Below are 70,377 nucleotides of genomic sequence, written 5' to 3'. Positions count from 1 at the left end.
TGGAGGGATAAGAAGAAAGATCAGTGGGGGATATGGAGGTGAAAATCCCTCAAAAGATCAAGGTTTTTCTATGGTAGATGTTCAATGATAGGCTACAAACTGCAACCGCGTTAAAACAAAGAGGTTGGAAAGAGAGTGAGTTATGTTGCATCTGTGGGAAAAAAAAAGAAATTGTGGAGCACATCTTCTTCCAGTGTGTCCTTGGCAACTTCACATGGAGTGTGATAAGGGAATGTTTTGGTTGGGTGGATCAACCCAAGACCCTTGATGACCTTGCTACTGATATTTTGACTAACAATCTAAATATGCCCGCAAAACTGTGCCTTTTTTTTTGTAGGTCTTAGCTGGTCGTTGTGGTGTGCTCGAAACAAGATGGAAATCGAAAAGATCTTCCCCAACAAGCTGACTGATATCCTTCTCTAAGGTCTTTCTTGCTTGTAGAGTTGGAAGATCTTGCTCAAGAAGGGCAACAAGGATCTGCTTCACCCTGCTCTTGACCATCTCGTGACATGGTGCTATGACTTCCAGCCAAACACTACCACCCAATCGGACGTGGTGGAGCTGTAGTGTGCATGACTTGTATTCGGTGTGTAATGGTGTTGTGGGGCTCTAGAGCCACGGCCTGGCTGTGGTGTACTTTGTGCTTTATTTGTAAACTCTGATGCCCTTGCTTTTGGTCTAGTGGTTCCAGAAGCTCTTGCGTGGCTGGTTTGCCTCGTGAGCTTTTCCTGTTTTATCCTAGTGGATGTTGTTTGCCTATAAACTGTTATATTGCTTGCAATCAAAGCAGAGAATGTTTCTCATTTCAAAAAAAAAAAAAGAGATGCCGAGATGGGGACTGCTAAGGATACATGCTATAGTTGACAAGTAACGACGATCGAATCACACGAAGGGATCAAGTTAGTCTAAGATTTTCTTTTAAGTAAAGTCGGATGCACTCACATATACACACCATAATCACACCTACACATATAATGAATATGATCCTTTTAGGTATGTATGTGATTTTACTGATTAATGATAACATACTCAATGACACTAATATGTTTGTCAAGTATATGTTTTAGTAGGTATCATAGATGCAACATATGATGAAGCCACTGAAGTGGGACAAAGATTGGATTGAATTGGACAAATCTTAGAAAAATGTAAACGCCAGATGGTCCGGCGCTGAAGGGTTTACACATGTCAGATGGTCCAGCGATGAAGTGTTGAACACACTGGAGTGTTTCTTTGAGGAAGATTTAGAGTTGTACACGTCGGATGGTCCAACATATACATCGGAGGCTTCGCCGAAGTAATGTCCAGGGAGATTTCCTTCGGTTCAGTGGAAGGATATGATATGCACGTCAGATAGTCTGGCGTTTGTATCAAAGGAATCGTTAGAGGATTCATAGAGATGTAACGCCTAGTGACAGTAGGCAACGGAGGTTGTGAGTGGAGGATACACATCGGATGGTCCGGTGTCTGCAAGTGGTGCACGCCAGAACATCCAGCGTTCACAAAAAATGTGAGTCTATAAATACCCCCCCCCCCCACTCAGTCATTTGAGTGTGCTGGAGTCCAGAGAAGCTCACATACACTTGAGAAGACATCGAAGCCAGCAATTAGCATAAGATTAAGGAATGATTAGTGCTATTAGGCCTAGAGAGTTATTGTTAGGCGTTGCTTTCTAGAGAGGAGATTAATGAGTGATTCTATCTTGTATTAAGTGGTACGCTGGCACCTTGGAGTCTTGATGACTCACCAGCACCATGAGCTTTGGTGGCTGAAGCTTGTTGATCCTCTAATTTAGTGTGGAGTGGCGGCAAGATACTTGTATGGGGACATGAAGACCCTTACCTTGGTGTCTTAAACTCCAAAGTGAAGACGGTAGTAAGTGGTTAGAAGAGAGGTTTGTGGTGAGAATTGTCTTAGTGGCTCAACCTACTTGAGGCCTAAGTAGCTCAAGGGTCATGATCGGGTGTCGTTCGGGAGCAATAGCTTAGATGTTTGTTCTAACGTGGACTAGAGGTGTCGTTTATGCTATCGATACCATAGGATAAAAATTATTTGTGCTGAGTTTGCTCTCTCTATCTTATTTATGTTTCCGCATTTACATACTTGCAATGTACCTTTGCATATTTATCTTTCTAGAGTAGTTTGCTAAGATTGACTATATGTTACAAACCTTTTTAAACGGTAGAGTAGACACACTAGATGAATTAGATCACATTTAGATATAAATTGATAGAGGTTTATCTTATGAAGTTTTTGGAACTGGTTAGATTTAGGTGTCCTAATTCATCCTATCTTAGAACGTCACCGATCTCTTTTTGATTGATATCAGAGCTGGGGTTCACACCTTTCACAAGGATACGCCAATTCAAGTGCATTTGAGACCACAGCTAGGTTTTTGATTGGTTAGGCTTCACCGTCTAATGAGTTGTAACGTCCAATGTAAGGATGGATTTCGATAGTGCTCTACATTTTGACAGTATTTACTTTCCCTGTTAGAAAATTATAATGACTTAATTTTTTTAAGTCAAAGGTTTAGATGTTTGGAGAGTCACTGAGAAGGGGATGAAAGAGCGTCTCACAAACAAGGAGAGACAATTCGATGATTTAGCGAAGAGTATCTTTTTATCATCTATGTGTGTTGATACATTCAATCGAGTATATTCACTTACCAATACATATGATATTTGGACCAATCTCATTGAAATACATGAAGGCATAAATAATGTGTGTAATAAGAAATATCATGTGCTAGCCTCTGAGCTCAATAGTATTAAACACCTTGTCCATGAAAGTACTAATGACATGTACTCATATTTGAATATTCTTGTCAATGAGATCAGTGGGCTAGGTTTGACACTAATTGAAGATGATCAAGTGGTGAGAATAATACTTCAAGCTCTTCTTTCAAAGTACAAGTTAATTATATTCATCATCTACGACAAAATGACATTAGCAAGATGACTCTAAGCCAAGTACTCAGTAAGATCATCGCCCATGAGATGACCATGAACATGAGGTTTGAAGCTTCTTCCTCATCCGACGCCAATAACATTTCCCTTACAAGCAAGTAAGCTCATTGCCCACACATAAAAGAAAAGATGAGAAGGAAAGAGCAAGAGTCAAGCTCAAGCAAATTTGATCCAACATACCACATGTGTGCCATCAAGCTTCTAGAAAAAATCATTGCACATATTGATAAGTACAAAAAACATTGTTTGTGGAGGGGTTTAGATATTCATAAGAAATGTAATTGCCTTGTCACATGGAAGAAAGTCTGCCGCCCCAAGAAACAGGGTGGCCTAGGTGTTATTTCCATTGTAGCGTAGAATGAAACTTAGCTTCTCAAGCACTTAAATAAGTTTTATAATAAACTTGACATGTCTTGGGTACATTTAATCTGGCAAGAACACTACTCTGGTAACCTGGCGCCTCAAGCAATGAGGCCAAGATGGTCTTTTTGGTGGAGAGATCTGTGCAAATTCTTTGATTCTTTTTGAGGTTTTGCTTCCTATAAAGTGGGTAGGGAGGACATTGTCATGTTTTGGAAAGATACATGGGATATTGGTTTTCTAGAGATAATCTTTCCAAAACTATTTTCCTTCGCTTGGGAGCCAAATTGCACAATTCTTCGGTTTTTGTCAATTTTGCCTCGTTATAATAGTCTCTTCCAATTACCACTCTTCATTTCGACTTCCCAGTAGCTATCAATTTTGACCTCTATGCTAGCAGCTTGGCCTCATGATGCAAATCAGAAGGATTATTGGAAATATACATGGGGCACATAAGTTTTCTCTTTACAAAGGATGTACAACCTTATCATTGGTTAGATCATTGAACCCCCCCCCCCCCTTCACTGGACTTGGAAGAACTGCTGCCAAAGTAAGCATAAGATCTTCTTTTGGTTGCTACTTAATGATCGTTTAAATACCATAAATCTTCTTCAGATGAAAAAATTCCAACTCCCTTTGGTGCATTGTGTTTTATGTCATGGATGTACTGAACATACAACGAAACATCTCTTCTTTGGTTGTCCTTTCTCGCAAATGTGTTGGCAATCTATACAAATCTCTTGGGATCTCTCGCTGCCTTTGATTGAGATGCTGAAAGAACAAAGGCAAAACTTCTCAAATCACTGCTTCATGGAGGTCATTATCATTGCAGCATGGTCTTCATGGACACATAAGAACAACATCATCTTCAATGGTGGCGCTCTATCTCTCCCTTGGTGGAAACAAGAGTTCAGGGCAGTTTTTTCTTTGGTTATTCATAGAGCTAAACCGTCCTTGAAAATAACTTTACAAAATTGGATGAGTAGCCTGTAACTAGTTTCTCTTTTGTTTTTCCTTTGTAAATTCTTTTCCCTTCTGCTTGTATATAATATCTCTTTTTAATAGAAATTTATAGTAGGGCCACCCCTCCTATTTTGGTTAAAAAAAGCTCAAGCGAAGATGATGGTGATGAAGATGAAGAGAGTGATGAAGAAGATGAGCAAAGCAGCTCAAGTGACGAAAAATGGATTCCAAGATCACCAAGCTCATCTCAAGATTAGAGAAGGACATCAAGAGTATCAATGCCAAGATCGATCATCCAATCTCTATTCCAAACTTGGTCTACACAATTGATCATATCAAGAAGGAGAAGAAGACTAAGAATAAGAGAGAGACAAATGGAAGAGCCAAAGTATTTGCAAGCATAGAAAGATGGGTGAGTGAATATGAAGAATAAAGCTCAAATGATGAGAACTTCACCATCCACTCCTCCGAGAGAAACTTTTCCTCAAGGTTATCATCACACAAGTTATCGTCACATAAGTACCTTGTGTCCAAAGCTATAGAAAACGAGGTAGGTGATGATGAATCTGATAAGATTCACCCTCTTAAGAAGAACTTCTTGAATTGATAAATGAGCAACAAATGGTCTTAAAGAAACAAGCTAAAGAGCTTAAGAAATTTAATGACATTCATGCTACCTTTGTTTTTAATTATAAATAATTATTGAGTAAATTTGAATTTCTAAACAAGGAGCATGAAGAGTTTAAGGCAAAACTTGAGGACATTGAATCTCAACCTAAGGCCCTATTGAAGCAATCTACCTCTCTCTTTAATCTCAATTCTAAGGTAGATGCTTCTTCTTCTTGTGATAATTTGATTGATCTATCTAGCTCACCACTTTGCAATGAGATATATGTTGAGAATGTTATTGTAGAATCATGTAATGATCTCATTGCATAGAAGAATGATGAGCTCAAGCAAGAAGTAGAGAAGCTCAAGAAGGACTTAACAAGATTGAATGGTAAGAATCATGGCCAGCCTCCTCAAGATAATCGTGATAACATGTTGAACAAGCTTGCGGAGGGGTCCATCTGGCATGATTCAAGTGTTATCAAGAATGTCACAAGTCATTCCAATGCGAGCAAACCAAGAAGGAGAAAAAAAAAAGAAGACAATGAATCTCTCAAACAAGACCTTCAACATCAACACCAAGCCCAATTATAAGATCAAGACTAAGAGTAACCATTACAAGCTCAAGAAGAAGGACAATTGTAAAGTGGTTGCACACATGGTTGGACAAAAGGATGAGAGATGGAACCAACCCATTTGAGTGCCTAAGGAAGTCATAACCAACATTAAGGGTCTCAATCAGTTTGGGTTCTAAAGAAGTCCATGGGTCGGCTTAGAGGATTTAGAGATTTGGCGTACAAGATGAAATGAAGGTTCAAGTAAAGAAGCCAAGTGTACAAGATTGAAAAATTTGATGAAGACCTTGATCATCATATACCCAAATTCATCGTACAAAGGTAAAAGAGGTAATAGTAGCTAAATTTTTGTTCATGCATTTTGTTTTGCTTCTAGTACCTTTGCATTGTCTAGGATTGCATGTGTATAGTTCATTTTATTGCAATACCTAGTGTAGGTGTTTCATATGGTAGGTTGTTTATGTTTTTCTCTAACTCATGAGCAACCTGCATGGTTTATTAGTTATAGATTTTTTATAGCATATTTTTACAAGTGATATCATTTATGTGTCATGAATTCAACCTATAGGGTACCCTCCCTATTGTTATCAATGAGAAGTGAATATCTCTCACAAATATTCGGCACTCGTATACACACATTTAGAGAGAGTATATACTATGGGCTGTGATTTTAAGACTAACATGTGTTGCAAGTGGTATCTTTTGTAATCTCGTGGAATAATCTACAAGTCCCCGGAGGTATGAATGCTTATTCGTCAATTGTTATTATTGCCAATTTATTCATTCATTTAAACTACATTCATGCATGATATGACTTAAACTTTCTATCTCTATATACTGCCTAGTTGTGCATATATTGTAACATACCCACAAGTGGTTCATCACAAGTAGATCTCATCATATGTATACACATATATATGGAAAGATTAGACCATATAATGTGATTTTCATGAATTGTAATCCATGTTTTTTTATTTCAAATGGTATCCACATAACTCTTTCATTTGGATTCTTATAAGTGGTATCATCATATTAGATCATGGTTCATAAAGATCTCTCCTGTGTGTTCTATCGTTTTCCCTTGAATTCAACATATTTTTATAGCTTTTTTGAGATTGTTGATAAATGGAGAGAATTTTGACCGCCAAATTAAGATGCAAGATTGGTAAGCAAGATGAAGATTGTTGACAAAAAAAGAAGCATGATGCAAAAAGCGTGCAAAGCAAAGAGCTCTTGCATGGGTCGATCAAGGGAGATAGCGGCGATGGAGAAAAGAGAAGAATTGTCTCCATAACAATCACAGCAAAATAGCAATCACAACAAAAAAGGGACAAAGTGAAGGTAAGAACAAGATATGACAAAGATGTGATCTTTTCTTTACAAGTAGTACTATTGGTTTTCTTATAATTGGTATCATTGATTGTTCTTACCATTCATCCAAGTAAAGTGGTAAAGCCTTGTGCACTTTACAATTGATATCAGTTATTATTTACCACTTGCTTTGATTGTGTTATCATCGATCACCAAAAAAGATGAAATTTAGCAAACATAGCTCTTTTTAGGGTATATATGTGATTTTGGTGATTAATGACAATATAGTCAATGGGACTAACATGTTTATCAAATATATGCTTTAATATATCTCATGCATTTAACATATGAAGAAGCCATCAAAGTGGGACAAAGATTGATTAAATTGGACAAATCCCATGAAAAATGTACACGTCGGATGGTTCGGTGCTAAAGGGCTTGTACACACTAGAGTGTTTTGTCAGAAGTGGGAATTTGAAGTTGTATACGTCAGATCGTCCGATGATGAAATGTTGAACAGGCCAGAGTGTTTCTCAGAGGAAGATTTGGAGTTGTACACACCAAATGATCTAATGTATACACCAGAGGCTTCACCGGGGCAATGTCCAGAGGGATTTTGTCGGAGGGTTAACTCCTGTCGCAGGGATCCTGAGGGACCCCTTTTTAGAGATTCGGCCGGTGGGATGATCCTGAATATGTTCACCGGAGAAATAAATGGGTATAAATACAATGGCCGGCGGGGTGGAATGATCTAGTGCGGAAAGAAGTAAATGCACTGGCGTTTAGACAGGTTCGAGCCGTACGGAGGCGTAACATCCTACTCCTGTATGGATACTATAAATACCCTAAGAATGTCCCTCAAGTATGTTGCCGGTTACAAGAATGTTTGTCTACCCTAGAGCCAGGGGCTCCTTGTTCTTCGGTCTGCGTGTATCTGTTGGCTTTGGGTGCTCTCGACCTTCTCTTCCCTTCTCTACTCACTTCCTCTGGGGTTTTTTTCACCTTTCAAAGCTTCTTCACCTTCTCCAAACTTGTCTTTGTCCGTGCTGCCGGCTACTTTAAATACCCGCCGGCAGTAGCGTGCCCCGAACGGGGGGGGCACGAGTCCCAAGGCACCATAAATGAAAAGGGCGTCATCATAGCCTCTGTGCGAAGTGACCTGGGGTGGAAAATACGCCCCACGCCCGGTCGTCCTTCACCATAAATGCACTGACAACGAGCGTCGTGGAGAGGGCCCACCGGGCAGCCGCGGAGCGGCCCGATGAGCCCGTCCTGTCTTGTTCTTCTGCCACAGCAGCGCGGCAGACGGAACGCCTCGGCCCTCACGACGTTATCCCGAGACGGGCCGGATGGCACGGGATGAGACCCGTGCATTTAATGACCCCACGCCCTTCTGCCAGAATGTGGCAGGAACTGCACCTAGCGTGGCGGGAGCAGTTGGAGGTGACAGGCCACGCGCGCTCTTAAATGCAGCCTTGGGTCTTTGACTGGCTGACACATCATCAGTGGGCCCCTGTGGGGGCCACTGTCAGGGGGCTTCCGGGGTCGTCGGGGAACCGAGTGCTCGGAGTCACTGTTCACCTCCCCGAGCACTCTCTCCCGAGAATGCCCTTTCTTGGTCTTCGGGGAACCGAGTGCTCGGGGGTTACTGTTCACCTCCCCGAGCACTCTCTCCCGGGCATACTTGTATGGATCCTCGGGGAACCGAGTGCTCGGGGGCCGCTGCACGCATCCCCGAGCACTCTCTCCCGGAACTTCCCTCAGTGGGTCCTCGGAATAATTGGGTGCCCAGGGGGCCACCGCTCGCGGCCCCGGGCACACTTCTCCCGGTACTTAGCTTTTCTAGTCGTCGGGGGACTCGGGTGCTCGGGGGTCACCGCATACCTCCCTGAGCACTTTCTTCCCGGCACTTAGACTTCGCAGATCATCGGGAAACTTGGGTACTCGGGGACCACTGACCGTGGCCACGAGCGCCCTCTCCCGGGACTTAATCTTTTTTACTTTGTGGAGGAGACCCCGCGGAATGGTGCCACGTGGCGGATTGCTAGCCTGGCCTCGGGATTTGGGGACCCCCGGTTCCTGATTCACCGACAGATTTCTTTCGGTTCAGTGGAAGAATGGGATATACACGTCGGATGGTCTAAGGCTTGAATTGGAGGAATCACTAGAGGATTCACAGAGCTACAACAGCTAGTTAACGGCTAGTGACAGCTTGCAACGGAGGTTGTGAGTGGAGGATACACACCGGATGGTCCGGTGTCTGGAAGTGGTGCACGTCGGAACATCCGATGTTCATGAAAAATGTGACTATTGGGGCAATGGTTAGTTCACAGGTTTGAGGCTATAAATACCCTCACACTCGGTCATTTGAGTGTGCTGGAGTCTAGAGAAGCTCACATACATTTGAAAAGACATCTAAGCCACCAAAGTGATAAAAGTTATCATACAAGGCAATTAGCATAAAATTAGTGAGTGATTAGTGCTATTAGGCCTAGAGAGAGTTGTTGCTAGGTGTTGCTGCCTAGAGAGGGGGTAAAGGAGTGATTCTATCTTTTATCAAGTGGTATGTCGGCACCTTATAATCTTGGTGACTTATCGGTCCCATGAGCCTTGGTGGTTCAAGCTTGTTAACCCTCTGATTTGGTATGGAATGATATCAAGACGTTTATACGGGGACGCAAAGACCCTTGACTTGGTAGCTTAAGCTTCGAAGTGAAGAAAGTGGCAATTGACCAGAGGAGAGGCTTGTGGTGAGCCTTACTTTGGTGGCTTGGTAGCTTAAGCTCTAGGTGGCTACTCCAACGTGGACTATAGGTACCGTTCGGGAGCAATAGTCTAGGTGGTTGCTTCAACATGGACTATGGGTAGTATTTATACTATCGATACCACGGGATAAAATTTTTTTATACTGAATTTGCTCTCTATCTTATTTACGTTTTTGCATTTACATACTTGCAATGTACCTTTACATGTTTACGTTCCTAAGTATTTTGTTAAGGTTGGCTATATGTTGCAAATCTTTTTAAATAATAGAGTAGACATACTAGATGAACCTAAAGCATATTTAGATAAAAATTAATATAGATTTATCTTATAAAAATTTTTAGAACCGATTAGATTCAGATATCCTAGTTCAACTCCTCTTAAAATATCATCGATCCCATTCAACATCCATACAGATATATTCGTAGCACCATACTTGTACCTAATGGATAAATTCCACCAAAAAAACCCAATCAACTGAACTATGCTCAGTTGGTAGCGTGTACGAATATTAACTGAGGTGCTATTCACTAAGTGTCTTTTAGGTTTCTAAAGAGTCAAAATAATCAAGAGTCCCTTTCTCCCTTTATATAAAGGAATGAGACGTATCGTATTGATCATGTTACATTGAGTTGATATATGAAATCAGTGAAAATTGGGCATGACTCTTCTTGAGAAATCGGCAAAAATACGATTTTGTACAATATACGTGACCGTATTTACTGAAATGGATAACTGTTTTATGTATTTACGAATTTAGCACACATATTCGGCGCACGGTGTTCCGAAAATGAATTTTCGGAGCACGGTGTACCCAAAAAGTCATTTTCGGCACACCGTGTGCCGAATACAGCAAAAGCGTATTTCGGCACACGGTGTGTCGAATATCAACTGTATTAGGCACACTGTGTGCCGAAATACATGTTTTCTTCATGCCAGCTCGCTCTTCATTTTATGTAAGCTATTTCATGTGATTTGGCTCTATATTTTATGTAACTAAATTAAAAATTAGTTGCTAATGTAACTGTATATTTCAAAATGCATGAGTAAGAAAGCAGTCTTTAAGGCGGCCGACAGTCTTAACAAGGTATATTCGAACATACGCAACATTAACCCTTGTATCAGTGATCATCTTAAAATGGCGATGGAAAGTGATGATGTAAATTAGCGAAATCGTCGAAGCATTGGTGGCATGAAATCGTCATCGTCATCGTCTAGAGGTATCATGGTTCGAGCACGTGCTCTTTTATTGTTTGTTGAACCTTGTACTGTGTGGCTGGTGGAACGTCTAGGCATAAATACTATACTTGCTCTAATTACATTTTTTAATCTAAGTATTACGATTAATATTACACTATAGTTGCTTCTGTTGCGAGATCATACAATATGCAAATATCGTACCTACTCTATTTTACCAACTTAATATCATTTATCCAATATTTTCGAACGGAATAAATACTCTACTTGCTCTAATTACATTTTCTAATCTAAATATTACTATTACTATTACATTATAGTACCGTCTATTACGAGATCATACAATATGCAAATATTACACCTACTCTATTTTAGCAACTTAATATCTACATGCTATAATTATATTTTCTAATCTAAATATAAGTACATACATAATCTAGGATCCAAATAACTAGCTGATTCTGTTACGACATCATAAAATATGCAAATATTATACCTACTATATTTTATCAACTTAATAAATCATCTAATCCTCTAATTACATCTACATAACTAAATATTACATACATACATAATCTACGTACTTACTATTAAGGAAGGTTGTTCTGCTGCACCGCAGCTCCTCGTGCTCGACTGCTCGCGCTCACGCTAACCTGCTGCTCTGCTCGCCGTCGTGCTCTGCTCTGATCGCAGCTGCTACGTTTGGAGATAATGGCAGCACAGCTGCCATTTATAGCAGGGCTGCCCGCATGCAAACAAGCCGACCACCAGACAAACCATGCGGGAAGACAAATGAAAAAGCGAAAAGGAAAAGGAAAAATAAAAAGGAAAAGCGAAAAGAAAAAGAAAAAGTAAAGCGCGACACGACGCGACATGACGTGACGCAAAAGCGGTATTCGGCACACCATGTGCCGAAATACGTTTTTGCATGTATTCAGCACACGGTGTGCCGAATACAGTTCACTTTCGGCACACCGTGTGCCGAAATATATTTTTGCCTGTATTCGGCACAGGGTGTGCCAAATACAGTTCACTTTCGACACATCGTACTCAAAAAATCATTTTTGAAACACCGTGCGCCGAATATATATGCTAAATTCGTAAATAAAAAAATAATTATATATTTTAGTAAATACGGTCACATATATTGTACAAAATCTGGTGCTAGTCGATCTCAGCGAGTAATCTCCGAGTTATCCTAGTTTCAGAAATCCACAGAGTAATCTCCGATGCTAGTAGATATTGTCGAGTAATCTTCGACTCAATCCTATCGTTATCCACCACCCACAGTCACCCACTGTGCGTGTCCGCACCAACTACTTGCTAACAACAGAGTATCCCCTCTGGTTGCAGAAGAATTCAAACAGCCTACTGCGTGCGAAGTGAATCTAAGACCATTTTCAATGGTTTTTTTTTCAGAGATCAAAATTCTTTTACGACAGAATTTTTTTCTCTTCAGTATTTCAACGGTTTCCCTTTACAGTTTTCGTCAGAAGGGATTCTCAGAGTCATTCCTTCCAGGACGGGATTCTCTCTCCTTTCCCTTCGTGATTCTCCTCAAAAAGAAATTATTTGAGATAAGAGAAAATAAAAGGAATAAGAACGAAAAAAGAATCAGAAAAGAAATAAAATAAAGAGAATATAGTTAAAAATAATCTAATATAATCTATCTCCAAAATCCAAACTGATGGTGATAGAATGGACGTCCTTGTCCGTTAGCCTGAACATCGTTGTGTACGGCGGAATAGAAACGTGAGCCATGCTTAGAATTATGCTGAAGTGACAAGTATAATGGTTGCTTTAAAACTGATGAACGGATTTCCTCACTGCTGTTTAGATGTGATGAACAGATGACGATGACATGCGGACGACCTAATTACTCAATTTCCCGTTTTTCCCAATTTCAACGTTTTTTAATTGGTCAATCTAGGCGAAGAGAAACAAAGACGATTATTTTTATAAGCCAGTTGGTTCAAGTGTCGGTCTCTATATATAATCAAATAGTGATATGTAATTTTTTTTTTCTTTGATTGCTGTCGACATTGCCCCATATGTCCCATTCCTGGCTTCGCCCTATTGATTTCCCGGGCATTTTCTGGTGATCTGGTGGTGACAGGTAAGCGCACGAATCGAGAAGACAATGGTGCACTACATTGTAGAGTTCGCATGCACGATGATGCACCGATATAAACCAGAAAAATACGTGCCCCGTATATATGTCCAGCCTCGAGATAGGCACACGCTACTGCAACTGGAAGGTTCATATATGTTTTCTTATAAAGGAAATGAAAAGGATCAGAGGTTACATCAGAAAGCTTCTGGTCAAATAAAAGGAATAATCCAAATAAAATAAATTGTGGTGGAAACTTGAATCTGGTGATTGTACGTAGCAATTCATTGTGCGCCAACAAAAAAAAAACTGTAGAATGCTTCAACCGTCACTGTCAAACATAAATTTAATGATTCTCTTATTGGACTGACTTACTTAGAATAAGATGTTTTTTTTCTTTAGGGGAGAAAAAAAGTTGCTTGAGAATGACCGGATTGCTACATTTTGGGAGGATGTATGGATTTCTCTCAGCCCTTTCTTTAATGTTCTCTACTTTTTATTCTGTCTGTAATCAGAAGAATATTATAGTGTTTTGAGTGTCATAATATGCAATGGAATCTTATTTTTAAAAGATGGTTTAATAATGACCTTCAAATGCAATGGCATCTGATCCAGACTCATGGTCTGATGATGTGGTTTCTTTGTCTTTTGATGGTTTAAAAGATGTTCATTTAGGTGGGTATGATGACGTGGTCTCTTGGTCTTTTGATAAAAAAGATACTATCAGTGTGAAATCTATGTATAATTGGCAGATAAGAGATGCTCTCTATCAGCCATACAAACACATTTGGAAAGCTAAAATTCTCTTGAAGATTAAGATCTTGTGGTTTATGCAGCATAATTCTATTCTAACAAAAGACAACTTGATTAAGAGAAGATGGAGTGTAGACCATTCCTGCTACTTATGCATTCAAAATAAGACATGCCAACATCTTTTCTTCCTCTTCCCTGTTGCTAAGGTTGTGGGGGTGTCATTGCTACTGTTATTGGTGCCAATATTATTCCCAACTCTTTGCAAAAATATTACAAATGACAAGGACAAGTCGTCGGTCATCTGCACCTTGATGAGATCCCTCCCGAATGTAGGTGACAACGAAAGTCTAACAACATGACGCTACGACTAGGGTTTTTTAGGCGCTGTCCGTCAGATAATTATCGTCGAAACTTCCGATCCACATTAAAGTTTCCGATTATCCTTGCAAGAACTTCCGGTTCAGAATTACACACGAGGTGCTCACTGTTTGACGTATGATATATTTTTGCATCAACATCATGGTTTTGATTGTAAACTCTTAAGGTTTTCCGTTGTCGAAAAAAAAGAAGAGATAACATAAACCTTCCGGTGATAGGTTACCAGTGAAATGTTTCTACCCCCTGACGTGGCATCAACATGTCCTTCTTTGATAAGCAAAATTACCCATGTATCTTAGAAACATGCACTGATGCACCTACACAAATTGCGAAGTAAGTACCCAATATGACAACGGACAGTGATACGGGCGCGAAACGACTACAATCTTCATATATCGAAAGATCAAATTGTGCACTTCACCTTTCGTTACCAGAAGTCCAGATCTAGTTCAGCGACAATCAAATTACAAGATGGAAATATACTACACTGAAAAATAATTAGACATGTTTATGTGTGATGGACCTTGCTTCCATCAGAAATCAAAGGAAACAATCACCAATTGCGCACTTCAATATGGAGAAGAAAGCCACGGATTCATCTGGCAATTAAGCATCTCAAATCGGCACGTTTATTAGTGTAAGAGCTGTTCAACACTCCCCTCGAGAGAAAAAACTCTTTTTTCTTTCTCGAACACGCAGAAAAGTTACGCGTCATTGCATTAAGAAAAAAATAATCTAGTTTATGAGAAAAATCGGACCTGAAAATCTTAACAAGCACAGCGTTACAAACCGCAGAGCCCAACTCACGCGCAAGACAAAGAAGAAAGAAATAAATAAACCCTACCCCTGAACAACCATGGCAAGCGCAACCAACAGCATATAACCCAACACTCTTAAACAGCCAACGTCATCCACACCTAACGACACTACTTAGCCAGCAACTAAGTCTAACTAGCACCTCAACCAGAACATCCCGACAACACTATAGGCGGAGCCCTGCTCCCACGCCTGATAATCAACTTGATCGGTGGCTCACGCCAAACCACAAGCAACAGATAGGGTTCTAAGACGTCGGAGCATAGTCCCTGCCATAAAGCGCCGAAAGGTGACGAGAAGCTCCGCCAAACAAGAGAACGAAGGAGACAGACAAACAACAAATAATGAAGGATGGTGAGCCATGCAAGAAGTGTCGTTACTTGAAACATTAAAAGATAGAGATTCTTTGAAATGACATCTTCAAGAAGGAAACAGCAATAGAATCGCTGTCGCTCATCTAGAAAGCCGTTGAGGTTTCCATCTAGAAAAATTCCAAGAGAAGCTTGGACACAATATCTCCAGAAAGGTAATGACACCCTCAAGCATCACCGTCGTCAGTAATGAGATGAAGCTTGCCAAAGCTCACAACGACGGTCGGTAATGAGATGAAGCTTGCCAAAGCTCACAACGACGGCATCGACCGATCGACTAGTGCACTAAAAGAGCAGCAACACACAGCACAATAGCAAACCCCGAGCAAAAACTCGGCGTGGAAGCAGCGCGGCCTCCTTGAGCTTCCTCGTAGCAGCACAGCAAAAACTCTTCCCTTAAAACTTTATCTGTAACCTATCCTGTGTCTATGTACAAACATATCAAATAATGGTGATACACGCACTGATGTATGACTGCTACATTAGCATCCAGCCATTTCTTAGATTCTTCTGTACAAACATTAGTAAAATGCTATGTCAAGCAAGACAAAGCAAGGCTGATCCTATCACTCTCCATCAGCTTGACCTCCTGTCATCTTCCCCATGGAGAGCGTGAAGTACAGCAGTATCAACGTGCCCACGCTGGATCTATAAATTAAAGGATATGCCAGTAAATGTAAATATTGCAACGCAGGAAACGTTGTAGCACATATGCAAACTAAGCAATATCAGCAAGAAGGTGAGGTAACTAAATAAGCTGACAAAAATAAAAGCAGTAAACGATATGTTTTGAAAAGTTGTTTCGAATAGTCTGTTTCAAACGATCTGTTTCCGGCTGCCTTTTATATACGTCTACGACATAATATGCTCAAACCAGTGAACCATCTGTTTCGAACAGTTGTTTCATGTAGCGTGTATATGGAGGTAACTCAATAAGCTGACAAAAATAAAACAATATCTGTGGAGGCATGGTTGTACTATTTCCTAATTCTCTTTTAATATCGAGTTTTTGCCATCATTTGAGTTTTCTTTATTGAACTCTAATTAATCATTGTTACAAACTTTCAGACATAAATAGTCTTTAGCTGTCTGCGTGTCGTGTACAGCATGTTCAAGCGTACATTCTGCCCATCAATGAAATTGCCAAGTTGGTGACCACAATAAAGAGTTACGCTTAGCACAACTCTGCCAGCAGAAAAAAATTAAAAATAGGACAGATTCAGAGTTTCGGAACCTCGACAGGTCTTTGTTTTACAGGGATTAGGACCAAACTGTAGCGATGGGTGTAACGCCCTAAGTTTTTGGCATTTAGATTTTAGCAAAATTCATTTCTTTTAAAAAAATTCTAATTAATTAATCCAACGTAAAATTCAAGAAGTATATATATATATATATATTCAAATATATTATTATTTGATTAAGTATTCTAAAGTGCACCGAGTTAGTTTATGAAATTAAACACTGCATTAAGATGATCATTGCATTCTTGGTTTATTTGGTTTTCTTCATTCCTTGAGTGCATATTTGAATTTGAATGTCTCTTAAATTCAAATTTAATCCCTAAATTCAATTTCAGCTGAACCCAAAAATCAAGTCAAATTATGTTGCATTCAATTCTTCAAATCCAAATCCCTCCCAAAAATCAAGGATTCAAATCCAAATCTAAATAATCCTATTTGAATTAATCCCAAATCCAATCCAATTCTTTTCCCCCATCCCGGGTTCCTTCCTCTTCTTTTGCACAGGCGGCTATGCCTGGCCTAGCCCCACCCCACCCCCATAGCCCCGGATTGAGATCCTCTGCTTTTACAAAGCAAAATCACCACACTACGGTATTTGTGACTTTAGCAATTCCGCGAGTCGTTGGATTGAGAACGGACAACGGAGATTTATTGCTACAGTGACGCTACAGCATCTGTGCTACAGTACAGTCATCCCATATTGTGTCCATTTCATGTGCTACAGTAATTCGCTACAAAATACTGTAGCGTCACCCGCATTTTACTGTTCAGAAATAATGTAGCGCGGTGGCTTTCCTAGGTAATGCTACAGTACAGGCATCACATTTAATGTGCATGGCCCGTGGTGCAGTACAGTCATCCGTGCTACAGTACATCATCACACTGTGTGCATTGCCCATGCTATAGTACAGTCATCCGTGCTACAGTACAGGCATCACATTTTGTGTGCATTGCCCGTGCTACAGTAATTCGCTACAACATACTGTAGCACCACTTGCATTTTACTGTTTAAATAATGTAGCGCGGTGACTTTGCTCTGTAAAGGTAGAGAATCCCGGTCCCCCAGACCCCCCCGGCGCACCTTGGGCCACGACGCCATCTCGACCCAGTGCCGCGTGCAGCATGCCGGGTCGGTGCTACTCTCTCCCTCCCTCTCACCGACATGCAGGACCCATGAATAGTAGGCTTCTCCCACCTCCAGCTCCCCTATATCTGCTTTTTCTGCACATTCAAGGCACGACGACTTGTGCTTTTTCTGCACATTCAAGGCATGACGACTTACCAGCCATCCTCACGCTCACTCTACTCTCAGCGCACGCGACCCAAGACGAAGGACTAATGCCCACAACTTAGGCGTTCGCCGTGCGCGGCTAGCCAGCGGTCGCGCTGCCACACCCCTGTCAGGAACCCGAGTCGGGCCTTTGGAGGCGGTTGGCTATAGGCCGGTTGGAGGCGTGGTGTGTGGGCTTAGCCCGTATGTGTGTGGGCTACGGTGGACATATAACCCGTGAGCTGTAATTGAAAAAGGTGAACGGACATTTGCTATCTTCTAATGAACATGGAAATCTTCTTCTTCCTCATGGTTCCTCACATGTTCCTCTCTCGTTCCAGCCTATTCAAATTGAGATCCTAGCCTCACGTTGCCGCTGGCGAGCTCGAGCAACGAAGCACGTGACAATTGGTATCAGAGCCTCCACCACCATATCCTCCTCGCCATCGCTCTCTGCCGACACCAGACAAGCCATGGACAAGTTCTCGACTTCTATGGCAAGGATGGAAGTGACGTTGCGCCGAATGACTGAGAGGCTGAAGGAATTCAATGGTGTTAGTGATGCCTCCTTGGGGGTGACTGTCACCCCTATTGAGATGGACCACTCCATGATCCGTACGCTCGAATCCACTCCGACCACAGCTGCGCTGGCCTATCCGCGACCAACAGGTGGTGTGAAGAAGCCCCATCGCTACAGGCCTGGGACGGCGGCGCTGCACGAGATCCACAAGTACCTAGAGGAGCATCAAGTCGTCATCCCACGGTTACATTCTCGCACGGGCGGGCGACATTCTCCCAGCTGGTGCTGCTACCCGGCGTGACGCACCCACCAGTGACGACATTGGCATCATCCCCATCTCCGCCCGTGACGTTGCTACCGTCAACACCAACGCCATTGCCTGCGCCAACAACCCCTATGCCGTCGCCGCCAGAGATCTCGGCGCCATCAACACCTACGTCGTGCGCTACAAGGACGCGAGCGCCTCCCACGTTGCGACCACCCGCCTCCACGGCCAAACGCTCACCAACTGCTCGACGGTTTGTCGCAACCACTTCTCTAAGCTCCCATGCATGGTGATAGCTTCAGGATTCATCGGTGACACCCTGGCTTCGCCGTCTACACCTGCACTGCCCGGTGGGCAGATGGCCAAATTGTCTGACCTTCCCCTAGGGTGCTTCACTTTCGACGCTGGCGGTAACAACGACTCCTACGACGATGTGATCTCACTGGGTAACAGTGACACGAACAACGTGTGATTCTACGAGTGGGCCGCGAATGGTGGCACTCAGCTGCGGTTCTATAGCCACCTTCCCAATGGCAACCTCAGCGGCCTCCTCCACAGTGGCCTCGCCAAGGGCGTGCCCGCGGACGAGAGGGGCGCGCGCGCTTCGCAGTTGTGCTCTGCGTCGCTCCCACCGTCGTGTACGAGCAGCCCACACATCGCAGCGCTGACTCAGACCAGTCCAATGGCTTTGTCCTCAGCATCGCTACCTCCATATGGCTACCCGTCCCCTATGACCTTGGACCCAATTCCACCGATGACACCCGTGTTAGCATCTCCCACAACACTGTGGAGCCCAAGCATGATGTGGCGCATCTCGTCACCGAACTCTGCGCAGTCGACAGCGCTGCTATGGTCGGCATTGAACTACTCAAGAAGTCGAGGAGGCTGGTTGGGCAGGGGTGCGGACGGCCGAGGAGGTCACACAGGGAAACTGGAGGCCCGAGGCCAAGGTGATGGGTGAGTTGAAGTTGCGGTGTGAGTTAGGCATTTCAAGCGACTCATGGACACTCACGGGTGAAATTGACTGGCTCATTTCGGATACGTGATCTGTCAAATCTGTGAACGAAAATTTAAACCCGAAACCAGACCCATCAGATGCAGAACCTACGGGTACCGAACCTAAGGGTCCAATTGTCATCCCTAGTCCAGACCGGCTCTTACATCTGGTATGGTCAATGGTGACCATTACAAATTGAAGATTGACAAAACTAAGGTATACGATTTTAACAGAATTCTTTACATGTGTACAATTTACTCTGAGTTCTGACGAAATCTATCTGGTAGGTAAAGCCCTGACGGAACAGCCACGTACTACCTGATGGACACCAACCTATTGAGACCTTTTTCACGAAAAGGAAAAGAAGACAGCAACAAGGTTCCTAACCGCTGGCTGTGACACACACGAGGCAACTATATGCAACGCACACGATTGACCCGGCAAGGGTCCTTTTGGGTACTTTTAATCATGCTGTTTGAAGAGGACATGAGGAATTAAGCCTGGAAATGAAAGAAAACGTATGGCCCGCCTGTATGGACCAGGGCCATAGAGGATGCCTGCTGATTACTCACAGTGCTGCGAAGGCGAATAGGATCTTCCTGGGATCACGCCACCGCGGAACCCGCCGGCCCGCACGTCGGCGCTTCGCCCCGACGGCTGTTGGTGTCAAGGGGTGGAACTGCTCCCTCGGGCTACAATCAGCGTGCACAGGCACCGCCTGCTTTTCATACAAGCCCGCCGCACCTGTGCATTATTGTTGAGTCGTGGATCAATGAGTGAGTGGGTGACCAGATGATACGCATACTGCACAGATTGGTCATCACAGCAAATTTATCAACTTCTTCTGTTCAGTACTAAGAGACTCCTGAGTGGAGTTCTGGTAGCAGTGCCTTATTTCTTTGCTAACTTTGTCGTTTGTCCTTTTAGACATCGACTCAGTTTGCGATGCACGTTCTTTTTTACCATTATTTTTTGCTACTAATATGTTCACAAAATTATGAAATATGATTTTTTTTTATTGCGAAACTATCAATACACATTTCGTTGTGACAAATCTAAATTGCCAACTTAGATACTCTTATGAACATTAGTCGTCAATTTTTTTAAAGATCAAATGCACGCAGTCTAGAAGAATGTAAATTTTACTACATCAATGTTAAGAAAGGGATCTTTCAGTTACTATGTGGTTAGCTAAAACATTGCGTTAGGATCGCAGTTACTACTTAGTTGACTGAAAATCCGAAACATCGCGTTAGCTTAAGAGCTTTAAGTTGATACCTTTCCATACTGACCAAAATACAAAATTAGACAACATATATAACCGTATTTATCGAAATAGATAACATATTATCGTATTTACAATTTTAGCATTTGTATTCGTCACTTCATTTACTGAATATGACACTGAAGCACCGTATTTGATACACGGTGTACCGAAAATGGACTACAGTACCATATTCGGCGCACACGTGGCCCCGGCCATGAACAGTGTCACGCATGAACAGTAACAGCAGTCCGTTTGAATTTCGCTTTCCCTCTTCTTCAAAACGGTGGTCTTCTGTTACTGCAAAAATTTTAAAACTTTTTTTTACGTGTTCTATAATCCATGTGCAACCAATTTTAATTAGATTCACCGAAAAATCCTTTGTATATTTTAAACTAAAATTCTCAAAAAAAAAACTACTTTTATAACTTGTAACAATTGTTAGTGTCTCAAATAAATTCCAAAAATCTAGAAAAATTCACTAATATTCTTCTTATGTGATGGACTAATTTCTAGAATTATTCCTAGCCCTAGGTTATATGATGAAAAAGTGAGTTCTTTGTAATGCTCTATTTATATGTATTTTTATCATTTCATGTCATATTTTTGTTTTAATTTAATTTGAATTCGAACAAAATTCAACTATCTAGAGTAGTCTAGACCAAGTCACTCCGCACTAGGAGGATGCGAGCGACCGAGGAAAAATAGTCAGCGGGTGAAAACCCATGGAATTGAAGATGGTGTCAATAAAATTTAGAGGAGAGACTCTAATATCATATTGGAAAGCGTTGTCACCTCTCTCGAGGCTATGTGGATGTATATATATAGACTGCCGAACCACAACTAGAGTTACAAACGGATTACATCTCATACTGATGATTTCGATCATATGAAATAATGCATGGATACAAAACCGAGTTTATCTCTGAGTTCTATCTCTAAACCTATCCAAACAAAAAAAACAATATGTCCGTCGCGGAGTACGTCAGAAAGATGATGAGTTGGTTACGATAATATTTTGGTAAACTTACCCCTTGATTGTAGGTTTTGTGCAGGTTTAAATTTATTTTATTCAAATTGAATTAAAAAGAGTATATCACATGAAATGATAAAAATATATATAAATAGAGCATTACAAAGGAGCTCACTTTTTCATCATATAACCTAGGGCTGGAAATAATTTTAGAAATTAATCTATCATATAAGAAGAATATTAGTGATTTTTTCTAGATTTTTGAAAATTTATTTGAGACACTAACAATTGTTAAAAGTTATAAAAATAGTCTTTTTTGGAGAATTTTAGTTTTAAATCTACAAAGGATTTTTCGGTGATTCCAATTAAAATGGGTTGCACATGTATTATGGAACACGTAAAAAAAGTTTTAAAATTTTTAAAGTAACAGAAGAACACCGTTTTGAAGAAGAGGGAAAGCAAAATTCATTGTTGTACTGTTCATGCGTGACACTGTTTATGGCCGTGATTCGGCTTATAGTGTGCCGAATATGCCACCGTAATCTATTTTTGTATACCGTGTGTCGAATACTGTGCTACAGTGCCATATTCGGCACACCGTATGTCGAATATGGCATTTTTGGGTACGGTGTACCGAAAGTCAATTTTCGGTAAATGAAATACCGAATACGAATGCTAAAATTGTAAATACGGTGATATGTTACCTATTTCGGTAAATACAATCGCGTATGTTGTCTAATTTTAGATTTTTGTCTTCCATATTGAGTGTTGAGCCCACCTATACATCGTACTATCTTCGTTATTAAATAGATATTGTTTTAGAAATTTGATTTTATTTTTAAATAGATATAATTTTAGGTTTTTAAGTGATGTTTTACTAGAGTGTATATATTAAAAGCTATTGGAAAGTGAAATTTAGAAGTATGTGGATTGGTGGCTTATGTATTATTGATTGAATGTTAAAGAAATCGAGAGGGATAAACATATTATATATAAAAGAATTTATTATAATTTTATTATGTATATCTAAGATTAAAATGATATTTGAAAGAGAACATAAGTAGTAACAAAAAATAGAGTATGACAGAGCGGCGCCTAGCCCGCTGGGCCTGTCACGCTTGTTGCTGCATTGATTAGGTGGCAGGTAACACTAGCGTCTAGTTCCAAGGATCGTGGATTGATGAGAATGCAGCTATCCCACGCAAAGCATCTGGCATGACCCACAATTGAAGGGCTGCATTTGATGAGAAGTCCTGCCAAACTCGTGCGTGGACTCCTCATCTACTACATCCCCTGACGCAATCCGCGAATTTACAAAACCAGAAGTAAAGTGGTACAGATGCTAAAGTATCTAACGCTACCAAACCTGAACGGGCAAGGAATTGAAGATTTGGAGTGATGAGCGTTTCAGAATTCTGAGCACTGACAGAGGAAGCAGGGAGGATGAACGCACTGACCGGTGGAAGGAGGATTGCCGCCGTCGCCGCTCCGCTCCCGCTCGAGAGCCTTCCCAACCAACGATGACTCCATCATCTTCTCAGCCCCAACCAGAATTGGTTATCGCAGCGACAGGATTAGAAATGACAAAATAACCGAGCAAATAAACAACTTCTAGCAAACGGCAAGGTTTACCTGGTCCGCGTTGGCATCGGGTGACTCCGCCTCGTCCCGGATGTCGAGCGCCACGAACTCCGGCGCGGCGCTCCGGTCCACCTCCCGCCGTAAGAGGTCCATGGGCGCCGTCTAGGCTACCACCTCCCTCCCCTCCGCTCTTCTCCTCTGCCCGCTTCCAATAGCCTCACCGACGGGAAAACGAGGCAGGAGTACACATCACGGTGGCGGCAGCCGGCAGGCACCGGGTGTTGGACTTAAACCGGTTGCGAGCCTTGACCCCGCGCGCGCGGAGGTGAAGCCGAGACAGCGTAACCGCAGCGGCGGCGGAGACGAGGTGGCTGTGAGAGTTTGACGGAGCCGGGAGGAGAGGGAGCGTGATTTTGGCAGCGTGCGATTTAATGCGGGGAAGGGTGTGAGGTCGGCCGCTCAGCAGGACGGTTGGGGCGCCGGGGCGGTAGACACGTCGCTGCGGACGGGGAAAGGGAAGGAAAATCTGGTCTCTATTGATTTTGGGTTTGGAATTCATTTCTGGCGGGGAAATTATGTGACTGTTTGGTACTACCTCTATTTTTTATGGTTTATTTTAGTTTTTGGTATACATAACAATATTATAATAAATTCTTTTATATATGATATATTTATCCATCTCGATTTCTCCAGTATTCAATCAATAACACATAAACCAATAATTCACCATATTTATTAAATTGAAATTCCACTTTCCAATAAACTTAAATATAGACGCTCTAGTAAAATACTATTTTAAAAACCTAAAACGACATCTATTTAAAAACAAAATTAAAATCATAAAATTACATTTATTTGAGAACAGAGATAGTAGAGCTTTGGCTCTAAGATTTTTTATTTAATATTTTAAACTTTAGAAATTTATATAGTTAAAATTATAGGTATATTGAAAATATTTAAGTGAATATTTTTTATTTTAACTAAAATAAAGACTTAAACGACAATCTTATTCTACAAATGTAAGATCTAATATGAAGTTATGAACTAAAATTCTACCGAATAGAATCTAAACAAGCCCCAATATACAATTCACGTCTAGGAAAACAAAGAAAGAGATAAACATGTGAGCTGTCGCTTTTTTTATAATCAAAGCTTCGGTCAGGAAAAGCCTTCTTCATTCACTCGTCATCCATCAAAATTGGAATTGAAGTTTTTATATGCTATAGCTTTTGTCTGGCAATCTGGAAATCTGGAATGTTTTTATATGCTCAAGAATATTTTTACTCACGCAAAATTTTATTCCACGTAATTGATACAGCACATGTTTTTCTTTTTCCGAGTGGAAAATTGCTACAGCACATGGGCTCACTGTTCTCAAAAAAGAAAAAAGGAAACTCTGTAACCTCTCGATTCCAGTCCATACGAAGCCCGTCCTGTGTTTTACTGGTCGATCTAGCTTCGCCCAATAACTATTGTTCCAAGCCCAAGCGGGATCCGGCCTCAATTGGGAAATATTGGGCCGGGACACAGATTCATGAATTCTTTTCTTTGAGGGCACAAATTCGTGAATTCTTTTCTGAAAAAGGTATATTTTACCTCCCTCCTTAAACTATTGCTGCAGTCGATTTTCCTTCTTAAACCCAAAAAACAGACAAACAACATCCTCCAACTATTAAAACCGTTTGATTTACCTCTTTAAGACCAAAACCACGCTGGTTTTGTTGACATGGCATCCAACGTGCTCAAATTCTGCTGGCATGGCATCCAGCTAAATAACCCAGTCAACACAATCATCAAAACAAAAAAATGGAGTGGGACCTGCCTGTCATCCTCCTCTCACCTTCTTCTTCCTTGCCTCCTCCTCACTACTCCCTCGACCGGACCACCATGGTTCTCTGCCGACCTGCGTGGCTCCACCCTCGTCATTGAGACCGTCGTCTGCCTCTCCCTCTCCTCATTCTACGCCATCGCCGACGCACTCACTGAGCAGCCAACGCCGCACTTCAGTACAAGCACCGTAGCCTGCTTCTTCCTCACTCCAATCGAGTGGAGTGGAGATACATCCGGACGTGCATTGACTCCTTCCTCCATCGGAAACTAGTAATTAATCCCATCTTTCTTGGACGGATGCACTTGTTCTAAATCAACTTCAAACCTCCCTTTCTTGTATTGTAGCACTCCGGTGACCTACGGTACAACCACAAGAATGGCATGCTCGGTCGTGGTGGCGCCATGGAAGCCATGAAGGTGGGAAGTGGAGTTCACGCACAACTTCGCGACGCTGCTACAGGCCCTTCCACGCTGCTTAATGATATCCTCCACCGCTCCAGCGTCAAGCTCTGCCACCGATTCAAGGCAACTGACTCTTAGCTGCTTCTTTCCCACGGAAGTAATTACAAGTGTGATTTGTTGCGATTCGGCGGAAAGATTGGATTTTGGTCGAGCAATTTTGTGCTTTGGAGTGGGAGTGGAGCTGTTTGGTGTGATTTGGAGAGGAAATGGTGGGATCATTGTGAAGTTCTTGTGGGAGAGGAGACTAGGAGAGGGATTGGTGGCCTAGTGCCATCGGCGAGATAGGGAAAGAAGGGTATTAAAAGCTGACTTGTGGGTCCATTGTCTTTTTAATTTAGTTTTTGATTTGTGTCAACTTGTTTGCTTATGTGGATGCCATGTCAGCGGAATTTTAGTACGTGGATGCCATGTCAACAACACCATGGTGATTTTGGTCAAATAAACGGTTTTAATAACTGGAGGATGCTGTTTGTCTGGTTTTTGGTTTTTGGGTTCAGGGAGGATATTCGAACTGCAGCAATAGTTCAAAGAGGTAAAATAGATTTTGAGGGTACAAATTCATAAATTTTAGTCTAATGCTATTCTTAAGTGTGTGTTTTTACAAAATCTCTTAGTCGACGGCTGTGAGCTGTTAGATGAGCATCCAACGGTTCAACACCGTCTTCTAGCTCCCGCCCGTGCCTATCTTGTTCATCGTGCCCCGCCTCCCACCCATCCCTAGCCGTTTTCGACGGCGTTCTCACCGCTAGATCCGTGCCTGCCACCCCCTAACCTGATCGATTCGCGCTCCTTCACCCTACCCTGGCCCACCGGTTATCTTTCGTTGTCCTCACCCCTGCGCTCGCCTCTTCTATTGGGTCGACCTACCTCCTCCAAAATCTCTTCTAAGACCGGCGAAGAAGAATCCCGAATCAAACCCCCACCTAGAACCACATCGGAGGCTGAAAAATCTCATTTGAGATTTTAGGTGTCCGAAACGTGGGAAGTTTGAAAAAAAAAAAAAGCCATCGTACGCACTAACACCAGAACATGACAAGAAATGGTCAAATTGTGCGCCGCTCTAAATCACCTAGTGATAGCTGATACAACGACATGCTTTACTTTAGTTTGGACTCTGCACATCTGTCCGATTTCACAACTCTCTCCTGTCAGACGCAAAACTATGACTTTGAATATATCGTTGGCTTGCACGGCTCCACCTCAGCTAGCGCTCCTACGTCAAGCAGTGGCGGGTCCAACCCAGGGAGGCTCTAGGCCCCTACTACTTTGTAGTCATTCAGTGGAAGTCTCGTGAGCCCCCTCAACAAATCTTGTTTTCCATGGATGAGGTAAAGAAAGGAGAAAAGGGAGTGGAAGTAGAAATGGAACAGGAGAAAAAGAAAGAAAGAGGTCGATAGCTTCCCTACCTGCTCCCACTGCGTCCCCACTTGTCAGAACAGCTACTAGACGAACAGCTCACGTCTACGCTCCTCGTCGCCTTTGCCCGGCCGGTTATTTTTTTCGTAAGAAGCTTCCAAGTACAACCTTCGTCTCGACAATTCCAAGCTTGCGGATGAACGGCCAGGTCTATCTATAATTGTCAATGAAGACAAGGCTTTGGTAGTCGGCTGAAAGCTTCCGTTGACAATTTCAACAGCCGCCACGTCCAGGAACCATCACCGCCGCCGCGCCGCCCCTCCGTGTACCCGCTCGTGCCTGCTGTCGATCCCGTGCGAAACGGCGAGTTTTTCGTCCCGGCCCCCTTTCCGCGTGGCCTCCAACGTTCCATTCCATCGCTCCGGCACGGCTCCGAGATTCCTTTGACAGCCTCAGTTTTTTAACCAACTCGTGTATTCTGAGCTCACTGAAAGCGAGGTCCGACCTACCTACCACCGTCTCTCTCCCAGCGAAGACTTCTCATCGTTTCTTTATTCTCGCGTTCCGCGGTTTCATTCGCGGGAGGTGGCGGGTACCGCCACACCGGCAATTTTAAAGTCCGGTTACCCAAGCAAATCTCCAGTTCTTTGCCATCTCGGTCGAGTTCTCGGATCGCACGAGATGGTTTCAACGCTTCTTGAGCTGCTTCCGTGACTCATAATCAACGCCAACGACGACTTCCGGCGGCTTCGGTTGCTGATGGCATTGGGCCTCCTGCTCGTGAGGCTGCTGATGGTGGCAGCGGTCGTCGCGGGCGGGCTGCCGCGCCGCGCGGACGCCGGCGGGCTCGCGGTCGGGTTCTACAACAAATCGTGCCCGCAGGCGGAGGACCTCGCGCTCGCCGAGATGCGGGACATCGTCGAGAAGGACAAGACCCTCGCGCCGGCGCTGCTGCGGTTCATGTTCCACGACTGCTTCGTCAGGGTGCGTCGTCGTTGCCTTCAATTTGCTTCTGCGCGGCTCCGCGAGCGATCATCGCGTGCACGAAACACGAGTCGGTGAGTTGCCGTTCGTGGCCGTGACGAGGAATTAACTCGTTCTTGGATGCGTGCTGCGATGCGCAGGGGTGCGACGGGTCGATCATGCTCGTCTCGCGGAACGGGACGGGGGAGAGGGACGCCCTCCCGAGCCACGGCCTCCGCGGCTACGGCGAGATCGAGAGGATCAAGGCCAAGCTGGAGCAGGCGTGCCCGCTCACCGTGTCGTGCGCGGACATCATCGTCATGGCGGCCCGGGACGCCGTGTACCTGGTAAGCTAGCGCGCGAGCGCAAACTCGGTCCCCTCCGTCTCGGCGAAATGCATCAAGTTCGAACGCCGTGATCTTTACTGGTTTCCTCCAATCAAGCGTCTTCCTCCTTCCAGAGCGATGGGCCGCGGTACGCGGTAGAGACCGGACGCCGGGACGGCAAGGTGTCGGCAGCCTTCGACGCCAACAACGACGTCCCGCCCCCTAGCTCCAACATCGTCGACCTCAAGACCTACTTCAGCGTCAAGAGCTTGGGCTGGAAGGACCTCGTTGTCCTATCAGGCAAGTAGCAATTAATGAACTAAGCTATATGTTCCAACTGATTGCTTCATAATTTGCTCCATTTGCAGGAAGCCACACGATCGGGTGGACGCAATGCTCCACGTTCGCGGGGGACCGGCTGTACAACTACAGCGGGAGAGGGGTGCAGGACCCGTCGCTGAACAAGAAGTACGCGGCGGACCTGAGGCAGGCGTGCGAGGCCGGCGTCCCCGACGACGAGACGGTGGTGGCGATGGACCCCGTGAGCCCCTACACCTTCGACCTGGCTTACTACCACGACGTGTACAACGACACGGGCCTCTTCCTCTCGGACCAGGCGCTCCTCGACGACCAGTGGACCAGGGAGTACGTGGCGCAGATGGCGGCCGCGGCGTCGCCGGACGAGTACTTCCGCGACTACGCGGTTGCCATGACCAACATGGGCAGGATCGAGGTGCTCACGGGCGACAGCGGGGAGATCAGAAAGGTCTGCGGCGCGTACGTTGACTAAAAGCAAAGCTAGCCTAGCGATTTTTCAATTGGTTGATGGTGGTGAGCTGGTGCAAGTGGTGGACTGGATCGATCGTCATGTGGCGGCGACAACCACCACTGCACTTGCGTTATTCTATTCGGATGGTTCGAGAACTGACGTCGCCGTGAGGCGGATTTGTATTGCTGGTACTGAAAGAAAAAATAAGAAGAAATTGTATGTAGGCTAGCTGTAACTTTTTTTTTATCAATACCGCTACATCGCGTAAACGTATATATGTACTCACACAATCACACACAGTCATTCACACAATGTTTGCTAAAGACCGGACTGTAAATAAAAAGTCCTCTCTTTTGTTGTTCACCCTGCGCCTCTATTGCTTGGTGAGGTGTGTGAAGAGTTTTTGTTGCTCGTTCACACGATGACAAATGGCAGCTGATTTCTTTCCTTTTGGAACAATTGATGGCTTCCTGACTGCACGAACTCGACATGGCAAATCCTTTTTTTTTTTTTTTGAGAGAGAGAGAGAGACTCGGCAATTCGACATGGCAAACCTAAGCAGCGAAAGTGCTGCCTCTCGCCAAACGGCCCAAGGATTTTTTTAGAGGAGCCCAAGGAGATTCTTGTAGGCAAAAATTCCCGTCGCAGCAGCAAAAGTGGCGTGCGGCTCGCCCAATGGGCCTGTCCCGGGCACTTTTTCCTGCCACGCGGGCTATAAGACCTAGCGGATGAAGCTACGTTAGATAAGCCCAGTCGGCCCATTTGTTGGCCCGGCCTCTTTTCCGTCACACTTTTAAGCTTGGATCTGACCCGTTTAGCAACGTGGGAGAGAGAATGTAAAAAGGAATTGAAAGGGAACGTGCTTTTTCTTAAGTGGAAGCACGCATTTGTTTGTTACGTAGCTAGCTCGCTTGCTTCGGCAGCGTCGTGTGATTGATCCTGTGCTAAAAACAAGCCCTAGCGTGTTCCATTTCGTCGCCGTATTCCGTCGTAGGGTGTTAGGGAGAACCTATGGGAAACTCGACCCATGGTCCAACCATGGTACAAACTTTTATATCTGACTTTCCATTTTTAAACTTCTCTAATACTGGTGCGGGAATCGAGAATAGCTCGGTTGGCCCGCCCACGTTCAAGGTTTTTCTGGTTTTCTCTCTTGGGTACGGTAGCACGTGAGTGTGTGTTTGTAATTAAAAATATACTGGTACTTACCTATTTTTTCACCGGTGTCTCGGAAGCCAATAGTTTGGCAGCTCAGCTGATTATGGTTTTTTCTATGGTGGTACCTGTTCAGATTCGAGTTCTAGATTTGACATGTATGCTTATATTTATAAATTAGCTATATATTTTTGTGTCCTGTTGGTATAGAGATGAGAAACTGTATTATCTGTATTAAAAAAAAACATGTATACCTTCCAATCACAAATAAGTATTATTTTAATTACATATAATCAATATTTTTAAATTTTAACTACAAATTACTCTTTATATATTGAATTATAATATTTAAAAATAATATAGATAGATTTATTTTGAAATATAGTTTTATAATAATATATATAAATAGATTACACTAAAAAATAGTAGACAAAAAAATATTTTAGAACCAATATCGATGTCCTATTGACAGAAGGGAGCACTGGGTATGGCACGGCCAGGCCATTACGGTCCAATCGAGATCAGACGTCAGATATGTATGCTGACACAAGCCAGCCAGCTGGCCATAATGTAGACAACAAGCGACGTGAGAGCCTTTAGCCCACACCCACACGCCGGAACAGCAAACGTAGACGGCGAGGCATGGTTTATCTCCCCAGCCAAGTCACCGAATAAGTCTAGTTGGTTTATGTCTAAATTTGTCATATTTAAAATTAATTAAGGATGGTTTATCATAAAAATCGTGGTTAAAAATTTCTTAGTCATATGTATAATAAATTTAGTTAAAAAATCCTAAATGTATAATATGTGAACCAGTAAGCTAACAAAATATAACTTATTATAGTTATAACAGTCAACCGAACAACTATAATATTATTTACGTTATAACTAATTTTAAAGATGATATCTCAAATTAAATATAACAAATTTAAATATGAACCAGTCAGATAGTGACTAGCTTGCTTTCTTCACCGCATCATCTTCTCTCCGGTACAAACCAAACCAAAGCAATACGAACACCTTTGCCTCGCACCGCGTCGCCGTCGCCCCTCCCCTCTCCTCGTCCTCGGAAAAAAAAACAGCAGCAGCCCTCGCGCTTTCTCCGATCGAATTGCTCTCTCGTGTCGCCCCGGGGCAACCGCCACCGGTTCGGCCGCTCCTCCCCACCACCAGTCGCCTCGCCCCCGGCGCGCCGGATGATCTAGGCCTCTCGCCCACCCGTGCCGATTCCCCCTCGAGCTCGCTACCCCCGCGCGCCGCCGTGGCCATGTCGCTCGCCTGAGGATACGGTCGGTGAGCTGTTTCTCGCGAGAGTCCCCGAGTCCCCACGGAAACAGCCCGGGGCCGTCAGCGAGCGAAGCTGGCCGCTTGGCTCGGTCGATCGATCCGAAGCGGCGGGCGGTTCGGTTGGTGGTTCCGTCTTGGCTTCGTCCTCTAGCTTGGAAGCTAAGGCTGGGCTTGGTTCCGTTTGCATCTGAGGAGGAGGGCGTGGGGGACTTGGTAGCGTGCACGGTTGGTTTCCGGACCGGCTTGATGCGGGACGGCGCGCATGCCTCTCGCGGCGGCGGGTTCTTCTCGGCGCGCTCGCTCTCCAACTGCATGCGAATCATGTCGTCGGGGACGTCCACGGCCGCGTCCACGCTGCGCTCGGCCGGGGCGTCGCTGGTGAACTCGATCGCCAGCCGTGACCAGGTTCGTTTGCTTCATTAAACGACTCTAGTCCCCCCCCCCCCCTTTTGTGTGTGTGTGGTTTAGTTTTAGCATAGGTAATATGGAGTCGCTAATTATTGGACACTGGAGAAGCTTTTACCAGTTGGTTCACGTCTGCGTTAGTTAAAACGAGCAAAAAGTGTATTTATGGCTGGAAGGCACTTCCGTTTTTGTTCCTGCACCCCAAAGATGTGGCTAGATTTGTATTTATTGTCAATGTCTCATGCATTTATTGCGACCATTATAGTAAATCACTCTCATCTTTGTACTGAAACATGTTTAATGGTAGTTCGTTATTGTAGTAGTCAGTGTTACTTGTTCAGCAGTAATCAAAGCGCTGAGATGATTTGAATGTTATCAGACTTGCCAAGATGCAGATATGAACTCTGTACAGCTATCCCAAATCCAAAAGGTTCCTGTTTGGTCAGCACATTATGCCACCGTATATTCTACATCCTTCCCATTCCCTCTATTTATGTGTTATTTGTAATGAACTGATTTATTGACTTAAGGATCTCCATTGTGTCATGGACATTAAACATGAACCTCACCATGGTCCATACGGTATATGAACCTCACCATGGTCCATACAGTATAGCAAAACGACTCTATGCCAAGAAAAAAAGGTGGTTATGGTATTGAGACTTTGCATTAAAGTTCCGTGTTGACAAATATGTTACAAAATAGAAAATAAAGAATACTGTCCAATTGTCCATATGTTAATTGTTCAGCATCCCATCTATGCAAACTGTATGTAAAAGCTATAGATGAATAATGCGTATAGGTTCCTGATTTTCGGTGTTTGCAAGTAATATTTTTGTATTGACAGTTAACAACTATCATTGCGTAGCAAATATAAAAGAAATAACACTGTCTATATGTTTATTGTTTAGCTATAAGTCATGCAAACTGTGTATACATCATATCTATCATCTATGAATGATGCACCTACGTTCATATTCACTTTTGAAATGCGTTATTCTCTATAATCCTTGTAGGCAATAGTTCCATGCAACAGTGCACTAATAATAATCTTATATGTCATATGATTTGCAGGTACAATGGGCTGGTTTTGATAAACTCGAATGTGGGGTTGGCATGCCACGGCAGGTTTTGTTGCTGGCTTACAAATCTGGCTTCCAGGTATGGGATGTCGAACATTCTGATGATGTAAGACAGCTAGAATCCAGACACGATAGTGCTGTTTCTTTCATACAACTGCTAAAGAATCCAATTGCCACAATGAAATGTGAAGACAGATTTGCAGATGTACGGCCATTGCTAGCTCTTGCCTGTGAGGGAATTTACACAGGAAATGGAAACAGCCATGATACTAATGTTCCTGTTTTTGATGGAACCAATGGTGCTTTCCATAACATAGGCAGTGAAAGCCTTCCTACTGTCATTCGCTTTTATTCACTGAGGACCCATGAGTACGTGCATACATTGAGGTTCAGATCAGCTGTTTATTCCATAAGGTGCAGTCCAAGAGTTGTAGCTATTTCTCAGTCTACTCAGGTATGCCATTTTCACTGTTCCAAAGCAGTGTTTGGATCATGAGTGATCCTAATGGAAAAATAATGTTGCAGGTACATTGTTTTGATGCTGCGACATTGGAGAGAGTCTATACTGTTCTTACCAGTCATACAGTTGCACAAATTTCAGGTTATGGCCCCCTGGGATTGGGCCCTAGATGGATTGCGTATTCTGGGATTCCAGTTCCGGTTCCAGATACAGGACGTGTGAGCCCTCAGCTTCTTAGTCTGTCTCCCTTTGTTCCACCTCCTGGTTCGAATGGCAGTGTGGTGGCATATTATGCAAAAGAATCAAGCAAGCAGCTGGCTGCTGGCATTGTAACACTTGGTGATGTTGGATATAAGAAGCTGTCCAAGTATTGTTCAGATTTCATTCCAAATGGTAATGGTACTGTAAAGCAAAGAAATTCTGGCTACAAGGCAAATGGAGCAACAAATGGGCAACTCATTGACAATGAGTATGCTGGAACGGTACATACTTGTTCACAGTACATATATTCATCGTTAACTTTGTCATCCCAAAGGTGGTGATAAAATTTGTTGCCACTGTTGCAAACTTTGTCATGTCATTTCCTTATGCTAAAAGTAGTAACAATCAACTAACTGTAAGGCCGTAAGGGATCTCGCCACCTGACCAGTTGGCTAATAATCCGATGAAGCTATTGTTGTTCCTCAGGAAGAATCCAGGGCTGACCTTCCATGTCCTGCCTTGTATATATGCAATACAGAAATATGCTTGAGCTTGAAAAACCAGGCATTTTGTTTAGTTATTCGTTTCTAGACGATACAGGAAGAACTATGTTATCCATCAACACTAGAGCAGATGGTGTAGCAGGAAAGGTGGATAGTTAATTTCTTGGTCTCAGTGGAATTCAAAGATATAGTAGCCTAATGGATGAGGGTGGATGGAAAATTTTCTTATCTCTCTGATTAAGTTTTTGTTGTAAACAAATGTTCTTTTATTTTTGCAAATTACATGTGCCATTATCTTAATATGATTATGTCATTTTGTCTTGCCTACTTCACAGAATGTTGACTTGTAGTCTGTTCCCCTTCCACTGGCAGGTCATTGTTCGAGATATTGTCTCTAAATTATTGATAGTTCAGTTCAGGGCACATACTAGTCCCATTTCGGCACTTTGCTTTGATCCAAGTGGAACTTTGCTGGTGACAGCATCTGTTCATGGCCAAAATATCAATGTTTTCCGCATTATACCACATGGGAGTGCATCAGAAGCTGGTCAAATTGGAACCTATTTTCATATGTACAAATTGCAAAGAGGCATCACCAATGCGGTAAGCTGGCATACATATTTCTTGCTCATTATTTGTAATCTTGTTGTAAAAGTGTCACCTTTGTTATAGGTCATCAAAGACATCAGCTTTAGCGATGATAGCGAGTGGATAATGATTAGCTCTTCAAGAGGAACTAGTCATCTGTTTTCAATATCTCCATATAGTGAATCTACAAGCTTTCACTACAGCGATAACAACCCTTCAGAAAATAATTACGTGGTGGATTCATCAGTTAAGCATACTGCTCATTGGTCCCAAAACTCAACACCCTCTTTGAGTCTCAATCAGAAGACACTTTTCGTATCTGGACCCCCTGTCACATTGTCTGTTGTTAGCAGGATAAGAAATGGGAGTAACTTTTTTAAGGGTGCTGTCCATAGTGCTGCAGCATTTGCAACAAGTGTTTCCAGTCCAATTTCTGGTGCTATTGCTTCAACATTCCACAACTGCAAGGGTGGTGACCTTAATTCAGATGGCAGTTTGCTTTGCATAAAGTATTATTTACTAGTGTTTTCTCCATCAGGAAGCATCATACAGTACGTTCTCCATCTCTCAGCTGAACAGGATTCTGGATTTGATTTCCCCTCAGGTCCCATTTCTTATGGATCAGAGAGAGAAACTGATACAAAATTTGTTATTGAAGCTCTTCAGAAGTGGGATGTCTGTCATAAAAGAAATAGAAGAGACAGTGCTGAGAGTTTTGCATATAGTGATTTTGAGAATGGAGAAAATAATTTTTTTTTCCAGAAAGTGACAAAGAAAGGAACTAGTATCTATCCATTTGGTTGCGCTGCTGCTGAAAGGCCAAAGCTCAGTGCTGATGAAAGTCGTAATATCTATATTTCTGAGAGTGAGTTGCAGACACATGTTGTGCAAATTCCACTGTGGTCTAGATCTGGGGTATTTTCTTACACCTTTTCACTTCCAATGCCACATTTATCTTTTCTGTTTGGTTGACATGCTTGTGACTTGTAAATTGTAACACCTTCTTGTTAACCGATGCCAGATACACTTTCAAGTAATGAGGGGTCGAACTTTAGAAGCAGACAATATTGATACAATTTCAGGGGAAGTTGAAATAGAAGAAATCCATACTCATAATATAGAATCAAGGTCAAAGAATCTCATACCAGTCGTTGACTCTCTTCATACATCAAGGTTTCAACAGACAAGGTATGCTCTAAGCTTGCATTCTTGAGCACTTATTGCTAGTGATTCATGTAAAGTCAGTATTACTATTTTCGTTACTGATTGATGAATTAAGTGTAATGTAGTATTTCATCTATATGGCTGATAAAGGTTGGCTGCTTTTTTGTTAGATTATTTGGACCTTTATGTTGAGATGGGAAAGGGCTGATATTCTGTCTGATTCGGTTTCTCCTTTGCTCACTTATATCCTTTTATCCTCTAGGTTGAACACTCCTGATAACAGGTATGGACTGCTGCAGCGGCAGACATCTGGAATTTCAGAAGATGGTAGACTCTCTCGCAGAAGCAGTTGTAGTTCTTTGGACTGCATGTCTGAAGGCCCCAAAAGCTCTGATGGCAGTGGTTTCGGTAAATATATAGTAGATGATAGCGGTTCTGCTGTAAATACCAATGCAAGTGTTAAATGCCATGCCGAGCTTGTAAATAATACTGGGAGCCTTGGCTTGTCAGACGCCCAGCTCGGATTTGTAAATAGCAAAGAGGACGGTGAAGATAGAGAGCAACTCCCAGACTTGTTATATTGACTGTGATCAAGGTAAGTGCTTTAGCATTTCTTTTTTCCTTCAGCACGGGCTTACATGCTATATTGCAAATGGACAATCCTGTCATGCAAATAACCAGTTACAGCCTAGATTTTGTTTACACTATTGCATTAGCCTAGATTTTGTTTACACTATTGCATTTGTACCATCATGGTCATGAGCTCTCTGACATGGCTCGCAGATGATCGATGGTGATGGAGAAGCCTCTTTAATCGCTGAAGTCTTCATTGTGCGCATGTAGCTGAATTCTTTCATTTATCCATCCGGAGTTATTGACGTCTCTTCTATAGTTCTATTTATAGGCATTCATGAAAAAAATTAATGATAAAAAGATAGAAAGGGAGGTTGAATTATGGCCCTATCGGTATGGAAGCTTTGGTGCTGTGAGTTGGGTTTCTATCTTACAAGAATTTGTACATAACAAATATTGTTCATTGCATTTCCTATAATAATACATAATTTGTGAATATTTAAATGGTAATATATTTCCAACTCCATACTAGTTCCAGCTACTTGAGATCTTGCACTGGTTCACATATGCCGTCTCCTTTGTATGTTGCAACTGGACCAACAGCATGTGTTGTAATATTGCCAATTTTTCGCAATGTTTATCTATTGAGAAAATTATAACTGTAGTTAGCACATTATTATCAATATCTACCCCTGTTTTAATAAAATGAAAGATGCAGCATGCCGCATGACATCTAATACAGCATGTTAGATAATTTCGTCCCCCCCCCCCCCCCCCAAATTAGTGCTGAACTCTGCTTGTTGTGGGCTCAAACAAATATTACGAAATGGAGGGCTAAACTGAATAACTGATTGTAGGAAATTTGTCCAGAAAAGTAAAATTGTCGTAGGAAATGGTACCCGTCCGAGAAAATGGGGTCTCATGGGACGTTTATTCCAGAACACACTCTAGTTGCTATTGTCAAACTCCTTGCTTCTAATCATTTCGTTTTCAGCAGCTGAATTGCTCAAAATAAACTTATTATTTCCGAAAGAACAAATGTCTTCAGCCTCTCAGATTCATAATAGAACAGCATAGCATGGTTTTCAATAATAGTACCTATCCCTTTTTCTGTGCTTCAAAAAAAAGTTTATTAACCCAGTCTTTTGTGTCCCCCACACAAGCATTGTCGCATATAAAAGAAGAATCACAGACATCTCTCATCACTCCTGTCAAAAGAAGAAACACACTCCAAGAAGCAGAGGCCACAAAGATGACGAGGACTGTTCAATTCGTTCCTCTCCTCGTCGCGGCGACCTCCGTCTCCTTCTTCACCGCTGCAGGAGCGTCCAACTCCACCTTGTCACACCCCGGCCACCTGCAAAACCTCCTCGCCGAGGTGTCGATATGGCGGGAACACCACCTGGCCGAACCCTCCTCACACCGGCGAGGCGGCACAGTCCTAGCATGGGTCCTCTCCTTCCTGGCCGCGTCCGTGTCGAGCGCTGGCGGCGTGGGCGGCGGCTCGCTGTTCCTCCCCATCCTGAACCTTGTGGCAGGTCTGAGCCTGAAGCATGCCACCGCCTTCTCGTCCTTCATGGTCACCGGCGCCGCCGCCTCCAACGTGCTCTACAACCTCCTCTGCACTGCCGGCGGCAGGCACGTGGCGCTGATCGACTACGACATCGCGCTGCAGTTCCAGCCGTGCCTGCTCCTGGGCGTGAGCATCGGGGTGGTGTGCAACGTCATGTTCCCGGAGTGGCTAATCACCGTGCTCTTCTCCCTCTTCCTCGCCTTCTGCACCGTCAAGACGTGCCGCGCCGGGGTCAAGATCTGGAGGTCCGAGGGCGTCGGCGCCGCGCACGACCACAGCAAGGAGCCCCTGTTGCCTGGCGGTGGGGGCGGCGATGTCGACGCCGAGAACGGTGGCCATGCGGGAAGCGACGACCGCGGCAGTGGCGCGGGGTTCCCGTGGAAGGACGTGGCGCTGCTCGTGATGGCCTGGCTCTGCTTCTTCGCGCTCCATGTCTTCATTGGAGATAAGCATGGGAAGGTACGTATGGCTCAGCTCCGCGACGTGCGTTCTCTGGCGCGGAAGCCTCCCGAGCTGACTACCGTCCATTCGTGGTCTAGCCGACGGGAAAACACGTACTATAAATTACCGTAGCACCTGACTTTACCGAAGCAAAATCAGAATATACGGATCCCAGCGACACACCACATAGGAGTGTGGCGCTAGTTGATGCGCACTGAAGGCGTTGGCGCCAGTGTGCGTCCGACGATGAGCGCGCACAGTGACACAAGTAGCCGAGAGACCTATCTATGAGCCATGGTCGCAAGTACTTGATGCCAACCAAGAAAGTAGTGCGCCTTTCGTAATCCACGCGTCTTTTCGCGTTGTCACGTTATGTTTTGCATCGTGCTCCTTTTCGCGCCCTAGTGGGAAGTAGTGGCTGGTCCTGTCCGTTTCATTTCTTTTCCTGCTCTGCTCTAGTGAATGTCTCGGTCATTCTTGATAGGAACTGGCCTTATCGCGCCTCAACACGCGTGCCTATTGTCTCGCTGGCCTCCTAGATCATGTATCTAGATCATACTCACCGTTCACAAGTTGGCCCGTTATAGCGCCTAGGTACACTTGAAGAAGTTAGCCAGGAACAGCTTGCTAGGCTCGATTTGTCCAACCAATAATCTAATCAGCGTCAGATCGAAGTTTGTGGCAGGCCAGGCCGACATCGCCCAGGGGCCACGAGAACTATTCAAAATCGGAAATGCTAAGATTCATACGTCAGAGCGAAACGTTCTCTTTGGGCGCTATGTGGCTCACTTTCATCCACCAAGCTCTAACTACCTCGGTCTCGGTGCTCTCACAACTCCCTCCTGCTTCACTCGGCTTCGTTCCCCGCAGCCCCGCACGCTGCACGCACTGGTCGTACGACCACCCTCTTGCTTGCTAGCATCTCGTGCTGCTCGAGCTCCCACCCTCTTGCTCACTCTTGCCATATGAGATCACGATTGGAACTACGAGGGGTTAGTTCAAGCTTGTGATTGAAGCCTCGGGAGCTACGATTGGAGCATTGGAGGCTACCAACCTACCTTACGAGGCCATGAGTGGAGCTTTGTATGGACCACTTTGCTTCCAAGTGTGTATTGAGGTCACCAGTTTTGTTTCATCTCTCTCCTCTTTGCTGATTGTGTCATATTTTCTCCATGTCTGATGAGGTCCTATTCGATTTGTTGCAGCCCTTCGTTTGTTTGTCGTGTGTGTCTCTTAACAAGATGTGTTCAGCATGTGAGTTTCGATATTATGATAATTCTTTTGGTTTGCTGCAAAATTAAAATGTTGGAGTTACTTTCATTTGTTCTTTGATGTTATTCTCATGATTCAGGTCCAGACCGATTAAAATATTTACAATATAAAATTTATGTTGCAACATTTTGATTCAATGTGTGCAGCAATCGAAAATAACTTTTGCAACATGAAGTGTTGCGTTGTTGCAATTGGATTAGTTTCTTTAGAGGTTGTATCAGGTGATTTAGGATGTTGCAATATTTGTTTTGAAATGTTGTAGTAGCAATTGTTTAGGATGTTTGATATATTTAGGAGGTAAAATACTCGATTTTTCGAGCTCACTTAAGATCTCTTACGTGAGCTCAAAGTCGAGTGAGGACATGAGGTCAAAGCCTAAAAATATTGCATACAACACGACAGGATGTTGTGGTGTCAATTTTTCTCTCGAAATCGGATGCATACATTAAGCTAATTTGATATTTTTTTGATGTTGCAAATGTTAACTTCAGATATTGCACACGTTATTTTTTTATGTTGCAAGGACCGTTGAAACGTTCGATCCATTGGACGTGCGGACGCTAGAAAGAACGATAATGCTCCTCCTAAGACGTCTAAGGCCGCGTTCCACCCGAACGCTTCATTCGATGCCATGCGTAACTCTAGACCTAAATTTTTATTCAATCAAGTTTGCAGAGAAGCGTGTCCGTCTCTTGTCTCCAACAGAGCACCGCTCTTTGTCATGCGTTCTCTGTCTCGTCCAACCCGCTCCGATCAGGTCTAGCCCTGCTACTCCATGACCATCGATCGCCTTTGATGTTCCGAAGCGCGCGATGTCCACCTTCGTTGCTGTCGTCATAGCCAAGGTCCTGGAGGTGGTTGCGTTGTCGTTGTGTATTGGCATCAGCCAAAGACGCTAGAGTTCGAGGACATCGGGAGGCCGTCGCCATCATCGGCGCTCGTGGGCATGCTCACGGAATTGCAAGTGGTGCCCTTGGAGCCCTGGTAGACGCCGCCACTGTGGTGCTGCAATCGTGGCCTCGTGGTCAGTGGATAGCAGCACACTAGGCTGGGCACGGTGAGGGCCACGGCTTACCGGCACTTCTGCGCGGGTGAGACGAAGCAGCAAGGCATTAAATCGAGCGTTGAAGAGCTTTTTTCTATGTTGCAGCAGTTGATTTTGGATATTAACAGATGATTTGAGATGTTGCATTAGCTTGATGTTGCAACATGTCATTTGGTGGGATCAACTCGTTTTACTGATGTTGCATCAAGGGGATTGGGATGTTGTAATAGGTGATTTGGAATGTTGGAAAAATTATCGATGTTGAGATTATCGATTTATCATTTTCTTGTAGCATGTTGCATGAAACATGGCACTGATATTGCGGTAAGATTTTTCTCTCCTAGAATCGAACGATTTTTCTCTCCTAGAATCGGACGTCAGTAAACTACATTTTGTTGTGTGCAACACATGACATATTGCGGTGGGAATTTTCCAGCAGAGAACGAAACAGAGAAAAGATATTCGTGCCTTTTGTTGCATGCAACACGACCGTATATTGCGGTGAGAATTTTCTAGTTTACATCGAACGACAAAACTGCTGTCCAGCTATTTAGATCAGACGGCCTTGAATCGTCCGGAGCGAGCGCTCCTCCAATTCAAAATCCGCTTCAATGGCCTCCGGAACGCCGCCGCTGTGCCCAGAATCATAACCTATCATTCTATCAACATTGTGCTTCTCCACATTCACTGCATACAAATTCAGAACACTGGAGTCGGTAAAAAGCTGGCAACTCACAGGAGGACAGTGGTCTTTTCTTTATTCTAGTAAAACAGAACTCGTTGGAATAGGATAATATATAGTCACAGCACATAGCCACATACACGTTCTCATTTAGATATTTCCATCGACTGGATGAATCATGTAACTATGTAAGTGTGATCTTATCTGCTCAGGGTGTGATCAGGATAAAACCCTGCGGCGTAGCATACTGGCTCATCACCTTGTTCCAGCTTCCAGTCGCTGTGGCTTTCACATGGTATATTATATACACCAGGAGGAAGAAACAAGTCCTACATAGCCAGGAAGATTATGGCAAGGTAGACCAATCCATCTACTCGAGTGTTCTTGTGGTGTTACTCGTATGGCAACTTGGACTGATCCTAACATGGTCTTGTAGGAAAATCATGTGGACGCTAAAAGGCAAGCATTGCCACCACTGGCATTCCCACTGGCGGCTTTCGTCACCGGGGCTCTCAGTGGCATCTTTGGAATTGGAGGAGGGCTGCTTCTGAACCCTGTTCTTCTTCAGATTGGTATACCCCCTCAGGTATATGCCTTTTTGCGATCCTTGGAAGAAGGTACCAAGAGATAAGTAAAAATTCTGCCTTTCGATGAGGTGCTGGTACCTCCCAAGGGCCGTACACGAACTCATATAATATATGGGCATTCTACGTTACTGTCTCATTGTTACCGTTGAATCACTAGCTTTCTGCTGATTTGCAGACTGCAGCAGCGACGTCTTCGTTCATGGTCCTTTTCTGCGCATCGATGTCCATGGTTCAGTTCATCCTGCTAGGCATGAAAGGCATCGGAGAGGCGTCCGTTTACGCCGGGATATGCTTCGTCGCTTCAGTTGTTGGGGTGGTTGTGATTGAACGAGCCGTCAGGAAGTCCGGGCGGGTCTCGCTGATCGTGTTCCTGGTTACCGCCATCATGGCACTCAGCACTGTGATCGTCACCTGCTTTGGAGCACAAGACGTCTGGATGCAGTACACCAGCGGAGCATACATGGGCTTCAAGTTGCCATGCTGACATTTGCAGCACTGAGCGAGAGGCGCTTCTTGTGTCATTGGCTTTTTTTTTTTAAAAAAAAGGAGCACCGACGGGGGAGGACGTCCACTGGGATTTCATTAAACGGGTGAGACCTCGAACGCTGTCCGGTAGGGTGCGACCGTACGCCCCTACCGTTGCACCAGCGAGAGCTTCTCAATGCTTTTATTTGGCTTGGCTTTATGGCTTTCTGAAGGAAGATTTTGTTCTTGGTGTTGTCATGGCTAGTTTGGGGCTTACTTACTAAAATTAATTTCCCTATCGATGAGCTTTCTGGAAAGAGGCAGCACTGAATGTGGACACTGATTGAGCTTATGCAAAGTCAGGCCATATACACTATAATAAGTCGCTATCTGCCCGTTGTCAAATAGTATTTCCTTTAAGCATGCACTTGTTCACTGCTGATTCGCAACTTGTGAAATATTTGAATGTTTTTGTTAGCTAATCCTATGCGCTTGTGAGTCCAATTTACTTCCATTTTAGTTCCTAGTTTGGGGGGATCACGTTTGCTTCTCCCTCTTTTTCGTCAACTGCATCAGCCCCGTCAGAGTGCTGCGACCATGACTGACGGGGGATCTAGGACGATCTGTTCGTGCCAGATTTCGTAGCTGTGTGGAGTCATGGCGTGAGTGTAGGAAGTAGTGGAGCATGTACACCTTTGCATAATAAAAGGAGAAGAAGAAACCCGAAAACGATGCAGCTTCATCGCAGCACAAAATCCACCGAGTTCACTCCTTGCTGTTCTCTGAATTTCGTCCGACAAAAACAGCCAGTGTTCGTCAATTTTGTCAGATAGCTCTCGCGTGTGAGTTGAGCGGCATCAAGCAAAGTGCGATCCGTTGTTTGGGCTGACATTTAGCATCAAAGCCAGCTTATCGCCTGATCAAGCGATGTCGTGTTCCCCTGAGAGCTCCCGATCACCGGGTCCTCATCCTAGTTTTGGCGCTGATGATGGCGCCGAAAGCAGCGGCGTCCGTGACGTGGTGGAACGACGGGTGGTGAGAGAGGTGGGAGGAGCGGCGAACTATCCACTGCTTACGCGCACCAACTACAACGAGTGGTCGTTGTTGATGAAAGTGATGCTCCAAGCTCAGGGCCTCTGAAGCTGAGTTCCAGGAGGACCAAATGGCAATGGATGCAATTCTCCAGACGGTAACCGCGGAGATGATCGCGACACTCGCGGTCAAGCCAACTGTGAAGGCGACCTGGGGATGCGATCAAAGCCACGAGGGTTGGCACTGATCGCGTTCGGAATGCCAAAGCGCAACAGCTCCGCAAGGAGTACGAAGGGATTCAGTTCCACAACGACGAGACCATTGATGACTCCGCTCTCCGACTCATCAGAATCATCAACCAAATGTCGATCCATGGTGATCTCGTGGAAGAAACGAAGGTAGTGGAGAAGTATCTTCGCGTCATGCCTGAAAGGTTCGCTCAGCTCGCCCTTTCAATTGAGACACTGCTTGATGTGTCCACTCTCAACATCGAGGAGGTTACTGGGCGGCTGAAAGCCATCGAGGACCGAACGGTGACGGCCGCGAACCTCAGTGGTGGCGGCAAACTCCTCCTCACCAAAGAAGAATGGGCGGCACTTCTCAAGGAACGCCAAAACGCCGATGGATCCTCGCAATTAGCGGGGAGGACATCAGGTAATCGACGGCGAGGGAAGACTGTGCACCCAAAAGCTGAAGCTGGTGGGTGTGACAAGGGAGACGCACATAGGACGACAAGCGCGGGCATGACAAGTGACGCAACTGAGACAAGATCGGGCACTAGGCAAGAGACTGCCGTCAGCCCAAACACGCCAAATAGGTGCATTTGTTGCAGATGGAGGAGGACGAGCCCATGCTCTTGATGGTGCAGATTGGTGACATCGTGCACACCGTCGCGGATCCACCAGTGACGCAGATCAACCTCGATGAGACACGCGCCCAAATTCACCTTGGGTACGAGGGAGAGCATCACTCTGACGTCTGGTACCTCGACACGGGGGCCAACAGCCGTATGACTGGCGATGACGCTGCGTTCGCATACCTGTACACCAACATCGTCGGCTCGGTGAAATTCCACGACGGCTCGGTGGTTGACGTCCGAGGGCACGGCACGATCCTTCTGAAATGCCTCAACAGGGAGCACCTTGTCATCACCGATGTCTACTACATCCCCAAGCTCCGAAGTAATATCATAAGCGTTGTGCAGCTCCATGAGCGGGGGTGCCAAGTTCACATCGATGATAGTGTGCTTCGGATCTGCGACCGACAGCGTCGCCTCCTCGCCAAGGTAAAGTGCGCAATCAACCGCTTGTAGATGATCAAGCTAAACCTTGCGCAGCCGGTGTGCTTGACCTTGACGTCACACATGGATGATGACTGCTAGAGATGGCATGCGCGTTTCGGGCACCTCAACTTCGAATCGCTCCGCAAGATCACGTGCCATGGAATGGTGCGCGGAATGTCGGAGATCGCAGGTCGACGAACTTTGCGGCAGCTGCTTGGCCGGGAAGCAAAGAAGAGCTTCGTTCCTATGCGCTTGTGGGTCCAATTTAGTTCCATTTTATTAGTTCCTAGTTCGGGGGATCACGCTTGCTTCTCCCTCTTTTTCGTCAACTACATCAGCCCCCCATCAGTGTGCTGCGACCATGACTGCCGGGGGATCAGGATGATTTGTTCGTGCCCGATTTCGTAGCGTGTGTGAAGTCATGGCGTGAGTGTAGGAAGTAGTGGAGCATGTACATCTTTGCATAATAAAAGGAGACGAAGAAACCCGAAAACGCTGCAGCTTCATCGCAGCACAAAATCCACCGAGTTCACTCCCTGGTGTTCTCTGAATTTTGTCCGACAGCAGCAGCCGGTGTTTGTCAGTTTCGTCAGATAGCTCTCGCGTGTGAGTTGAGCGGCATCAAGTGGAGTGCGATCCGTTGTTTGGGCTGACAGTTTTGAGTTGCCAAAAAAGATAATCCAATCTTCAACTGGCATTTTGCATGCTTACACTGATCGGCTTTCTGGAAAGATTGGTCAACAAGATGGGTTTCATTTTTGTTCGCCAGTTGATTGTCATCAATCTTATTTCTAAGCAACAGTACAGCAGGAATTGTTCTTAAGTCTTGTACTTTTGAGAATGACAAGGCTATTATTTTTGCTGGTACCAATTCGATTTAGCCAGGCATGATCTTGAGAAAAATTATATAGAATTCTACGAATTTTATGCACCAAGTCGAGCTGTTAACTAGCACCATCAACAACTGTTGCGTCTGCCTCCAGAAACCTGTAAACTAAGAGACAGACAATAAGAAACTTCCACATCGGCACATCGCTTGAAACACGTGGATTTTGTTTTTACATTTCAGATGCTTCAATTTTTGAAATTTAGGAGACGCGATCCGGCAACAGGGTTCACAGTGGCGGGGTTAGGTTTTTAAGGGTGGCGGTGGCGGCTTCTTGGCGGGTGGCAAGTTTAGAGAAAGGTTGGCGGCGGCAAGTTGGCCTGACAGAGGATACGGGCATGGGGCGGAGCGGTGAGGCGGCGGGGATCCTTGGCGACGTGACCATGGGCCCTCGGCCCTCCGGCAGTTTTGAAGTTGGGAGTGCCAGCCCAGCGGTTAGGCGGAATGCCTAACGTCACCTGCAAGGGAGGACATTAAACGTAGCCTATGGTTAGTGATGTAGTCGTATTCTGGCCGAGAGGTAGTGGGACGCATGGTGCCTTGGTATTGGAGGGTCGTGGAGAGCGGTTCAACTTCCCCATGATGATGGAGAAGGGACGGGATAGGATGTGCTCCCGTGCCCCGAGGCGGCAACAGCTCCTCCTTGGATGAATAAAGTAGGAGTCTTGGTCGGTTGGAGTTCTCATCCAGCATTCTCGTCTCTTTTTTTTCCTGCTCTCGCCAATGCGCCTGCCGACCACTGCGCCTCCACTCTCCATCACCGTCGAGCGTTCCTTGATGTAATTCCAGGGTTGTTATGACTTGCTCGGGTGCACATGGTGGGACCGGATCCCTGCCGGGGGGAGGGGGCGTGAGGCATCTGGGACCAGGCCGCCATGCCGACAAGAGCCACGGGGGCCATGATTCCCCCACCACTTCCTGGTCTGCCGCTGGGCGTGGAACTCTGCTGCGCCAGCAAGAAACACCCCCAGTAGACCAGTGTGCTGGGGGAGGCTGTCACCGTGGCCAATCTCGACCACATGGTTGTGGAGGGAAAAATCCCCTCCAGGTCGGTGGCTCGCCTTCTAGCAGGAGAGGCGATCCCGCCCCGTGAAGTCATGAAGTGGTGGTTTTGAGGACTTCTTTGACGCGAGCTTGGGTTCCCGGTCGCGCTGCTTCTCGAAGGGGTGCTCCGTCACTTCTATGTGGAGCTCCCCCAACTCTCAACCAACACTATCGTCTGTCTAGCCATCTTCAAATGGGCCATGCAGGCGGAGGGCTGTGAGGGTCGGGCAGAGCTATTTGCTGCTATCCATGAAGCAAGCTGCCAACCAAAACCTCGGACGGAGGGTAGGGAGATGAGGGCCCTCTATTTTGGGAATGTGAACTTTCAGCTCCAGCCGGAATATCAGAATGTGTTCCCGGCGAAGGCCATCAATAACCGGTGGTACACCGGGTGGATGGAGGGATGATTTTATTATGATGTACGAGGTCACGAAGCATGCGACTTCGGTGAAGGGTCATCTGGAGGATGAGATGACGCATCGGGAGCGCATGGAGGGTTCTCTGAGGGAGGATGTGGCGCGACGAGAGCGTGTGGAGGCCTCCTGTGAGGAACCGTCCAAATAATATTCTAATTAATCACCAGGAGGATCATTATTCATAATCACAACCTCAATGATTAACCAGAATATCATCCCGGTAGTCCTGGCACGTGTTTTGTGCCCAAGATCAGAACACATGCCTTTCCAACATGTACATCACAACATAGCTTAATAAAGAGCAAGTAATAAACATTTATATTACAAATATTAAGCATGCAACAAGTTAGCATAATTTAAAGCAAAAGAGAGCTAGGAGGAGACTAAAACCTGCTCAACTCCTAACCAGCAAAAGAACTAAGCAGCGGAAGACTAAAAGATATACAACAAAAGGATATGGAGCCACATGCCCTTAGGCTCCATACCAGAACACTGAATTCGGAGTAGAGTGTGCTACTCCTGCCCGCTACCCTGATCGGCAGGCACAAAGTAGCCAAACACCGCCCCCTCCTCGCCGACCTGTGTACCTGCATCAACTTAAGGGCAACACCCTGAGTACGAAGGTACTTGCAAGTCTTACATAATATGGGTATATAATATCCCGACTCCAAGGATTATGCATTGAGCTGTTAGTAAGAGTAGACCACAAGGTTAAGTAAAACATATGCGGTAAGCAACCTAGACATATGTGTGAGCAACTAAATAACCAATATATATGAAATTACCCTGCAACTATCAACTGATCATATGAAGCTGAAACCACATTAGTATCAATGTATAACAAGTGCCATCTCGACCACCTCCGACATATCCGAACCACAAACCACATATCCGAACCATACAACCGAACCAACCACGAGAACTCTACGACCGGGTGCAAATGAAACAATAGCATGCTCATGACCAAGAGCACGGCAATTTGAACTGTTTATACACCCTGCAGGGGATACTCCTGGACCCACACGACACGAGGATCATACGGCTTGTGCCACCGGCCAAAGCGCACACAAGGGGGTACTCGTGAGAACCTTTCCCAACCAGCCCCAACCGTGTAGGGCATGCATCGCTTGGCACGACGATACTAGAACTACTCTCGGATCAAACTAGTACCGCTTACAAGCCTGCCCGCTCACACCGTCGATGTTCACGCCCACAAAGCCACAGCTGCGAAGGTATTCGGCTCGCCTTACCATTAGATCGGTATGTGGTGAGTAAGATAAGTGCTAAAGCTAACTACCCCAACGATCAGCCTTAAACGATGCAAGCGGCCTACGGTGTTCGGGTTCCCTTTTCGAACTACCCCCGGACTTTCCTTGAGGGCAGATGACACCCCTAACACTGCCCACATCTCGTCTCATACTCACCACTTGACCAACCAACACTAACAACCCAACACGGTAACCATTGTGAAAGTAATTTAACCCATAGCTCGCGAACGATGGGACGTTCCACCGCTCAACTTCTACCGAGGACCTATGCATTGCTAAGCATCTCGCATCACTTTTAAGTTAGACCTTATCATGAATAAACCCAGGCTACAAGGATATAGATCAATAATAATTCAAGGTAGAGACAATACGATCAACATAGGTTCTACCCATAAAAGCCCGACATCGACTTCCTATACATGCAAACCTATACATAAGTATAATTTATCAATATTTAGACTTTATTCAGTTCAACTGTCAGGGTTCAATATGATAGATGCTTGCCTTGCTGTTCAGGTGGCTGCCCAAAATTTCCTTCGCTCTCCTGGAACACCGGCTCGACGTTCTCTAAAAGGAATAACACGTATAATGCCATGAGTATGGATGAAATGCAACAATGCATGCCATAAGATGCGCAAAACATGTTAAAAGTGCAAACATGCGAGCTAGAACAAAATTGGGACTCAAACCAATTTAAAAAGTTGCTGAAAATGTGTTTTTTGATGATTCGTCGATTGATTTAACTCCAAACTTTAATCTATGCTACATACACCTACGCATATACAATACCAAGGATTCTAGACTAACTTTGCAGCTTAACCCTAAGAAAATCTTGAATACAATTCAAATTGCCATTTTTCCAGAAAGTGCGGACCCTCCGCACTTGGGTGCGGAACGTCCGCACTTGTGCGGACTATCCGCACTTTTATACGGATACTCCGCATTGCTCAGAACTTCTCTGATTTGGGGAAAAATTTGCCAAATCAAAATATGATCTTTTCCAAACTAAGGAGGAACATGTTTGAGATGGTTTATGAAGTCTAGAATTCATTCATCATCCTAGTAACTCGATTCCTAGCTCAAAACTCATCTAAATCCTCATTTTGGTCCAAAACCTCAAAAACTCATAAACTTTGCTAAAACTTGAAATCGATCAACCAAATCATGATTTCTTGCCATGGGGAGCCTAAGAGACTTACCCAAGATGCTTGTGGAGCTGGGTGACCGTCGGTAAGTGGAGGAAATGGAGGGAAATCGAAGAACTCCGGTATTTCTTGTGCTTCAACCATGAACACCAAAAGACATCAAATCCGGCTCGAATCTTTCAAGAAAACGAAAATGAATTGGATGTATGAGTAGCTTATGAGCTCTAGAATGGAATGGTACCACAGGCATACCTCCAATCCTTCTCTAGAGCTCGAATTTGAGAAGAAATGGAGAGAGGGAGTGAGAGCGTGAGTGGGGGGGGGAGCTGCAGCTGCTGCTGCATGTGTGGGAGTGTGGGAGCAGGTGGGAGAGAGAGAGAGGGCAGGTGGGTTGCCCCCTTGGAGTGGTTGGAGGGTGGGGCCACATGTGGGCCCCATAGGTAAGTGAAAAGGGTCCGTTTTCGCTGCGAATTCAATCATTTTCTCTCCCGGATTTCTCTCTCTAATCCAATTAATTTCAAACAAAGTGCTCTAGTGCACTAAAATAATTTACCTCAAAAATAAATATGATGCTAATGATGCATGATTAAGCTTAATCATGCAATTATAGAATTTGGGACGTGACATCTCCCGACTCGAGGAGACGGTGCTACGGGAGCGCACGTAGGCCACAACCCATGAGGCTACTACAGCCTACCGGGTCGTGGTGGAGGCTGTTAACAAGGCCAACATGGCCCGTGTGGCCGCCGAAGGCGACACCCAGGACCTTTGAATCACGGTGGCCACAATTCAACTAGAGCAGGGTATGACTCAACTTTCAGTGACGACCTTTGCTAGGGTGCCTGCTTGGTGGTTGTCCGTGCAGGATATGCTTCACACTGAGATGTCCTGGAAGAACCCTTCAGCCTTGCGGATGGCCTCGAGGTACTTCAACAGCTCCGGATGCCGGACCTGGAAGCTCTTATCAACATGCCTGGCAACAACCTATGAATCTATTTTGACAATGATCCTGGCGACCCCGAAGCCCCGAGCCTTGCGGAGCCCCAGGAGGATGGCCTCATACTTGGCGATGTTGTTGGTTGCCTTGAACTCCAAGCGGACTGCGAAAGCTGCATGCTGGCCAGCTGGGGAGATGAGGATGGCTCCAGCCCCGCGCAACTGGACCCATTTCCTCCATCAGCATATACTGTCCATATAACTTGTGGAGGGGTCTCCAGGGCCTTGTGGATGAGGAGTCCATTCGGCGACGAAGCCAACCAGAACCTATGACTTGATGGTCGTACGGGCTACAAACTACACTACGAAGGGTGAAAGTTCTACTACTCACTTGCCTATGCGTCTCGTCATCTCCCGATTGTGGAACATGTCGCTCAATGGGTATTAGGTTGGTACGGTGATGTCGTGAGCGAGGAAGTAGTGCCGGAGCTTACGGGAGGCCATCAAAAGGGCATATGCCAACTTTTTGAGCTGTGTGTAGTGCATCTTGGCCTCATCTAGGGCCTCCAAAATGTAGTAAACCACCATCTGAATAGAGCGGCCTTCATTCTCCTCCTCCCATATGAGTACGACACTTACAATGGAGGTAGAGGCGGATAGGTAGAGGAGGAGTCCCTCGCCAAGAAGGGGTATAGAGAGCGTGTTGAGGTTGGAAAGATGAGCTTGGAGGGCCTCGAAGGTGTCCTGACACTCCATCGTCTATGTGAATGGCCCGGAGCCCCTCAATGTTTTGAAGAACGGAAGGTTGTGCTCGGTGGACTTAGTAAGGAAACGGCTGAGGGATGCCAGGCGACCGACCAGGCGCTGGACCCCCTTTGAGGTGGTGGGTGGTGCTATTTCTATGGTGGCATGGATTTTACCAGGGTTAGACTCGATGCCTTGCTTGGAGACGAGTTACCCCAGTAACTTTCCAGCTTTGGCACCGAAGACGCCCTTCTTTGGGTTAAGCCGTCGGCGGCCCAAAGGCTATTGAAGATTTCCTGTAGGTCTGCAACGTGGTCAGCTTCAAGCTTCCTTTTAATGACTATGTCACCGATGTAGGCTTCCACATTGCGGCCTAACTGTTGTCCCAAGATTTTCTGTACTAGGCTGGAGGAAGGTAGCTCCGGCATTTCGGAGGCTAAAAAACATCTAGACGTAGTAGTACACTCCAAAGGGGGTAATGAAGCTAGTCTTGCCCTCGTCCTCAGCAACCATCCACACTTGTTGGTATCTGGAGTACGCGTCCAGGAAGTTCAGCAAGTCACAGCCCACGGTGGAGTCCACCAGCTGGTACAGGTCTCAAGGGCAGGCTTTGTTGAGAGTCGTGAAGTTGGTGCACATGCGTCATTTCCCATAGGCTTCTTGACCAGGATGGGATTTTACAGCCACTCCATATGGATGACTTCAAGGATGACGCCGACCTCCAGCAGCTTCCGGGTCTCCTCCTTTGCAGCCTCCACTCGCTCGATGGACAGCTTGCGAAGCCCCTGTCGAACAAACTGGGTCTGCAGGTCGACCCAAAGGGCATGCTCAATGATGTGGCGATCGACTCGGGGAGGTCCTACGGAGACCATGCAAATATGTCAGAGTTGTCCCTTAGGATAGCTATGAGCTGTGCTTTCTACTCCAAAGTGAGGTCAGCCCCGATTTGAAAAGTTCGGATGGGGCTCCCTAGTCCCAAGGGGACATGCTTGACATCCCCCTCCAGTTGTGGCCTTGGAGGGACCTGGTGTTTGAGGCACGTCGGAGAGGGGTCTTTAAGGGGGTCTTCAGCCATGTTATGCATGTGGCGGCTATTGAGAGGGGCGGGGTGCCCATACTCAATGCGCCTAGCCAAGGATTGATCACTGTGTATGGAGATCAGCCCCTAGGGCCCAAGTATCTTCATACAGAGGTAATTGTGATGGGAGACTGCTAAGAACTTTTTCAGAGTTCCCCGGCCCAAGATGACATTGTATGTGTAGGGCGTGTCCACGATGTCGAAGGTGATCATCTTGGTTCGCATAGCGGAGCCTTCACCGAAGGCGTTTGACAGAGCTGGTCGAAGGCATGTACGAAGAGGATATCTGCGGAGCTTCCTCCGTCAATCAGCACCCTCCGGACTTTGACTTCGGTGATGTTGGCCGTGATGACCAACGCGTTAGTATGAGGGAAGTTTACTCCTATAGCGTCATCGTGGGAGAAGGTTATATGGGCTTTGACCCATCCAAGGACTTGGTGGTGGATGCTAGTGACTCTAACGTGGTTGACCCCACATGCATAGTCTCGACACTGCCGCTTCGAGGAGCCACCGAAGGGTCCTCCCCCTATTATGGCCAGGATCACCCACCTAGTACGGTCCCCTTCGTCGACGTGCTGCAACATGGGTAGCGGACGCGACGGAGGCATAGCCAATGGGGTAGGGTTCTGCGAGGCCAGGTGATCAATCTGGCAGCCTACTGCTAGCCTACAACCTCTGTGGTGCTCATCGTTGGCCCTATCCCCCACCACGTGTGCTTCCTGCCTCTCGAGGTACTCCTCTCGAAAGGTGATGAGAGTCCGACAATCTTTGGTGTTGTGGGCACGTCCTTTCCCGTGCATAGTGCACTAGTATCCTTCATTTGATTATCGACCTAGGATGCATTGCCACTCGGGGAAGGCTCTGGAGCACCCTTGACCACGCCCCCTAGAGCGGGGCGAGCTCAAAGCCCCTCGTGTTCTAGCGATGTTGTGCACATCATGCCGTTATTTTTATTGGGGCCTGCGCGCCCTGAAGCCATAGGCTTCCTTGGAGCCCCTTTTTATCGATGGAGGTGGCAGGGCATGCAAGGACCCCACTTGGTAGATGGGCTTCTCAGGCTCGCAGCTGGGGGTCGCAGTGACATGCACGATCCCCCGACGGAGCCGCTCCTTCTTTGCACGTGCGTATTCCTCAAACTTGCACATGAGGATGCTTACTGAGTGCACCGGACGTTGATGTAGTCGATCGAAGAGAGGCCCGGAGCCTAGACCTTGGGTGATGACATCAATGACCGACGACTCCAAAATGCCCTTCACTTGGGCCTTGGTTTGGACGAACCTCCGAAACTGCTGCCGGAGGATCTCACCGGGCTGTTGCTTAATGGCATACAGACTCCCATAGGTCATTGGCTCGACGAAGGTACCCTAGAAGTTGTTGAAGAAGATATCCCTAAGCTGGGCCCAGGCGCAGATAGACCCAGGCTCCAGCGCTCAGAACCATCGAAGGGTTACTCCCTCTAGAGCGAGAGGAAAGCACTTGGCCATGGTGGCCTATCAGCCTCATTGGCTTTGATTGCGAGGGTGTATGCGCGAGTGAACTCCTTCGGGTCCGAATCGCCTTTGGATTTAGGAAGCTTAGGGTCCATAATTCATCCGGGAAGGGCTCGACTTGTAGGTCTGCCTGAAGGAGAGAGTCGGAGTTGACAAGCGGGGCCCCGCGCCGATGGGCCCGAGGCTCTGCCGCCTGTTGGTCGACCATGTATGGCGCACGGTGATGATGTGTCATGAAGACGAAACCCTCGCTAGCCCTGGTTCCTGGGCTAGCGCAGCATTGGCGGTTACAGGCGCTACCACGGTCATGCTGGTAGGCGGCTGTGCAGCTCGCAGGGCCGCCTGCAGCTCCTCTAGTTGAGCCTAAAGGACCACCACTTGCGCCCACTGGTCAGCCATGGCGGCTTGTGCGGTTGTGGCCTTAACCGCAACTCCTTGGGATGCAGCGAGGTTTGCACCTTGCTGCTGCTGAAGAGCCCCCGGAATGGCGGGGCCCCTAGAACAAGCACGAGCCAGGGTCATGGCCGGATCACCGGTGGCCACAGGGCCCTCATTTGGACTGACTGAGAGGCTAGCGTCGGCATAGCGTGAGCTTGGTCATGGCATTCATGTGGACTTTCGCACTAGTGTGGCCGGGGAGTCGGTCGTCTAGGCCGTCGCCCAGGCTGTTTTCTTCTTTGGCAGCATCCTACCTCTCCTAGTGCTTCTACAATTATTCTCTCCCCACAGACGATGCCAGCTGTTTGTGAAAGAAAATATCTTCTATAAAAAAAGTGTGGCGAGAACCAACTCACAAGAGTGGCTCAAGCTTAGAGGAAAAGTAGAGAAGGTAAGAGTGACTAGAGTTCTCAGGAAAATCTGTCCCCCTTGGCTTGGTGACCAAGGGTCAGTATTTATAATGATATTCAGAGTGTGAATGTACAAATGTGCCCATGTTAGGCCGGTAGACATACAAGTTCTTTTCTGTATAGCAAGCCATAGGGACATCCCTGTAAATCATCGCTACGGCTAGTGAGGTGGTTGCCCCAGCGGTTGGTTGTCTATTTTGGCACCACACTACACCAGCGTGTCAGGCGGCCACCATTGTACTAGCGGGTCAGGCGACCACCACTTTATGGGCATTAAATGCCGGTCACTTCACTGCAAGTGTGGGGCGACCTACGAGCCCCCTCCTGGTTGATCTTTCTGGAGGTCCGGTGGCTCCGAGAGTCAGGAGGGATTTGAAGGCATGGTCTCCGGGACCCCTTCGGAGCCATGGGGCCCTGAAGGGGAGCCATGGTCCTCGGGCCTAGACCGGCAGAGCCCAGGGGTGTCAGGGGTCCTTGGTGGTGACCCCCCAACAAAGACTCGATAGTAAAGGGACCAAATCATGTGTACTAACAATGAATTGCCTTGGATCAATAGGTTTTGAGCTATTTGCTTTCTTCTTTATACCATGAAGTTCTAACACAGGTGGTCACCATGAAGTCCTCAGCACAAGTATGGAGGGCCATAGAGGACATATTTTCCTTGCAAACGCGTGCGTGGTCTGTGAACATGCGAATAGCGCTGGCCACAACACGAAAAGATAACATGACAATTGCATAATACATCGGAAAGATGCGGGCACTTATAGATGAGATGGCCGGAGCTGGAGTCCTATTAGATGATGAGGAGTTGATCTCGTACATCCTCACCGGCCTTGATGTTGATTACAATTCAATCATGTCTGCTATCGTTGCGTGAGTGGAACCAGTGTCAGTCAACGAGTTGTACGCTTAGCTTCTGAGCTTCAAAACTCAAATGGATCTCCTTCATGGTAATTCTCAATCTCAGTAGTCTGTCAATATTGCATCTCATGGTGGTCGAGGCAATCGTGGTGGCTGTAGCAACCATGGTCGCAGACAAGGCTGTGGCCGCGTTTGACCCTGATTTTGTTCCAGATGAAAAGAGTGCAGTAGCAGCTACCGACTCTTATGGAGTGGATACAAACTGGTACACCGACACGGGCACCATAGATCATATTATTAGTGAACTTAACAAGTACACTGGTAAGGATCAAATCAAAAACAGAAGTGGAACAGGTATGAATATTAATCACATTGGTTATGCGATTGTTCGCACCCCTATCATAATCTTTATCTAAAAGACATCCTTCATGTACTCAAGCTAAAAAGAACTTTGTTTCTGTTCATCGCCTTGCTACTGATAATCAACCTTTCCTTGAATTTCATCTTGATACTTTCTTGATTAAGGATCTGGCATCAAAGAAAATCCTCCTGCAAGGCAAGTGTTGTCACGTCCTAAAATCCGTAATTGTGTGTTTTAATCCTAAAACATGCAATTTCAGCTTCATGTTCCAGTTTGGGTCACTGGAGCACCTCACTTTGAATCAATGAGGTGGGAGAAGGAAAATCTAAGAGAAATAAAAGAGCTAGAAGCAAGTCTGGACTTTCCTCTAGGTAAATGGGGCCCACTTGGGTGGAAAATATCTCTCTATAGGTGGGCAACAACACTCTCTCTCCCCCCTAAAAAGCTTGCCCATACGTACTACTCACCCACTCCACCAGATAAGGCTTTTTGAGGAAGCAAGTTGGAGTTGGCTGTCTCTCACTCTCTCTTTTAGGCTCCATTTTTCCCCTTTTGGATCCCTACCTCTGGGAGCAAGATCAAGGTACGTATGTGGTACTCACCTGACCACCAGCTCAGGGACTACTCGTCGATCCAATTCATTTTCAGTTTCCCCGAAGGAATTCGAGCTGGTTCTGAACTTGTTTGGTGTTCTTTGGGAGAAGCAAGGAAGCAGCAGTTTTTCCTCTCTTCTCCAAGCCATTTTCCGTCGTTTCCTCCTTCAACTGGCGGTCACCAACCTCAGCAAGGGACCTTAGGTGAGTCTGCTAGGCTCCCATGGCAAGTATGCTCATTTTTGGTTGGATAGATCTTGATTCTGGAACTAGGGTTGCAAAGTTCTTAAAGTTCTGCAGTCTGGGAACAAATGAGGATTTATGTGGATTTGAGTTAGGAATCATGTTGCTAGGCGGTTGAGCAAAGTCTAGACCCTGTACACCCTTCTAGGCATTTTTACTTTTGATTTAGAGAGACTCCCAGGTTAGTTTAGCTCAGTTTTTCCCTTCGTAATGGCTGCTGTTCTGGAGCTGCGCGAGGCTGATTTTACTGTAGCGCCGAGTACTGTTCACCGACGACCCCGGGTACTGTTCACCCGAGCACCCCTGATACTGTTCACCGACGACCCCCGGTACTGTTCACCCGAGCACGAGCTCAGTTACCGCGAGCACTCCCGAGCACCCCGGGTACTGTTCACCCGACGACCCCCGGTACTGTTCACCCGACGACCCCCGGTACTGTTCACCCGAGCACGAGCTCAGTTACCGCGAGCACTCCCGAGCACCCCGGGTACTGTTCACCCGACGACCCCCGGGTACTGTTCACCCGAGCACGAGCTCAGTCACCGCGAGCACTCCCGAGCACCCCGGGTACTGTTCACCCGACGACCCCCGGTACTGTTCACCGACGACCCCCGGGTACTGTTCACCCGAGCACGAGCTCAGTCACCGCGAGCACTCCCGAGCACCCCGGGTACTGTTCACCCGACGACCTCTGGGTACTGTTCACCCGAGCACGAGTTCAGTCACCGCGAGCACCCCCTGATACTGTTCACCGACGACCCCCGGGTACTGTTCACCCGAGCACCCCCGGGTACTGTTCACCCGACGACCCCCGGGTACTGTTCACCCGAGGACCCCCTGTACTGTTCACCCCGAGCACCCCGAGCACCCCCCTGTACTGTTCACCCCGAGCACCCGAGCACGGTCGATCCCGAGCACCCCCGGGTACTGTTCACCCCGGGTACCCCCCGTGAGTACTGTTCATCCCGGGCACCCGAGCACGGTTTATCAGGCTTTCCTGATAGCTGATAGCTTGTAAAATTCGTAGTTAATTCGTAGGAACTCCAAACTTTTGAGACCACTTGGAAAATTCTGGTTTGGACAGTACGATCTTGGAATAATGTTGTCATGTATCGTGGAGCATATTTTTCCTACATGATCGCATTTCATACATGCTCATTACATTGCACGCGTTGCTCTCTGTAGTGAACGCCGATCCGTCGATCCCGGAGGCCGTGGGCGATCGTGAGGCGTCCCACCTTTCTGATTCAGGGCAGCAAGGCAAGCATCGTTCATATTGCACCGTGTCTACTCGAAATTTTAATATGTTATCTACGCTTATGTATACATTGCATGTGTCGGGTACTGAGTTGGGTAGAACCTATACCGATGCATTATCCTATTTCGGTCACGTGTCATGTGTTGTTCCTAGGAGCCTAGTGGTGTCATCGAGGTCTAATTTTAGTTCGCTATGCTTAGTGGTACTTAGGCTTTCCGGTAGAAGTCGACGACGGCGTCCACCGTTGTCGCGAGCCTAGGACTTATTACTTGTTCGCACTTATGGTTGTGTTGATGATGAGTCGGTTTGGTGAGTGGTGAGTTGAGACGAGGTGTGGGCGGTGTTAGGGGTGTCATCTGCTCACGAGGAGTCCTCAGGCAGTTCGGGGAGGGAACCCGGACACCGTAGACCGCTTGCACCGGTTAAGCACCGATCATCGGTGTAGTCGGCTTTAGCACATACCTTACTCACCACATGCTGATATAATGGTAGGCGAGCCGATTACCTTCGCAGACGTGGTCATGTGGGCCTCGTCATAGACGGTGTGAGTCCGGTTTGAGTCCGGGCTTTTAGCGGTATTAGTTTGCTCGGGGAGTAGTTCTAATACCGCCGTGCCGAGCTATGGTTGATCCACATGGTTGGGCCTGGTTGGGAAAGGTTGTCACGGGTACCCCCTTGTGCGCATCTTAGCGGGTGGCACAAGCCGTATGGTCCCTGTGTCGTGTGGGTCCAGGAGTATCCCCCTGCAGGGTGTATAATCAGTTCGAGCTGCCGCGCTCTCGGTCATGAGCATCGCTATCGCTTATCTCCACCGAGCGACCATATTTTGGTCGTAGAGTTTCGATGTGGGTTGTGGCATGGTTGGATTGGGGTGGTTTGGTCGGTATGTGGTTGGTGGTTTGGTGGGAATGGTTTGCTTTTATACATTTGTTGTTACATATCTGTTTTGATCAGGTGGTTGGCAGGGTTTGAGTCGGTGGTTGGTTAAGTCAGTTGCTTACACCTAGAGTCTAGGTTGCTTACCGCTTAATGAACTTAAACATGTCTTAATCCTTGCTACAGCTTTAAATGCATGATCCTTGGAGTCGAGAATATATATACTCATACTGTGTAAGACTTGCTAGTACCTTCGTACTAAGGGTGCTGCCCTTAAGTTGCTTCCAGGTTCGCAGGTCGGCGAAGAAGAGGCAGTGTTCGGCTACTTTGTGCCTGCCGATCAGGGTGGCGGGCAGGAGTAGCACCTTCTACTCCGAACTCCGGCGCTTTTGGTATGGAGCCTAAGGGCATACGGCTCCATACTCTTTTGTTGTATAGGTTTTTCTTCCGCTGCGTAGTAGTTGTTGTTGTTCCTATTTTGTTGTAAATTGTGGAAGCAGTTGCTTGTTTAACAATGGTAATCCAGTTTAATTATTTGCTCTCTATTAAACTGTGTTGTGATATCTGAGTTGGAAGGCATGTGTTCCGATCCTGGGCACAAAACACGTGCCGGGACTACCGGAATGGTATTCTGGTTAATCGTCGAGGTTGCGATTATGAATAATGATCCTCCTGATGATTAATTAGAATACTATTTGGACGGTTCCTCACAAGTGTGAAGGTGGCTTGTATCCCCTCACTACTATCCCAACCGAAGCTAGACATCAGGTGCTAAGTGCCATCAAACCTTCAACGGATAGATGGCATAGTCATCTAGGACATCCTTCGCTTCCTATTGTTCAATGAGTCATTAGTAAGAATAATCTCCTATGTTCAAGTGAGATTAGTAGAGCCTGTTTGTGATGCTTGTCAACAAGCTAAAAGTCATTATCTACCTTATTCAAAGTTAAAAAGTGAGTCTAGTGTCCCTTTAAAACTTATTTTTTTAGATGTATGGAGCCGTGCACCTTATTCGGTTGGAAGATAGAAATATTATGTAAGCTTCATTGATGATTACAGTAAAGTCGTTTGGATATACTTGCTGAAACATAAGTCAGAGGAGTTTCAGAAGTTTCATGAGTTCAAAAGTCTAGTAGAAAAGCTCTTTAGTAGAAAAATCATCTCTATGCCAATAGTTTAGGGAGGTGAGTATGAGAAGTTAAATTCCTTCATCCAAAAGGTTGGGATCACTCATCTTGTTTCATATCCTCACTTCCATCAACAAAACTGAGCCGATGAACACAAACACCACCACATAGTTGAGGTTAGTCTCTCCCTTTTAGCCCATGCATCCATACCTATAAAACTCTAGGACAAGATGTTCCTTGCTGTCACCTATCTCATCAATCGAACCCAAATAAAGTCATTCACTATTCTACACCTTCAGAGCGTCTGTTTAATTAAAACCCAATTATTCATCTCTTCGAATTTTTAGGTGTGGTTATTGGTCTAACCCGCGTCCCTACAACTCTCACAAGCTTCAATTTTGCTTTAAGCAATGTGTTTTTTTTTCTATAACAATTTGCATAAAGGGTTCAAATGTCTAGGCATTGCTTCGGGTCGTGTCTATATTTCACACGATGTTATATGACGAAAATATTTTTCCCTTTGCAAGTTTAAACCCAAACGCAGGTACCTTGCTTAGGTCGGAAATTATCCTTCTTTACTACTGGGGACGCTCGATCTGATGGCCAGTTGATTAATATTCCTGCTAACAGTGATTCTAATGGCTCTGTTCGAAACAGTTTGCAGCAAACTCCTGATTTTACGCGGCATCGAGGGAGGTGACATGCTTCGTAATAGGTTAGACAAGTTTACAAGTGCGCCAAGGTACGTGAATCTCTTGACGCAGCTGCCAATTGTGAAATCTGAATTCATGGTGAATTAACACTAACGTACCTTCAAAATTTGCAGAAAAAGATCTCCATTGTGTCACTGTACTCAATGAACTAACACTAATGCAGTTATCACTACATTGCAGCAATTCATGAGCTGTTCATCTGTTAAAGTCCTCATTGAGTCCAAGACATTGAAACATCCCGCACGCAAGTTTAGAACCAACAGAAAATAGTGACCTACTTCTTCGTCTAGATCTCGACCTTTCCATATTTGAAGTACAGGAAATATAACATGTTTTGTTTGATGTTGTATAAAAATGATAAGTACAAAACATATATTACATGACATGAGCAAAAAACTAACCCATTCATGTTGCTATCAAAATTAACAAATGCTCCAAGACGAACTCAAGCAAAATATGTTGCAGGACAAATATATGAGGCCTGCAAACTAATCCCCCAAACACAACTTTCAGGCAGGATCATGATGGTCCAAAATTGATGGAATGGACATATTTATTAGCTCATCTTTCCAATATCATCTTGGCACATGAACGCAATGAATTCCCATGGAGCTAAACCTAGTTCGGAATATTTTCCGTTAACTCTATAAGGTTCCAATACGAGGTGACGGATCAATCATAAACAACCTAATATGAAAGCTTAAAATACCGTTAAAAATAAAAATATTCCTCTATACCTTTGTAAAGGAATTCTTTTAATAAAAGATAATATGATTAAAAGACAATAGTAGGGGATCAGAATCGCTGTTTTTTTTTTAAAAAGAGATAATTAAGCACCTCTTTTATGATTGTCGCTTCGCCCACTCTGCATGGTTCATAGTCTAGTGGTCTCAAATCTTTACCCGTCACGAAGTGCACTGAATATGTTTGAGAATTGATTTCAGGGTAGTAGTAAAAATTTGAAAGCCAATATATTAGCAGTAGTAACTACCTTTTGTTAGTCCATATGGCTATATAGAAATAATATTGTATTTAACAAGAAGAAATTTATCTCTCTATTACAGATTATTTTTACATGTATACACTAGCTCTGCTTGTGGTCTATGTTACACCGATAAGAGCATCGCGAACTTGTTACTACCACAAATATGCATTAAAGCCAATCTCAATAATTATGCCTAAGTGTTTTCATGCATGACGTATACCATACTCTCAAAAAAGAAGGGTATACGTATACCACTCCCTGCATCTGAGTCCTCTTAAAAAAAAAATCCTCCCAGCATCTAAGAGCTGATGCATGTGACGCTGTATTTTTGCATTTTTTTTTCTACAGCCGAATGATATCCTCGGGACGGCACCGGAAGAAGCCCAAGCGGTAGCTCTTGGCTCTTTGCCTAGTAGACGTCCTGCAAAGATGCAACCTATCGTGGCGTACAGCTGTGGCCGCAAAATCAGGGTTCCAAAATTCGATCGATCACGGGAATTTGTTACCCAGCGAATTTCCAAATTTTCTGAATATAAAAAAATTCGCTCAAAATTAATGACAAATTGCTTAAAATTCACTTGATCAAATATGTAATTCGGTGGAAAAATACGGCCAAATCAATATTTGGTAACCGCCCGATTTAAACCGAAAACCGATCGAATTTATTCAAAAGCTGACCGAATTTACCGCTTTTCCCGAATTGACCGTATTGACCGAATTGGTTGCATTTCGAACGATTTTGTCCAAAACGGGTTGAATTGACCGATTTACCAAGCGTATTGTTCAAATTTCAGTGAAATTCAAGGAAAATAAAAAAATCAGAAAAAGTAAAAAAAAAAAGTCAGAAACAAATATAAACAAATATGGCATGAGATTTGCTATATTTTGTTTAATCATACTATCTACTCCACGCATATATCATATAAATAGGTATTAATAGCAATACGAGCATGACCATACAATTATTTTATCGAATATATTCAAACATAAGTAGCACCTCAAGTTAACAAATATATCAAATTATCCGTACAAAAGCTAAAAACACAATCACATACCACGTACTAAATTCACTAAGTCTTTATACTAGCATATTGCGATCCACACTAACCAAAAGTGATGATATGTAGTTTTTATTGTATCAACATCATGTGCAACCTATGAGATGGAAAAAATTAGTTAGATATTTTGTTATGTATAGAAAATTAGAAAATTGTTCCAGAAGGTAAGCATCACTTTTAGTATCACTAGCTTCTAATGAGCCGATTAAATTCGGTTGTATTGTATTTCTCGATGGACATAAGCATTATTTATTGTATAGATAGCAACTCTGTCTTAAACTCTACCTAACTTTACTCTGTCCATGCAGAAGTGGTTGACCATTATCCTTGCAATATACCATAAAACTCAAGATCTTGTCACTCATAGATCCACTAAATAAGAGGCTTTGACTGAACATCGGGGACAAGATAGTGATACGAATACGATCCAGAACTACTCTCTATGGTATAGTTGCTGCAAGAGCTGGCACTATCTTTTGGTCCATCATAGCCACCCTGTATGACATGTCTTTGTGAGGATGGGGCACCGTGGTTCGGGTCCTATGTGGCATACGTAAATTGACTCTCAACAGTGAATTGCACGTGAATAGTAGCAGAGGATGGGTATGGAGGAGCACTACCTCCCTGATCGTTATTGTCACCGCTATCTGTCTTTTATCTGTTGTCATTAGACCCTTGGTAAGTTGGGCTCTTTAAGCCACTATCCGTACTCTCATCGCTTTGCACTTGTCTTTTGCCCTTACCATAAATCTTCTTGGTCTTCTTTGGATATGCAATTTACTTCTTCCTCTTTCCCGTGTGTGTCACCTACCACTTTAGCAGCCCACTGTGATAGTGTATGTTCCCCAGTTTGCCGTTACAAATTATGTGGGTTCATTGTGTTTGTCACTAGGTGAGTTGGCAGGAGTATGTCACTGTCTGTGTCCTCCTCATTAACCTTTAGGGTAGCATTTTATTAACCAATCATCCAAGTCCCAGAGCGGATTGTTCTCCTCATTAAATGTGAGCTCCATAAGCCGCTGAAATGGATCATCATCAACAGTCGACCTGATGCCTGCATCCAAATTATTCTGCATTCACATATTGTAGTTTACATATACCAACTTATAAAGATTCTTGTAGCTTAACCCGTTGTGAATTTTTGTGTAGATAAATGCAAATGTATTCCAATTCCTCTCACACCCACTAGATGAAGCGCACTGAGATACTAGGTGTCTGGTAAGCATCGTTAGTGTAGGTATAGACGAACCGAACATAGAACACCATTGCTGTCGGAGGATGAACTCCTCAAGCGGGGATCCTGAGGGACCCCCTTTGAGATTCGGCCGGGGGATGATTCTGAATCTACCTCGTACGTGAATTTAATGCGTGTATATGGGATGTAGGCGGGACGGATGATCGGATGCTAGCGGGAGTAAATGCTCAGGGGATTTTAGACAAGTTCATGCCGCACGAAGCGTAATACCCTACTCCTGTGTGTATGCTATTAGTGCTCTGGGAATACCTTTCTCTGGATCTCTCGTGTTACAAGGTTTTTATCTAAGTCTAGAGTTTCGGTCTTGCTTCGAGCTTGGTGAACCTCTGCTCTGCTTCTCAGACTCGTGTGCTTCGGCTTGTTCAACTTCTAAAACTTGTCTGAACCTGTCTTTATCCAAGGTGCACCCCCCTTTTATCCTGTCGGGGGAGGCTTGGCGTGCCCAAAAAGGAGGGCACGAGTCCCTATGAGCAATAAATGAAAAACAACCATCATGGGCTGTAGCTCGGCGTTACAGGGGTTGAAAAGTGCGTCCCCGGCCGGTCTTGTTGCCCATTACGCTCGGCTTTAGCAGTTGCAGGAGGGGGGCCACCGGGCAGCCGCCGAACCACCCCGCATGCCCGCTCAGTCAGAGCTGGTCTGACACAGCAGGGGGGCAGGCGACAAGCCTCGAGCCCAGCGATGACATCCCCCAGCTGCACCGGGTGACGTGCGATGGAACCCGTTGCATTAAATGCCCCCACGTCTCCCTGTCAGGAGGTGGCAGGGACTGATAACAGGCGTGGGGGGAGTCGTTGGAAGTGACAGGTCATGCTCCCTCTTAAATGCAGCATCGGGTCTCTCACCAATTGACACCTCACCGCTGAGCCCTTGTAGGGTCTACCAGCAAGGGGCTTCTCAGGTCCTCAGGGAACTCTGGGTGCTCGGAGACTACTGTTCATAACCCCGAACGCCCTCTCTCAGAAATGTATTTTCTCGATCCTCGGGGACCACTGTTCATGGCCCCAAGCACCCCTCCCGGAACTGGCTCTCCTCGGGTCCTCGGGGAACTCCAGGTACTTGGGGACCACTGTTCATGGCCCCGAGCGCCCTCTCCCAGAACTCTGCCTTCTCAGGTCCTCGGGGAACTCAGGTACTCGGGGACCACTGTTCATGGCCCCGAGCACCCTCTCCCGGAACTCTGCCTTCTCAGGTCCTCGGGGAACTCAGGTACTCGGGGATCACTGTTCATGGCCCCGAGCGCCCTCTCTCGGAACTGTGTCTTCTCGGGCCTCGGGGAGATAGTCCGCGAGGGATGGCGTCACGTGGCATTCTACTGTTCTGGCCTCGGAACTTGGGGACTCCTGGTTCCCATGTCACCAAAAATTGCGCTGCAAGTAGATAAAGAGATATAAGATTTAGAAAAGTAGATAAAGTGATGTAACAGTTATATATGTCAACGTAATACATATCAAGTGGAGTCTTGCCATCACATGCCATCCATGAAGTGAGCTAACTAGTGAATGACCGAGGCTTTGTCAAGTGCTTTCGCGATAGTATTAATATCGGTCATCCTCTCGAATGCCTCCCGGAGATCTTCGAACAAGGCTGGGTCCATGCTATATGCGTAGTGCGTGCGAGGATGCAATGCAGCTGCTGCAAGTTGATAATCAAAGCATTAGTACCATAAGTATTAGTACTATAAGAATGCAAGTGGTAAGAGTGTACCACCGGCATTCACGTAGGGATTCTGCTATCATTGTGATACAAGGAATCATACTCTTGCTTGACAATGTTGTATCTCAGGAGCACCTCACTCAATGTTGACATCTTGTCTTGATCAGCAAATTGGAGGAAGGAATACAATGGCTGAACGGAATCGACAACCATTTTAAGGTTGTCCCACCATGTTAAGCTGGATAGGAAATAATGTGCATATCTCCCAAAGTCATAAACAATGTAGCAAGGCTGTTGCAGCTCATTAGATGTCACCCATTGCATGAACCTATCCCTTCGACGTAGAAAACTTTCAAGAATAGATAGTTTGTACAAACCTTTTTGCATTCCACTTCACCACCTCTCCACCAATCACGGTCTTCATCATTTCATGGAGCTTTGAATGATTGTAAAGTCATCATGATATAGACCTTGCACTTTCAATGATAATGTCATGGTCTCTAAATTCACCAATTGATTTCAACATTAGATTTATCGTATGCTCCACACAAGGCTGCCACACGATAGCGGGATACTCCCTTTTGAGAACCTAACATGCCTTCTTATAGTTAGACCCGTTATCGATCACGATCTGCATAATATTTTATGCCTCCACATCATTCACCACCGATCTTATCTTCTGCATAAACGAATCAATCAGATAAATATGCAACAATTGCAATACTAAGTTACCAACTCAACAAAATAATGTACCTTATTCAAATACTTGGCATCTTGGCTATAGCCAGTCGCATCTACGGACTTGTGAAAAAATATGCAGCCATTGCAATATAAAAGGAAATTAATAATACTCATGTGTGTCGGTCCAGTCCAAGAATCACACATGATGGTCACACCATACTTTAGCCATTCTAGCTTCCACTTATAAAATATCTTCTTCAAATCTCTCTCGTTCTCGTCTAGGTATTTACCATCTATATCTCGATCAGTTGGAGATGTGATACCCTCTCCTGTTATAGAACAGATGGTCATAAGTAAAAAAGAAAGAAATATGACAACAATAAAATTCATTACAAACTTTATCACTCACCCCATTTCTGTGTTTCTCTCACTGCAACAACAAAAAAATGTGTCGCCCGTCCTTCTACTAGGAATACGAGAAGTGTGAAAAAATTTGGACTATGCCAAATCAATAGCTGCCTTTGCATCCTTTCCCTTCGCACTCTATGGCCCGGTGTCAATCATCTGCTGCATAAGGGCTTTGCTGCAGCAACATTGTAATTCCTGACATTTGGTACCTCCCTAGTTGAAGATGCCCTCCTAAGCATCCTCTTCAAAACATTACCTCATCTGGCACTTCCACTACCACCTCTATGCTCGTAGGAATCACCTATCCTCCTTGTGAACTCTTCCTCCTCCCTAGATTGAGCCATGACATGCAGCACATGTTCCTCTTTCGTCTCCTCATTATTGCTTGTCAAATCTACATGGGCAGCTACCTTTTGCCTCCGAAGCCTCTCCTCAGACTTTTCCTTTCTCTTCTCTCTTGTCCTATCAAGCTCACGCTTGAAGTAATCACTCACACTTGGAGACACCCTATCGCAACTTATAACATTCGATACATGTCCTGCCAAATATTCTTTCAACCTTGTGGCACCATCGCTTTTCTTTTCCTTGTGGCAGTAATTGCACCCAAACCCAGGGCACAAATTGTCCCCGTGCTGCCACACCACATCTTTATTTACCATTGATTACTGCAAAACAACATATATCATCCTATTAGCACTCCACAAATTTCAACATTGAGTAAACATTGAACAAAACCAAGTATAAGACGCTAACCAACACTATCGGACACTAACCAACCCTAACAACCTAAAAATGGACCCTAACCGACACTAACCAATTTGTATTGCCTCTGTTGGAAGAAGAAAGCTCAATGATTATCCCACAAAATATACTCTGTGAACAAAATATATCAATCTATTTTAAAAGAACCTTCAAGCTAAATTAATTATATCCATACATGTTAAAATGATAAACATGTGCTATCATGTTGCTAACCGAGCGCACAAGAGCTAAAACCGACCGCATAGAGCACTAAATCATTTAGCTCCACCGAGTCGACCGCATTACGCAAAAAATGCTCGGATTTAGACGCTTACCGCCCGACTTGCGTCGATATTCGCTCGGTTGTCAATGTGGTCGTGACTCCCTCCGCAAATCGTGAAAACCGCGTCAATGCGGTCAGTAACTGCCTCGTCCTGACCGATTTCTTTGCTTTCTCCATTGGATTTCTTTGGCTCCACGGTGGATCTGGTTGGGCACGTGGAGTTCGTGCGATTTTTGCTATTGGCCGACGTGAGGGGACTGAGGGAAGAGGATAAGGACCTCTTGCCCTTATCCCATTGAGCTAGGTCGAAACAGGCCATTTGCAGTGTGTATTCGGCCTGTTTCGGCCTTTTCTATATTTCAGCCTTTTTCGAACTTCCAATGTTTTACCGCATATTTCCTGATGCAAACAACATTTGTTTTGAAAAAAAAATCACTGATATTCTTATAATTGTCTCTAGTTTTTTATGGAATGTTTTATGACTTTTTTTTATATATTTTTCAAATCTAATTTGAATTTTTTGAATTCAAATTCGAATACCGTTCGACTTCTGATTGTGGACCACAACACATTGGCTGAATATCACGAATACCGATCGATTTTCAACGAATTTTCAAACCCTGGACATAATACGAAAAGTTACACCCAAACAGAAAAGAACCGTATTTTCACACTGGGTCTAAAACCTAAGGAGAGCATGAAACCGACCAGGCCATTTAGGTGTCTGTTGTGCTCCTTTCATCTTTTTTGTGTCACCTTCAAGTGTACTTTAGGGTGTGTTGGGTGTGTTTAGTTAATTGTATAGTTTTTTAAGGTGCAATGTATATCTTAGATAAGTATAAGCAGGCTGAGTGGATGCAGTAATTCTGAAAAGAAGAGTATTTAGTTATTTGTATGCGCGGATGCAATGACGCACATGCGGATAAATAAACATGTGAAGATGTTTAGTTGTCTGCATGAGCGGGTACAATGAACTTGCACTTAAAAGTAACGAGTGGGGCTATTGTAGCACTGTAGCAGATGTAATACATCCACTAGGCCAAGCTTCAGAGAGAAGCTCGATTCGGACGTATCCACCAGACCAAACTCTAACCGTATAATTACATCCACGAATACAAAAAGTAAAAGTATATACAGATAACCAAATAACTTTTTTACGAGAATATATGCACAAAAAAACCCAAGATACTTCTGTTTCGTTTAACTAAACACACAACGAGCTGCTTCTACGTACTCCATCTGAACACCGTACGTGCATCATTGTGCGGAAAAAGCTGGCCTCGCGTGTCTCGAATACCGCGTGCATGCATAGTTTTTCATGGTACCTCCCAACCCCAAGCAAGACAGAGTTGTTGTCACCAAGTTAGATCACGCGTCGCAACAAATGTTATCAGCTACGGTGATACTGGCTTAGGACGGCCTTTACGTACACATCATAGTGTACGTAGTACTACTACCATTTTCGCATCAAAATGTGATGCCGTAACACTCCAAAACTTTGTACTAATACTACTAGTAATTGCGTGCAAAGTGATGTTGCATCCTGTGATCGCTGTCCCTTAAAAAAGAAACGGCTTTTAAGCACTGATTCAGGAGATTTCAACTTTCGGTGGTGGACAATTTAGGCGAATTTGTCTCCAGGTACCACTAACTGAAATGATAACAGGCTAAGCGCTAGAATGGTTATGATGATTTAGGGAGTGCCCATGCCATCAGCTATCTTCAGAAACGCAGAGGTAAACTGGCGAAGAATGTCTGGAACATTGGATACGTTTGGTCACTTTCTTCATGGTGCATTGCTCGTTCAATGAACCGACTTCAGATTACCTCTGCGGCTTGCAAAACAGGTGCGGATTTGATGCCCAATTGCTGAGCTCGTGTCCTTCGGAGTGCTGTTAAGTGTATCGTACTTCACCGTACAACGCTTCGAACACAGCGGTGCATACCTCGTACACTCTCGTTAATTCATTCATTAACAGGCATATCGCTTGCGATTTACGTTGCTAAGAAACCAAAGTTCCAGCATGATTTAACCTGCAAACAGTGCCAAGTGTCTGCGGAATTCCCGAGCTAAATTACAGCCTCAGCTTTAAGTGCTGTCTAGAGATGTAAATTTTGTATTTTTTTAATCATTGGATCAACCTAAAATTAAAAATAATAATAATAACTCACTCCTAATTAAGTTAAGAAAAACAAATTAAATAATAATTAGTACTAAGTAGTACTCCACCCGGCATGAAAAGCAGAACCCTGACATAAATGACTAGCCAACATCTGAGACCGTTTCTTTGTCCTGAAAAAAAGCGTACCCCTCTTTCAATTATCACTGTCACCCATACCAATTTGACGAGCTCCAATCTGTGAGTCCCTTCGTGATGAACATGGATTGCCATAGACGGCCTGGAACCTTATGCTTTCACCTGTTCTGTTGGTCATATCTTTTTTCCAGCGGAATGTGGGTGCTTACGACTTACGAGTGAATTTGCATGGCGAGTTAAGACAAAGAGTTGAGCACGGAGGATGGCACAGACGAACCTGCAAGATCTGTCGTTAGCACCAACAAAATGGCGTCCATTGGACCACATACAGTTGTACTACGGTGCACCACTACACTACTGATACGGTTACATTTAC

The 70,377-nt window shown here is 45.1% G+C and overlaps 4 protein-coding genes and 1 non-coding gene across 10 annotated transcripts; 4 read left to right on the top strand and 1 right to left on the bottom strand.

Annotated features, from left to right (window-relative positions):
- Window positions 1-15,487: 15,487 nt before the first annotated feature.
- LOC133908902 (uncharacterized) lies at window positions 15,488-23,796 on the bottom strand. Of its 2 annotated transcripts, XM_062351119.1 has the most exons (4): window positions 23,338-23,769; window positions 23,163-23,238; window positions 20,041-20,212; window positions 15,488-15,823 (listed from the first exon to the last, which is right to left on the bottom strand). In XM_062351119.1, exons 1-4 carry the CDS (start codon window positions 23,437-23,439, stop codon window positions 15,742-15,744), a joined length of 432 nt encoding a protein of 143 aa, XP_062207103.1. In that variant the 5' UTR covers window positions 23,440-23,769; the 3' UTR covers window positions 15,488-15,741. The 2 variants fall into 2 exon arrangements, with proteins under 2 accessions (XP_062207103.1, XP_062207104.1); XM_062351120.1 differs by lacking the exons at window positions 15,488-15,823; window positions 20,041-20,212 and adding an exon at window positions 20,839-21,032 and having other exon boundaries at window positions 23,338-23,796.
- A 3,604-nt stretch (window positions 23,797-27,400) lies between these two features.
- LOC133908901 (peroxidase 1-like) lies at window positions 27,401-29,355 on the top strand. Of its 2 annotated transcripts, none has more exons than XM_062351118.1 (4): window positions 27,401-27,918; window positions 28,059-28,244; window positions 28,358-28,527; window positions 28,596-29,355. In XM_062351118.1, the coding sequence occupies exons 1-4, from the start codon at window positions 27,694-27,696 to the stop codon at window positions 29,011-29,013; spliced, it is 999 nt and encodes a 332-aa protein (XP_062207102.1). In that variant the 5' UTR covers window positions 27,401-27,693; the 3' UTR covers window positions 29,014-29,355. The 2 variants fall into 2 exon arrangements, with proteins under 2 accessions (XP_062207102.1, XP_062207101.1); XM_062351117.1 differs by having other exon boundaries at window positions 27,408-27,918; window positions 28,358-28,523; window positions 28,592-29,355.
- A 1,776-nt stretch (window positions 29,356-31,131) lies between these two features.
- LOC133908899 (autophagy-related protein 18f-like) lies at window positions 31,132-36,941 on the top strand. Of its 2 annotated transcripts, XM_062351113.1 has the most exons (9): window positions 31,778-31,839; window positions 32,914-33,027; window positions 33,117-33,375; window positions 33,447-33,863; window positions 34,458-34,688; window positions 34,758-35,588; window positions 35,695-35,861; window positions 36,100-36,432; window positions 36,621-36,941. In XM_062351113.1, exons 2-8 carry the CDS (start codon window positions 33,008-33,010, stop codon window positions 36,419-36,421), a joined length of 2,247 nt encoding a protein of 748 aa, XP_062207097.1. In that variant the 5' UTR covers window positions 31,778-31,839; window positions 32,914-33,007; the 3' UTR covers window positions 36,422-36,432; window positions 36,621-36,941. The 2 variants fall into 2 exon arrangements, with proteins under 2 accessions (XP_062207096.1, XP_062207097.1); XM_062351112.1 differs by having other exon boundaries at window positions 31,132-31,839; window positions 32,914-33,375.
- Window positions 36,942-37,469: 528 nt separating this feature from the next.
- On the top strand, window positions 37,470-42,952 carry LOC133908900 (sulfite exporter TauE/SafE family protein 5-like). Of its 3 annotated transcripts, XM_062351114.1 has the most exons (4): window positions 37,496-38,442; window positions 41,636-41,779; window positions 41,860-42,009; window positions 42,186-42,952. In XM_062351114.1, the coding sequence occupies exons 1-4, from the start codon at window positions 37,663-37,665 to the stop codon at window positions 42,492-42,494; spliced, it is 1,383 nt and encodes a 460-aa protein (XP_062207098.1). In that variant the 5' UTR covers window positions 37,496-37,662; the 3' UTR covers window positions 42,495-42,952. The 3 variants fall into 3 exon arrangements, with proteins under 3 accessions (XP_062207099.1, XP_062207100.1, XP_062207098.1); XM_062351115.1 differs by lacking the exons at window positions 41,636-41,779; window positions 41,860-42,009; window positions 42,186-42,952 and adding an exon at window positions 41,288-41,629 and having other exon boundaries at window positions 37,470-38,442; XM_062351116.1 differs by lacking the exons at window positions 41,636-41,779; window positions 41,860-42,009; window positions 42,186-42,952 and adding an exon at window positions 40,372-41,087 and having other exon boundaries at window positions 37,470-38,442.
- A 12,482-nt stretch (window positions 42,953-55,434) lies between these two features.
- LOC133910342 (small nucleolar RNA Z247) lies at window positions 55,435-55,573 on the top strand. The gene has a single exon (XR_009908513.1). It is a non-coding gene; the product is annotated as a small nucleolar RNA Z247 (small nucleolar RNA).
- The last annotated feature ends 14,804 nt before the right edge of the window (window positions 55,574-70,377 follow it).

This window comes from Phragmites australis, chromosome 2, assembly GCF_958298935.1.
Source record: "Phragmites australis chromosome 2, lpPhrAust1.1, whole genome shotgun sequence".
In the NCBI taxonomy this organism is placed as follows: domain Eukaryota; kingdom Viridiplantae; phylum Streptophyta; class Magnoliopsida; order Poales; family Poaceae; genus Phragmites; species Phragmites australis.
Note: the sequence above shows the minus strand (reverse complement) of the source record. Positions and strands in the feature narration are given on the sequence as shown.

What these genes read in the sequence shown, in the direction of transcription:
- LOC133908902 (XM_062351119.1), bottom strand. Translation starts at nt 23,439, where the DNA reads ATGGACCTCTTACGGCGGGAGGTGGACCGGAGCGCCGCGCCGGAGTTC. An exon ending in CCGATGCCAACGCGGACCAG is followed by an intron (nt 23,239 to 23,337) that starts GTAAACCTTGCC and finishes GGGGCTGAGAAG; the next exon opens with ATGATGGAGTCATCGTTGGT. An exon ending in CTATTCGCCTTCGCAGCACT is followed by an intron (nt 15,824 to 20,040) that starts GTGAGTAATCAG and finishes TTTAATTTATAG; the next exon opens with ATCCAGCGTGGGCACGTTGA.
- LOC133908901 (XM_062351118.1), top strand. Translation starts at nt 27,694, where the DNA reads ATGGCATTGGGCCTCCTGCTCGTGAGGCTGCTGATGGTGGCAGCGGTC. An exon ending in TCCACGACTGCTTCGTCAGG is followed by an intron (nt 27,919 to 28,058) that starts GTGCGTCGTCGT and finishes TGCGATGCGCAG; the next exon opens with GGGTGCGACGGGTCGATCAT. An exon ending in CCCGGGACGCCGTGTACCTG is followed by an intron (nt 28,245 to 28,357) that starts GTAAGCTAGCGC and finishes TCCTCCTTCCAG; the next exon opens with AGCGATGGGCCGCGGTACGC.
- LOC133908899 (XM_062351112.1), top strand. Translation starts at nt 31,681, where the DNA reads ATGCGGGACGGCGCGCATGCCTCTCGCGGCGGCGGGTTCTTCTCGGCG. An exon ending in CACTGTGGTCTAGATCTGGG is followed by an intron (nt 35,589 to 35,694) that starts GTATTTTCTTAC and finishes AACCGATGCCAG; the next exon opens with ATACACTTTCAAGTAATGAG. An exon ending in TCAAGGTTTCAACAGACAAG is followed by an intron (nt 35,862 to 36,099) that starts GTATGCTCTAAG and finishes TTTATCCTCTAG; the next exon opens with GTTGAACACTCCTGATAACA.
- LOC133908900 (XM_062351114.1), top strand. Translation starts at nt 37,663, where the DNA reads ATGACGAGGACTGTTCAATTCGTTCCTCTCCTCGTCGCGGCGACCTCC. An exon ending in TTGGAGATAAGCATGGGAAG is followed by an intron (nt 38,443 to 41,635) that starts GTACGTATGGCT and finishes TTATCTGCTCAG; the next exon opens with GGTGTGATCAGGATAAAACC. An exon ending in GCCAGGAAGATTATGGCAAG is followed by an intron (nt 41,780 to 41,859) that starts GTAGACCAATCC and finishes ATGGTCTTGTAG; the next exon opens with GAAAATCATGTGGACGCTAA.